The sequence below is a fragment of the Pseudorca crassidens genome, chromosome 2 (assembly GCF_039906515.1).
Source record: "Pseudorca crassidens isolate mPseCra1 chromosome 2, mPseCra1.hap1, whole genome shotgun sequence".
NCBI lineage: Eukaryota > Metazoa > Chordata > Mammalia > Artiodactyla > Delphinidae > Pseudorca > Pseudorca crassidens.
The window spans coordinates 147,001,476-147,073,152 of NC_090297.1; the positions used below are offsets into that span (position 1 = coordinate 147,001,476).

General features: G+C 45.1%; 3 long non-coding RNA genes across 6 annotated transcripts; 2 read left to right on the forward strand and 1 right to left on the reverse strand.

The window, feature by feature from the left end:
- Window positions 1–18,507: 18,507 nt before the first annotated feature.
- On the reverse strand, window positions 18,508–23,299 carry LOC137219879 (uncharacterized). Its single transcript, XR_010941296.1, has 2 exons — window positions 23,198–23,299; window positions 18,508–21,874 (listed from the first exon to the last, which is right to left on the reverse strand). It is a non-coding gene; the product is annotated as an uncharacterized lncRNA (long non-coding RNA).
- LOC137219878 (uncharacterized) lies at window positions 22,279–30,894 on the forward strand. Of its 4 annotated transcripts, XR_010941294.1 has the most exons (5): window positions 22,279–22,576; window positions 22,659–22,755; window positions 23,943–24,097; window positions 26,414–26,463; window positions 30,581–30,894. It is a non-coding gene; the product is annotated as an uncharacterized lncRNA (long non-coding RNA). The 4 variants fall into 4 exon arrangements; XR_010941292.1 differs by having other exon boundaries at window positions 22,284–22,755; window positions 30,581–30,890; XR_010941295.1 differs by lacking the exon at window positions 22,659–22,755 and having other exon boundaries at window positions 22,284–22,576; window positions 23,937–24,097; window positions 30,581–30,890.
- A 30,440-nt stretch (window positions 30,895–61,334) lies between these two features.
- Window positions 61,335–63,030, forward strand: LOC137211991 (uncharacterized). Its single transcript, XR_010937313.1, has 2 exons — window positions 61,335–61,645; window positions 62,796–63,030. It is a non-coding gene; the product is annotated as an uncharacterized lncRNA (long non-coding RNA).
- The last annotated feature ends 8,647 nt before the right edge of the window (window positions 63,031–71,677 follow it).

The window sequence follows — 71,677 nt, forward strand, 5'->3', positions numbered from 1 at the left end:
AAAATGAATTATTAATCCCCTGGGTCCAAAAAGTAATCTATTCCTCAAAGTTTCTAAGTATTAACCCACAAATCACCAACAAAACAAAGTGGTTTAACATGCAAACCGTTTGTGCTCTAAACCAAGACAAATTATTGTGGATAACACCACCCAGCTACTCACGTAGACAAACAATTTCACCAAGTGTAATAAAAGGAAGAGGGTTATACCATGCCTTGATTTAATGTAGGATCTGGGGAGTGAAGTATTGCACACAGAGTGAGGAAAAACTCATGTTTCTTTAGTTGATGAAGGGCTGGCTGACTTTCACTAAAACTGCAGCTCAATTCTCTCTAGAAAGTGGAAGGCAGGAGGTGTCCTGTTGCATTTTGTCTGAGGAGTGTAGGTACCTAGAATCTCAGCGAGAAAGGGACCTTCAGGAGTGCAAAGACGCTTCTACATACAGTATTTGATGGAAGAATCTGAAAGCCACAGAAGGGAGCTGGCTTCTCTCCGCAAGGTGGCAGAGCTAAATCAGCTCAAGTGTCTCTTGACTCATCAAGCTGCCATGTTCTTTGCACAGCATTCTGCTGCCTCCCTTTAGGAAACACATTTCCAGTTTCTAGAACATCTTTGTACAAGAGTTATTTAAAAAAATCTATCACAAAACAATCACAATAACTGAAAATCCCTATCCACTGCTCGATCTGATAGGTAAATTACTGAACTTTTGATTTATGTAACTCATTATCACTGCAGGGTGGTTGCCGTGATACGCTCCGTTTGTTTCCTTGATCATTATGTGGTTGCTTCTCTCTATGTCCTGAAAGCAAGACCTTAATAATAACCAGCAAGGGTAATACAATTAGCAAGATGTGGCATTAGTGTGTGCAGTTAGCTGTGTGAGGATGTGTGTTGTGAAGGTGCAAGTGATGAGGATTTCAGTGCAAGAAGTTCATCTTTTGGGACCAGTGACCCCCTTCTCTCCTGACCCAGGAGAGGGATGGGGCCTGTGAAAGTTCTGTTTATATGCCTAGACAGTCCAGTTGGGGGCCCTTGGGTACACGCTGTAGTGTTGGGGGGAGGGGAAGGGAAGAGGGAATACTGTCAGTGTGGAAAGGAAGAGAAAGGATGGCGATAAATCTGTGGTGGATCTCAGAAGAGGGCTGCCCTCGTGATCTGAGAGATGAGGTTGTTCATTGCAGCTCCCAGAAAGTCATTATTGCTCTTCTGATTGCATCTCTCCCTGGGGGGGGCATTGTGACAGCGCTGGGGTTACAAACGCCCAGCCACTCCAGAGTGGATGACATACCCACCTAAGCTGTTGGAGGGGTGTTAAATCAAAGCTCGAGAAGCAGAAATGTTTTCCTTGCCTTCCCAGCCTTTCACCTGTACAGGCACTTTTGGGGGGTGGGTGGGGGAAAAAAGGCAACTGTCAATCAAACCAGTAACATTCTTAAGAAGTCAGACTCCTTTCTGACAATTCCATACAATTTAATTCCACAAACGCTTATTGAAGAATACCTGACAGTTATAATTATCATTAATAATATAAATAATAATATACTGTACTGGAGTGTATGGCTTATTGAAAGAAGAATCATATAGGATTCCTGGCCTCAGAGTTTCCAGTCTACTCAGTCATGAGCAAATGGTCCAGATGCCTGTAAGACATAGATAATGAGTGATACAGGAAGCATCCAAACGGTGAAGGGTCTGAGAGAAAGGGGGAGGGGATCAGAGGAAGCTTCATGAAGAACATGATATGTGAGTTGTATCTTGAGGAGTGGTGGGTTTGGGGCAAGCAGAAGACATCATTGCAGACAGAAGGAACAGCCGGCAGCCACGTGGTCATAGGAGAGTAGTGGTAATTGTCAGAGGTAGCAGGAATCCAATTTGTCTACAACGAGGATGGCAGTGGACTTTAAAGGTGGGATCTGCTCTTAAGTTTGGTGGGCACGGGGCAGCAACGATAGCCTTGACCAGGTTTTCTCATATTCTTGGGACTTTTCTAACACAGAAACCACTTCAACGATCCATCCTAACCTCTCTGCTAAATGATTGTTTTGGAAAGTGAAATGCATGAACCCTTGCAAATGACATTTTTTTAAAAAATTAAAAAATATATATATTTATTTATTTATTTGGCTGCGCCGGGTCTTAGTCATGGCACACAGGGTCTTTAGTTGCAGCATGTGGGATCTTTAGTTGTGGCTGGTGGTCGAAAGGCTAAGACTCCGTGCTCTCAATGCAGGGCGCCTGGGTTCGATCCCTGGTCAGGGAACTAGATCCTGCATGCATGCCGCAACTAAGAGTTCGCATGCCGCAAATGACATTTAATTCTGTGCCCCTCACAACTCTTTATCAGGCGAGTCTTCAAGCACACGCTCCTTGCAGGCTTGTCTACAGTGACAATATTGTATTATTCGTGAGTCCCAAGATTTATAAACTACTGCTGTAAGGTCAGTTTTGTAATAACTGAGCAGAATAATTTTTCTCTGTTATTAATGCATGTGTGTGTGCTGGGGGAGGTGTTGAATACTAAAAATAGCAGTTATTTAAGTTTTTCCAGGGACTTCTCAGGGCCACACTTCTCCAGGAGTCTGCTATTTGGAGGGAACTGGAAACGAGGACAAAAGCTCAAAGACTCTTCTCAGCCTTCCCTGGGGCCTGCATTGATTGTGGGAAGTACTGCCTTCAGGGCATCTGCTTTCCCAAGAAATCAATGCAACAACACGAGTGAGAAATGAGTAACAGCAACTGCTTAGCATCCATTCTTCCTTGTAATTAATATCATTTGGCTGTGTGAACAGCCCGGAGCTGTCTGGTGGAGAAATGCTCACTCAGGGAAACCAACCAACCAACAAACAAACATGAAAAGACATGCTGGCACATAATTCTTGCAAAATGCAAAAAAAAGAAAGGGCTTACTTCAAAGCTGACTCTAACTGAATTACCACTGGGGCTTTATGTTTGGTCTTTTTTCTTATCCTCTGAAAAATCAGCTCATATATTTTCTTGCAACCAAGACAAGCACTCTCTTAATTGTTCCATTAAAAGAGGTGTTGAAATGTTACTAATTGTCAAATGCAATTAAGTGTAGCAACATGTCACAGGCAAATTAAAGGGAAGCCAGGTGCTTGGGGGGGGGGCACAGCATTTATACTGATGGGAATAATCATTATCCTTTCCTGTAGGTGACTCCTGCTTGCCTAACCACAGAACTATGCATGACACTGGCCCCTGATTACAGCTTTTAAGGGTTTCTGACTCATCAGTGGCCATTCGCTGTGAGTGGTTTTTAGCTGTTCTCTCTCTAAAAGCTTGATGGTGATGTTATGAGCAGAGAGTGCTGGTAACTTGAAAAGTCAGTTGTTACCTTTGAGTTACCCAGAGAAAGGGAAGTGTATTTGCAGAGAGTTCCCAAGCCCACACCTGAAATTGCAGAAAGGTGTACCCACAGGGAGAGAGGTGCCTTACACATGAGGCGCTGTGGTCCCAGTAGGCTAGGTAGGTTTTGCAATCCTTTTGATTTCACATTTATTCACTGCACACATGTTTCCACTATAATACGTGCAGTGAGACAGATCCTGAGACCCCTGCTTTGGTTGTCAGCTACTTCACTGAGGTCAAGCACACACATTTTCAACTAGACTGTAAGCTCTTTGACGGCAGGAACCTGATCCTATTCTTTTACTGTAGCTCCAACATCTAGGGCAGGGCTTAGCACATATTAAGAACTCAATAAGCATTTAATGAACCCACAAAAAGAATTCAGCAAGTTGGAAGAGGGAATTGCTCTGGAGGAAGAGGGTACATTTGGTTGGGAATTCATACTTGCGGAGGCATTCGAAGACTAGCCAGACACTTAAAAGACCAAGTTCCAGATGAGGTCAGAGCTGGAGGTGGAAAATTGAACATCAATTATAAAGAAGGGAGAGCTGAACTGTGGACTGAGATCTGTTCCTGATGGAAGAGCAGTGAGAGGCCTAAAGGCTCAGCCGGGGCAGGTGCTCATCGTGAAAGGTGGGAGGGACTGTGGGGGGGGCAGAGGATGCAGACCCCTCTGTTACCATCCACCCTGCTGCCAGGCCCTGAGAGGGCTGGGAAGGCAGTAGAAGACATTGTCTTCCCAGCTGGCCGGGGCTTTCTGGATGGGGACACAGCCACACGAGGGCAGTAGTCTGAGGGCCTGTGTGGTTTTCATTTTTCTGATACCAACAACCAATTATCTGACACCAGCTGGGTGTTCAAAAATCCAATTCAGTTCAGATGTCAAGTATCTGGAGTTAATGCAGACCCCACAGGTCAAGGGCCAGTCCCATAGGACTGCCCCCATTTCAGACACCAGCCACAAGTGGGGTGCCCAGGTTACCCACACTTCTGCCCAGCTGCCTGCAAATTAGAAGATTCCCACTACTCCCTCCTTGGGTTTGGTGATTCGCTAGAACAACTCATAGACCTCAGGAGAGACCTTTGTTTACTATTACCTGTTGAGTATGAAGGGTACAGCTCTGGCACAGCTAAATGGAAAAGAAGCATAGGGCAAGGCATGGAGTGGGGTAGGGTGGGAGGTTGGGAAGCTTCTATGCCCTCAACCATCCTCCAAGCACGTGGATGTGTTCACCCACTGGGAAGCTCCCTGAAACCCACTAAGATTTCATTATGTATGCATGACTGGTCCAACCATTCGTGATGGAGCTCAATCCCCAGCCCCTCTCCCCTTCTCAGTGGGGCTGAAAGCTCTAACCCTCTAATGGTTGGTTTTTCTGGTGACCAGCCCCCATCCTGAAGCTATCTACTCACCTCGGTTATGCCATCAGCCCACAAGACACTGTCATCACTCAGCAGTTTCCAAGGGTTTTAGGAGTTCTGTGCCGGGAACACGGATGGCAAAGACCTAATATTTATTTATTTATTTATCTAATTATACCACAGGGCCCATTTTAAAGATGTGCCCACGGGGAGCTCACTCCACATGGGACTGTGATGAAATGGGCTGTCCTGGGTATTTCCCTCCTGTCCTGGTCTCACTTTGACTCCAAATTTTCACACTTTTTGAGGCAAGAAATTTGCAGCTCACAAGATCTCTCCCTGTCAACCTATCAACAACTGCCTCTTAGGACTTTACACTCCTGCGTAGACTTCTGTGGAAACCCAGTATTGTGGAAGTTAGCCTGGGGTCAGGTAAGGCACAAAACAAATTCAAACAGGTAATGGGGTTCAGGGCAGTACCCCCCCAAATATGCAACTTTGGTAAATTGATTAGCTTGAATTGAAGTTGCTTGAGAAACAGTCAGTGCAAGAAAAGGACACCTACCTTCCTCTCTGTCCCCCTAAACACAGGAAATAAATCTCCCATGTGGAAAGTACCCTCCCTGTACCAGGGAGTAGAGAGACATACTTTTGGATTTCTGTTTGGCTGTGGGTCGCAGCTATGGGATCTAAGTTCCCCCATCAGGGATGGACTCTGCTGTGGAAGCGCAGAGTCCTAACCACTGGACTGCCAGGGAAGTCGCTAGAGAGACATTCTTACCACCAGAGATAGGAAATTCAGGGCTGAGAAGGCTATGTAAACAAACTCTGCTTTGTTTCTTCACTAATCATTACCCAAGCCTAAGTTTCTTTGCCTTGCCAGTTCTTCACACATTTAATGTTTCTTTGTCTAAAAGCTGCCTGCTTTGGTCGTTTCTTTGAGTCTTATATTTCTATGACCGTCTGCATATATGAAATTAAAATTTGATTTTTTTCCTGTTAATCTGTCTTATGTCAATTTAATTATTAAACCAACTGGAAGAACCTAGAAGGGTAGAGGAAAAATTTTTCCTCCCCTACCTAGGCAGTGTATAAGTTTACTTCCAAACTTGGGTACCAGATTTTGGATTCCTTTTGTTTTCAATTTAAAATAGTAGTTGTGTTGGGATAGACATAAAACTGAGTGGTCATCTTGTCAAATAATTCAAAAGTGGTGACCAAAAGTTCACCTGAAGAACTCCTAAAAATAAAGATTTCTAGGCTGTACTCTGAGATTTATAAAATCAGAATTTCTGGAGGATGGGGACAGGAGGGCAAGAATCCATATTTTATAAGCTCCCCCATGTGAGTCTGATGTCTAAACTTATTCATTTTATTCATCCAATCACCCCCTTCAAATTTGTCTGGAGTCTTTTTTTTTTTTTTTTTGCGGTACGCGGGCCTCTCACTGTTGTGGCCTCTCCCATTGCGGAGCACAGGCTCCGGACGCGCAGGCTCAGCGGCCATGGCTCACGGGCCCAGCCGCTCCGCAGCATGTGGGATCTTCCCGGACCGGGGCACGAACTCGTGTCCCCTGCATCGGCAGGCAGACTCTCAACCACTGCGCCACCAGGGAAGCCCTGTCTGGAGTCTTTTGAAGACACATACATCCTCTCTCCTCATCTCCTGCAGGGGGATGAACATAGAAAGTTGAAGACCTGGCTCAGGACTTAATCAGAAGAGTAGCCAAGTTCCCACTCTAGGCCAAAGCAATCCATAGAGACCTGGGTTATGTAGACATCCCGCAGAGTATCACACTGGTCCACTATGTTGATGACATGACATCCTATTAATCAGACTGGATGAGCCTGCTGGAGGCCTTGGTAAGACAACATGCACTCCAGAAAGTGGGAGATAAACCCTAAGAAAATTTAGGGGACCATCATATTAACAAAATTTTGGGCATCCAATGCATTAGAGCATATTGAGATATCCCCTCTAAAGTAAAGGACAATTTATTGTGTCTTGCACATCCCAACCCAAAGAAGAAAACACAATACCTCTTTGGATTCTGGAGGCAGATACTCCACACTTGGGAATACTCTACACTCCATGTACCAGGTGACGTGAACGGCTGGCTGTTGGTTTTGAGTGAGGCTGAGAGCAAGAAAGGACTTTGCAATAGGTTCAGGCTAGTGTACAAGTGGCCCTGATGCTTGAGTCATATGATCAAGCAGACTCAATGGTACTAGAGGTGTCTGTTATGATAAACAATGGACTGTAGAGTTTTTGGAAAGTCCCAGTGAGAAGATATTAACATAGGCACCTGGGATTCTGGAACAAGGCCATGCTATCTGCAGAAGAGAATTACACAGCTTTTAGAGAAAAAGCTCCTAGAGTGGTACTAGTCATTAATGCAGATGAAACACTTGACCATAGGACAATAAATGATCACGCATCTGGAATTTCCCATCATGAGCTGGATTTGATCAGATCCACCAAATCGTAAGATCAGGAGGGCCCAGCTTTCCTATGATGGACGTGATATATCTGGTATTGAGCACAAGCAGAAGAAGGCACAAGCAAGTTGCACAAACAAGTAGCCCAGACCTCATGACCTCTGCCTTGCCGTACCAGAGCCTTTTCCTCAGCTCACATGTGTGACCATACTTGGGATCTTGTATGACCAGTTGATGAAGGAGGAAACAAGCTGATTTTGGTTCATGAATGGGTTGGTTTGGTATGTGGATGTGTTTTGTGGCTGAACTACAGCTCCACTCAGGAGTGGGCTTGAAAGATGGTGATGAGGGAAAACCTCCAAAATGGGAAGACCTCAGGAGGTCCACCTAGTCATCCATCTAACAAGTGGCCCAAAGTTAGAATATTTATGGACTCATGGGCTGTAGGGAATGGGTTGGCTGGAGGTATGGGCAAGAGGCATGAGGATGGACATATGGAAATGGGCCAAAAGTGCAAAGATCTTCATACTATATATTTGTGCCTAACAGAGTGTACTCTACCATGGTATAGATATTATAGAACCATGTACACAGAAAGTTTGGCCAGGATCTGTCATTGGCCTCCGCTGTGTTGGCACAATGGACAAATGACTGTAAGAGCCATGTTGGCAGGAATGCAAGATATACGTGGGCACAGCCGCATGAACTTCCAAGGTTGATTTATGTATTGCCACTGTCAAACGAGCAACCTGCCAGCTACAGAGAACAATGATGGACCCACGATTTAACACCATCCCTCAAGGAGACAAACTGGCCACTTTGTGGCAAGTGGACTGCATTTGGACAAAAATAGAATCATACTCCAATGACCACTTAAGGAACACGTGCTTCTTACCCCACAGATCTGGGCCACGAATGTGAAAAGCACTGTTTCTTTCTTTTCTTTTCTTTTCTTTTCTTTTGAGCACTGTTTTTTAAAGGGGAAATTCTGCTGGAATTCTATTGAACCCTTACTTCCTTGACACTTCAGGCACCTTGTGTCCGGAGACCAGTAGGCAAAAAGAGGAGTTACCATTTTGTCTGGCGTGATTTACCCTGGTTAGAAGAAGGAGGTAGGGCTGCTGTTATTCATTGCAGGCAGGGAGAAACATGTTTGGAATTCAGGTGATCCACTTGGAGGCATCTCTTGGTAATTTCTGACCAGTTTTAGTAGGTATTATGACTTTGTTAACTTCATAATTGTTAAGTGGAGCACAGGGTGTAAGCTGGTGAATCACAGTTCAACAGCAGACCACAGAGAGATTGAAATAGAGAAGTTTATTACTCACGGGTCCTGGAAGAAGTACACAGCATGCCTCAGGTCACTACACGGGGCAGTCAAGGAAGGGTGCTGAGAGAGAGGCAAGACCTGGGGCACATGCCTTTATTAAAGTTCATGGGTGGAGTGCTTTGTGATTCCTGGGCTAGGGATGGTTTGGTCAATTCAAACCCAAAGTGTGGGGTTTTGATAAACCCCTTGGGGGTCTTATCTAAAAGGTACATACAGCATACAGGTGCTGGGAGAGAAGGGAGACTGTTGATCAGAAGGGCTATTGAGGAATTCATATCAGTATCACAATATCACAATAGCAGGAACCTACCTTTGCTTGTGACTCTGTGGGCTGCCATCTAGAGTATGTGCTCTCATGAGAGGGCTAGTGTCAGTTGAAGATAACTGCAGGACACCTGGCCAAACAAAATGGAAGCTGAGGCAGCAATACCATGGAGTAGCTTAGCTAAACGCTCGAAAGTAGGAGATGGGTAAGTGCATCAGCCCTGGCAGGAGGAGGGCATGGTGACCAAGAGCACAGACCCCAAGGAACAAGGGTCTGGGTCATGCCACCAAGTAGGCCACCAAGAGCAGCAATGGCACCAGCTGAAGGTGGGGTGATACGAGTGGATAGCGGAGGAGACTCTCAATCCATGTTTGATGCAGAATGAAATGCACTTGGTTTTTCCTGCTGTGGAAGCCAGGTAGTCTAAGTTGTCATCACTGTCTAGTTATTCTTGGATGTGTTCTTGTTTATCCAGCTTAAGAGAAATCTTCCTGACATTGCACAACTTTTTACTTAAAAGTTACTTTCTGTCTTTCTGTAGAGTCTATTGCTCTACACTTGTCTTCCTTCCTCAGTAAGAACTTGGTAAACTCTAACAGATTTCCTGAAACACAGAGCAGAACAGCCGGGTGTGGCCCTGGGGGAAACTGGGAGGCAGAAAACATTAGTCTTCAGTTATTCAGCAACTCTTTCCTTAGTTCTTTCCCCACTCCCAGCACCGCATTACCTCTGCTCTTTCATCCTTTTCATAAAACTGAGCTCTAGGAAAGGGACTGATTTAATCACTTACAGCTTGGTGTGACTTTAAGTTAGTATACTATCTCTTTCTGGAATATTTGCATCTTGGGGCCTCATTTTTTTTGACCTTGGAATTTTTTTTTAATTTATTTATTTTATTTTTGGCTGTGTGGCTCTTCGTTGCTGTGTGCAGGCTTTCTCTAGTTGCGGCGAGCGGGGGCTACTCTTCGTTGCGGTACACGGGCTTCTCATTGCGGTGGCTTCTCTTGTTGCGGAGCACAGGCTCTAGGCGCACGGGCTTCAGTAGTTGTGACTTGTGGGCTTCAGTAGTTGTGGCTCGCGGGCTCTAGAGCACAGGCTCAGTAGTTGTGGCGCACGGGCTTAGTTGCTCCGCGACATGTGGGATCTTCCCGGACCAGGGCTCAAACCCGTGTCCCCTGCATTGGCGAGCGGATTCTTAACCACTGTGCCACCAGGGAAGCCCTGGCCTCATTTTTGATTGGGGGGGAGAAAACGCTCTATAGAAAGTCTGATGAACTCTGTTCCACCCCTTCAGAATATCTATTTTTGTTTTTAATTTGATAAAGTTAATTTGTGTATCAGGAACCACAGAATGAGGGCAACCCAGTGGTCTGGCCCACATCACAAATCTGAACGTCAGTCAGCCCACACTTAACGCCTCACTGTCAAGGAAACCTCACACACACTGGTCACAATCCCCCAACTCAGCTTTAAGTAGCTTACCTTGCCTAGAAGATAGGGTCTTCAAGCCTTATAAGGAAATCCCCCACCTCCTGGTCATTCAAGCCCTGTGTCCGAATTGCCTCTCGTAACACCCCTATAAAACTTGCTCCTGCCCCAGATCCATTGAGAAGAATGTTCCACTGCTAGTGAGGCCCTGCACTCCCCCAGTCCATAGACTGTTTTCTCTGTGGCAGGTGCAGTGTAAGCTTATGGCCATGCAGCATCTCAACTCTAAATAGGTCGGCATTTTATTAGGCCCATTTTTTAGAAAAAGAAACTAGTACTAATAATACCAACAATAGCAACAGATGCCACATCAGCTACAACTGTTGGCAGTTATCAGGTACTTATACGTCTTAACATTAGTACTAGCTTCCTTTTCTAAAAACTGGGCCTAACAAAATGCCGACCTACTTAGACTTGATATGATGCATGGCCATAAGCTTACACCGCACCTGCTACAGAGCAAAATCTCAAAAAAAGTGTGGCCATCATATTCATGGGACAAGAGCCCGGTTTTCCAGGTACTGTGTCTTCCTTTTATCCTACTGAATAGGATCTGATGTAGCAAAAGTTTATCTATATTTAATAAAATGCAAATTTTCTTGTCAGGGAAGTTTTAACCAGAAATCTACCTATTTTATGCAGGAACTCATATTTTAGTTATGAAAACCTGAAATGATATTTTAGTTATTAAAACACAGGAGAATGCACACCTTAGAAAATTATTCAGCTAAAGGGAGGTGAGATCTGTATTCTGAATTACATAGCAAAGAAGTGTTCAGGTTCAATGTGGGTGATTAACCGTTTGATACCTTGTCAGGCTTTGACAAGTTCTCCCTCTACTTTTTTTTATGTCTCTCACTATGTCTTGTGTAATTAAGAAACGGTGCTGAGTTCTTGTCATCCACCATTAAGGACGAGTCATAGATAGTTTCATAACATCTGCTTCTTGCAACCTTCTAATTATCCATAAAAATCTGACAGAGGGACCTGACAGTTTATCTGGAACACAGAATATGAATACAAAATAGGGCGCTTTGCTTCTCGCTATAGAGTGTGGTGTAAAACAGTTTCTCTCTCAACTCTTATTTCGCATGCAGCCATGTTGCCTGCTCAGATCAGATCTAGGTGCATGTCTTCTCAATAAAGACTCAATTTTGAAAAGCATCTTTTGACAAAATGAATATGGGTCAGGAGTATGTTAATGGTGCTGTGTCAGAATCTGCTGTCAGGCGCTGCCCCAATATTCTCTTTGCAACCCAGCCAGACACTGTTGCTTCTGTTATTTCCTGCCCGTACTTGCAGGCTTGGAAGCCATCTATGCCCTGATAGAAAGCACTGAGGGACTCGACTGGGCCAGACACTTGCCTCCAGCAAGGTCAATTCATAGCCTCCTGTTGCTCGTTTCTCGTGGTGGGTATGTTTCTTGCCCACCAACCCGTCTGGCTTTCCAACTCATTGTCTCACCTTTACGCAGGGAAATGCACCTTCCTGAACCCCTACACTGTGTGGTCTGCTGAACCACTACTTTATTCTGATTATCGGTCACAGTGTGTCTTCCCTCTGCCTATGTATACCTCCAACATCCATTTGGATCCAGGGATGACTTGCCCTTTGGACTCCACACTTGCCTCTCTGCCCATTGTGTTTTAGACTCCTACTTTGTTGAGGCCTCTGGGTTTTTGGTGTGTCTTTAATCTCCTCTGGCTGTGACCTTGCAGTCTTTCCTCAGCTCTCCTGGTCCTGCTGTCTTTCATTGTCTCTGTGTCCGACTACCAGTGAGATGTAAAAAAATACTCCTATTCCTAGTTACCATTCACTGAGTACTTCTTGTACCTGCAATGACTTTGAGAGACAAGGAACATGATTTGCTTTGTAACTTGTTTGTCAACTGAAGCACAGATAGGTTTATTATTTTACTTAAGGCCGCAGACTCTGGATTTGAACCCAAATCGGTCCTGCTTCAGCTTGAGTTCTTTCCACCCAGTCATTGATTTCCTGAGCCAACATAGTACTGCTCAGAAGAGTCATTTATCTGTGGTATTCACTTCTCCAGTAACCGCTGAGAAAGTAACTCAATATTATAAGTATACTTTTATAAATATATATGATATTAAATATTTAATTTTTGCATTTTAACAGCTCTACGGTCCCCCTGTTACAAGAAAATGAATTGAGGCATTGAGTTTCAGGGTGTTGACAAATCCACGTGGTAATTAGCCAAGAGAGCAGGAGGTCCTTAGCACAGCAACAGAGTGGCTTGTTGAAAGTAACACTAGTCTACAAGGCGGGAGGACTAGGTCAGTTCAAGGTCTGGCCCAGAATCTTAATCTTTGGTAAATTATCTGACTTCTTCTTTCATCTTCAAAATTGCTCACTAAGTTTAGCTCTGAGTTTTCTGGCAGCCAAAGTATACTCATGGTTCCTAGCTCCAGATCAGTGGTCATGGGCCAAGATCCTTGAAGGTGCTTCCTCTTAGTTCCTGGGTCCCAAAGATTTTATCCATAGTAACGTACCTCGTATATTAGGCATTGGAGGTACCATTACTATTCTAAACTGCTGTGGGTTCTTTGAATTGGGATCGCCTGGGCCATTCTTACGTCCAGAAAAGACCCCAACTTCTTCATCACATGTCAAGGCCTGGGCTGCCATGAGAAGCCTGAACCCCCCTTCTGCCCTCTGCGGCTCTCATGTGTCCCCGGAGTGGCTAAGACGCCAGGGACTTGAAAGAAAAAACAGAGGAAAAGGAGCAAAGGAAAGCTGAGATTTGGGTTCTGGCCCTCTGTTGAACTGAGAGGCGTGGTGTTGGGGAAACTGGCTTTGAGTCTCAAGCTCTCTAGTTCTTTGCTATTCCAAGTGTCGGCCTGGTGCCACAGTGGCATCGCCTGGGAACTTATTCAAAATGCAGTCCTCAGGCCCCACCCTACATCTGCTGAATCATTTTTACAAGATTCCCAGGTGCCTTGTGTGCACATTCAAGTTAAAGAAGCCCTGCTGGTTTATTAACCCATAGAAACATTGAAAATTAACCTCCTAGGGGCGAGACATGTTTAATAGACCCCGCTTGGAGGGGCCCAGGGAAGTTGCTGCCATTATTGGCATGGGCTTGACGGAGGAAGGAAGGACTCTGGACCAGACTGCAGTAGATAAAGCAACTTAGCTAAAAGCCAGGACTTCAGGAGGGCAAAGGGGAGTGCTGTGGACTTTTGAGGTGAGGCCATTAACAGCTGGATTATAATGCAACGTGCCATAATGGTGTAGTGATGAAACATAATTGATATGTTATAAAAGAGGAACACTTTCTTTGTTCCAGGCTCTCTTTCTTAGAAAGCAAATGGTCTGGGCTAAGGTAATGAGACAAAAGGAACAGGTTCTGTAAACATTTCCCTTTCTCTTTTAGCCTTCCTTTGTCCAGCTGCCGGTGAGAACCTCCCTGGTACTGCCACCTACCAGATAAGCAGTCTCCAGCCAGTACCCTCATACTCTGAGATCAGCTGGGCACTCTAGGAGGGAGTGGTGACCTGAGAGCCAGGCGCCTGGCAGGTCCGAGTGGCATAACAGCCCCACTCCCATCTGTGAAAACCCTTGGGGAATGAGCCCCAGCGGGGGGCTGGCATGCTTGCTGTCAGGACTGCAGTCTCTTTCCTGGGACCTCCATGTCATGGCTTCAGCGCGAAACTGCTCCTCAAACCTCAGCCTCTGGCTTCAGGGTACTGAGCTCAGAGCCATCGCAGCCTCCTTGCTGATGGTCTGTTTGCTATTTCTTAATGTCTTTCTTGATTCATCTCTTGAATGTTCTACTTTCTTGGGAGCTGAAACCATTTTTTCTTTATTAGCTCTTCACCAGTTTCTTTTTCCCTCATACATTCCACTTGCCCCAGGGAAAATAGAGTGAAAATTTGAAATGACACTTATCCTGGAAAAACGGTTACTTACTTCTGATTTATGCCACACCTATTTTGAAAAAAAGAAAAATCCTCAAGGCCTTAAGGTACGACACATGCACTGAATGTGAAGCTAAAAAACGAAAACTCCCCTAAAATGAAGATGATGGGAGGAAGAGAGAACTGTTCTAGAAGCCGAGGTGGCTTGTAGTTGGGACTATACTGCACAGTGAACTCAACACTGGATTGCTGACAGCCAAAGATGTGCATATGGTTACTTATTCCTGGTCAGCAGACACAAGGCAAGCTTCTCGAAGGTACTTGTCTTGTTATTGAGGTTACAATAGTAAATACTATTTTTGAATCCTTACGGTTTACTGGACCCTTGCTGAACCCTTTGCCTGCATTATCATACCTCATCCTCACACCAGCACCAAGAAATGGGGGAGAGTAATAGTCCCGTGTGTGAACTTCAGGGCCCGGGAGCCCAGGGTTGCTGCTCACAAACTGGGCGGCCTTGGACAAGTCCCTTACCCCTCTCTATTTTACTTTTATGATGATAAAACTGAAATATCAATCATACCTTATAAGGTGATTGTGAGCATTAAATGATTTAATATACGCAAAGCATGCAGTGTCTGGCCCTTAGTAAATACTCGCCATTATTATCATTATGTCCACTTGACAGATAGGGAAATTGGGTCTTAGAAAGGTTAAGCGTCTGGCCCAAAGTCCCCTAGCCAGATCACATTGGCACCAGATCTAATCTGACCCCTCTTAAGTACTTCACACACTGACTCAGAAACCGCAGCCTGCTGCCAGCAATGCACTTGGGTGCAAATAAGGAATTGTATTAGCCTTACGCAGTCAGTGTTTGATTATCTTTGGTGAGAGTTTCTCATCTATAGATTATCTTCTGGGGAACTTATCCCAGCTGTTCAGCAAGATGAAGCCTCTGGGATGGTATCTCCTTTCAACATGACTTTAAGTAAATTTAAAATAATACGGGAGGGTTTCCCTGGCGGTGCAGTGGTTGAGAGTCCGCCTGCCGATGCAGGGGACACGGGTTCGTGCCCCGGTCCAGGAAGATCCCACATGCCGCGGAGCGGCTGGGCCCGTGAGCCATGGCAGCTGAGCCTGCGCTCCGCAACGGGAGAGGCCACAACAGTGAGAGACCCGCGTACCGCAAAAAAAAAAAAATAAAAAAAAATAATAATAATAATACGGGAGTTGTATTGCAAATCATAGTGTATATTTGTTTATTTATAGATTCCAGTTACTTATATTTATTCCTAGCCAAATACTTCCCCAATACAGTTGAACATAGCAGAAACGTAGGTGGGTATCTACCGAATTGCTACTATATTTAAAGTCCGCTTCAATTCCACATACCCTAGCAGCTGCTTGCCTTGTTATTTCCCATGATCTCCGAGGGTGCACAAGTCTCCTTAGACCTGTAGTGATGCTTGAGAGCCAATGTGGGTGTAATTCCCGTATTCACCACCAGGTGTCCCACCCAGCCCTGCTATCTGACACGCATCAAGGAAAAAATAGCCTGAAGAAATGGCCTTCTTCACCCCTCCAAAGGGGAAAAAGGAATCGAGGGGGGACGGAGGCGTTGTGGGGAGGAGGGCGGGAGACTGTGACGAGTCTTCTAGAAGCTGCTCCTTGCCTCCGGACAAAGGTAGTCTTTTGCATTGTTTTTCTTTGATGCATAGGTGTCTCTCTCCAGAAAGCCTAGAGTCAGTTCCCTACAGTTTAGGAAGCTTTTATTTCCACTAACGAACTGGTGTCTGGCCAGCCCTTTGCATTTCTGAGTTTGAGTCTGAGGCAGCTGCCTGCTTGCATTGTCTTCCTTTTGCCTGAAAGACCCTGACAGGCTCTCATCCCTCTGTGGGCTCTTTCTTTCAGGGTCTAATTTAAAAAGAGTTAAGGGAGGTACTGATTCCTCCTCACGTCCTTAATCAGAGGAGGTCAAAGATGGGAATCAGTGTGTGACTATGGCACGAACTAGCACTCTTGTAAACAGTAACCTAATTCGTCCCTGATAGCAGTATTACCTTGACAGAAAGGCTTCTTCCTCACTTGCAAATGAAATTGTCATTTGCTTCTCTGGGGGCAGGGGAGGGGACGCGGGGACGGGGGTTGGAAGTAGGAGTAAGGGGATTTGGATCCACTGACTTTTAAGAACTAGGGACTTTTAAAATTCCAGAATAAATCTCTTATCTTTTGCAGGTGCTTGGCTGCTTGCCTGTTATCAGTCCTCCCTCCCTTCTTCCTTTCTTTTGGAGGACCACAGACAGGGTCAGAGTTAGGGTCAGGATGAGAGTTCTGAAGCCACGTGGTTTTTCCCTCTGACACTGCCGTCTGCACTGGGTCTCTCTGCAGACCCCTGTCCATCGTTGTAGGTCACTCCCACAGACCCTAGACATTTACCACGGACCCGAGGCATTCAAAAGGATGCAGTTCTCTGAGCTGTCTGGCAAACGGAGGCCCAGATTGTAGCTTATTCTGTGACTGAAGTTTCACCCGGGGGTCTGCCGAGAACGTGAAGGGGATTTCTTTATTTAGCACCGGCTTTAGGATATTTCAATGTGGGATATTTCTTCCATCAAGGACCTTGATAACAAAGACCAGACTACAGCCCTAGGGGAGCAGGTAGCTTCTGTCTCATTATATGCGTGGCTTTTACTGTTTGGAGAGCCTTTTGCCAGTACACATTTTCTCGTGAACTAGGAAACCAGAGCCCGGGTGTGATGTATTATTGATAGGATTGTAATTTACTCTTCTCAGGTTGTATCTACAGTGTATACCATTAGCACAACCTATGAAATTACCAGTGGTTGTATATATTTGTCTGTTCAGGTTTGGCTTAATGATATTTGCCTTTTGCCTCAATAAAAGATCATGAATAAAGCGAGCAGGGCAACATTGCTTGTTGTTGCAGGGGAAATTTGATTAAATCATTTTCTCTGTGTTGCGTCGTGGCGAGCCATGCTTTGCAATGAAGATATGGGACATAAAATAGCGGGGGCTGGATGGGGAAGACGGATGGGGCAGTTCGCTCCAGCTCACAGCACATGCTGGCTTCCCTGGCAGGTGGCTCCGGGCTGGCTCACGCTCCTTCCGAATGGGAGATTAACCACCCTGCCCGTGCTGCACCAGCAGGGGGAGGGGGCAGTTCAGACTCTTGTGTCCCTGCTGCGGAAGATGGTGTTGGAGTGCGATTTGGGGTATGGAGACCCAACAGTGCATCACGTAGAGCGTAGAGGAAAATATTTTGGAGAAATGCTTATTCCTCTTGTCTCCTGCCCTCAGTCTGGGAGCCCTGTATTTCTGAGGGGCGGAGTCCCAGGAAGGGGTGGAGGGGTGAAGAGGCCCCTCCCCTCAGAGGTCACTGGCTGGGGGAGGGGGCTTCGATACCCAAGTGACAGGCGTCCATCTGTAAAGCTGGACTCTCCTTTATAGCCAGCTCGTAAGAAAAACACCACTCGGCCAAGTTAGGGACATCTACTGACTTTTGCCATTTGGGGCACATTCTGGAGGTGAAAACCGGTTTTTCTGAAGTCTTGTCAGGGGCAGGCTTTGTTCAGATTTTGCCTCTTTAGTGGACTGGCTCCCTGAAGGAGCCCCTGTTTACCTGAGGAAGGGGCAATTCACAGAAAGGCTTGGGCATCTCCTCAGTAACTGGGTGGGACTTCCTTTGGACTTAGGGGCCCACCCTGTTCCCCACAACCTTCTTCTTCCCTAAAGAAGAGACATGGAGAAAAAAAAAGGCAAACCACACAGGACTGTAAAGCCAATGAAATCAATGCTAAATCTCTCAAAGCAAATCATAGAGCCTGACAGCTGAGAAGTATTATTTGTTTTTTCGCCTTCCGGATTTCCACCAAGCCTGGTGTTTTAATCATATGTCTTGGGGAGAAGAGCCCCATATAAGGGCAATTACAATGGATAAATGATTAAATGTTAGACCTGACATTTTTATGTGTCAAATATGTTGAGTGCATTAACCTTTACAGAATTTGCACCCGTACTATATGAGATATATCTTGTATAGCGTCTCAAATATCTGCAATCTGCCCTCACTTAAATCGTACTTACATTCATTTTATTACAATATAAATGGGTTTTAGACATCTTAATAGAGTTTTTTTTTACACCATTCTGCAGGTCCTGCTGGCACTGCAGGGAGGCTGAGGGCAGTAGGTTTCCTTGCTGATTTCAAACAGTGTTCCAGGCACCTGCCTGGAGAACCCAAGGAGAGCAGGGATTCTGTGTCGGTTGTTCAAGCCCACGTCTCCGTTTTAGCTCAAAGGGGAGGTGACTTAGAAGGCCAGGGAGTCGGCATCCAACAGCGTGAATCACAGAGACAGAAAACTTTTAATTTTTATGAGTTACAGAAAACACACGCGTCCATAGCATTCATTTCGGAAAGAATAAGCAGATCCCATCTGTGGCGCTTCTGCCAATCTGCCCATCGCCCGTCCCATCTGCGGAAGGATACTCACAGCAGATGTCTGCATCTCTCACACCTCTCACTGGGCCTTTCCTTTTCCAAGTCAAAGCTATGCTTGCAGCTGCTCTGGTGTCAGTTCCACGCCTCCTGAACTTCACTCCACTGAAATCTGGTTGGGTATGAGACAGACTCCGGTGGAATGAAGGACAAGAGAAGCACATGGACGGTCTGAGGTCTTTTTCTCAGAGGGTGGGCCACGTGTCAAGCCTGGCCTCTGCACGCAGGGTTGTTGCCTGGCCGAAAGCCTTCGGGATCTTTGAATCACAGACTTGGGAGGTGTGGGAGATCTGAGTACTCACATCTTCCCCAGGATCACTTCCTCCCAGGAGCTGCAGAGATCCAGCTCACCAAGATCCCCCTGTGTCTGCAGCACCAAAGATGCTGAGTGGTGGGGATGGCCTGCGGGACTGGGACCCTTGCCGTTTCTTGCCCTGGAAGCAGCCATTCCACACCAGTCCATGTGGAAGCTTCTCTGTGTTTACCTAGATGGATGCTGGTCATCCTCCTCTTTGGTCTGTGTCCCCCTGCGTGGGCCGTAACTGAGCTTGGTCCTGGCTACAGAAGGCAGGTGTTCTGAAAGTGCTTTAGAAGAATCCATCTACTGTGCACTTGCTTACCAAGGCGGAGGGAGGCAGGGGCGGGGGCGTTGCCCTCCAGAACACACTGTCCAGAAAGCGTGAACAGCACTTGGCAGGCCCATCTGCGGGTGCGAAATGGGAGGAAGAATGGCCGGCTGGAGCCAGGCACCCTGGTCGGGGCTGGGGCAGGAGGGCACATGAGGGTGAGCCTTCTTTTTCTTTTTTTTTTTGTTTTTTTTTTGCGGTACACGGGCCTCTCACTGTTGCGGCCTCTCCCGTTGCGGAGCACAGGCTCCGGACGCGCAGGCTGAGCGGCCATGGCTCACGGGCAAAGCCGCTCCGCGGCATGTGGGATCTTCCCCGACCGGGGCACGAACCCGTGTCCCCTGCATTGGCAGGCGGACTCTCAACCACTGCGCCACCAGGGAAGCCCTTTCCATTTTTCTTTTTGTTTGTTTGTTTTTGTTTCTTTTTTTGAGGGTGAGCCTTCTTGCTCTCACTCCTACAGACTCATCTAGGATGGCCACTTTCCGGGGGCCCCCCATGCTTTCCCAAACTTCCTGGAAATGGCACCAGTACATCTTCTCGGGGCTTGGGGATGGGGAATGTGGAGAGGGAGGCCATAACCTGGATTTCAGAGACTGATAAACAGAAAGGATGGAAACCCTCTGAGAGCTCTCTGTCCTCCTACAAAGAGATGCCATCCACCCGTTGCTATGTAGTTACTGCCCCTCCCCTTCCTCGCTGTGTTCAGACGTGCCCTGGGCTCAGTGTAAGCCCCATAAAAGGCTGTTCTCAGCACCGACTTGCTGACTGGGTGAGTTAGGGCAGATCCACCCTGTTGTTTGGAATACTTTCTTCCTGGGGCTTGTTCTGGCCCGATGCAGGGAGGCAGCGGCTTGTAACGTGGCTCCCCACCCCCCATCCAACCCCCTGGGCGTTGGGCATCTCAGAAAACGCTCTTCAACAAGGGCTCGGGGTTCCAGCCATTGCTGAGGCAGAGCCCCACTTTCCTTGGTCAGGGCGAACACAGGGTGTGCTCTGGGCAGGGATCTGGGTACCGGGAGGAAGGAGGCTGGCCCATCCTCTCCCATCAGGCTTCTTCGTAAGTACGCGCGGCTCTCAATCATGAGAGAGAAATGTGCCCCACTTGTGAATGATCTAGATGATATGGTCTCCCTGCACTGTCTTTGAACCATTTCATAGTTAAAGGAAGAAAGAGACCAACCTGTTTGGCTCTGATAAATGATGGCAGGCGATGATGGGAGGAAATAGCTCTGGGATGGAAGGGATTCTTTGCTTTCTCTCTGGATTTCAGCCCAAATCAGAGAGCACAAGGGACAATTCCTCTCCCTCCAGACCTCCCTTACCCCACTCTTACCCCTCCCAACATGTACCATCCACCAGATTCTTCAAATCCTCAATCGGAGTGTGCAGAGAGCATCACCCTCATATGGGATCCTTAACCTCCAGGGTGGATACTCCAGTGATGGCAGAGTCTGTAAAAGCACTTTAACTGTGAAAGGCCGTGCAAATAGGAGGTAGCACTGATATTAGAGAGCCCAGAAAAGGCAGGCCCTTCCCTTATCACCCTCCCCTCACCCTACAGACCTGCAGCTGCAACATGACAGACAGGAAAGGATGAGCTGAAACCTGTATCAGGAACCTTGACCCACTGTGGACCCCATACCTCAAGTTCAAGATTCTTCTGCCCAATATGCCTTCGCCAACTTGATGTCCCAGTGACCTTTGCCTTAGCCACGTGCATTGTGGGGTTTGTTTGCAGAAGCAAACCACACATGTATTTGGCTATAGAGTAAGTTCATCCCCTGACTGCCCTCCTGTGCTGCCCAACCGCCTTCAGGACTGTGCCTTAAATGACTTCCTAATAAAACCAACTTGGACATGAGAACCAAAGAACGGAACCCAGGTCCTGAATCTCCTGTTAGGGCTGCACCCTCTAGCCCAGGACTGAAAAGCCAGTCAGCCCCCTGTTCCTCTCATTGGGTAAATTTTCACGAAACCAGACAGAACTGCAATCAGGGTACGTAACTGATTAGCTTCCACCTCACCACACCAGTTCCGATTATCAGGGAGATTTATTGCCTGGGATCCCTGGCAGTCTCTGAGAGAACATGGAACTGACTGGGGATTTGGTGAACATACAGCAGGTTCAGTTCTTTTAGCCTTGGGGGAGGTTGATAACCAACTTCCAGGGGCTGTGGCTTCTTCCACAGCTCACTCGCTTCTCTTTTTGCCCAATGATTCTCTTAATGGAGACTCTTGGCTTTGGTTTTCCCATGCCCCCCACCCCCCAATCCAGAGATTTCAGACTCACCTGTCAGTATGAGTGTCTGTACCTTCAGGTAACGGGGCCTCCTCTGAGCTTGATTCAAAACAATACATAGATTTTTTTCATCAGATAATTCAGAACAAAGGGATGGCTGGAGACTCGTGCGCATGAGAGGAAGAAAAGGAATTCCAAGTCTTGGAATGTTCTTTCACTCCTAAGGTTTGAGGACCGGGAATAAGAAACGAGGAGCACTTACTGTATAAAGTGTCCAGCTGAGCAGGCCCGTGCAGAACAGAAATGGGTCCTGAGTGAGGGCAGGTGGGGGCCGGTCCTGAACAGTCACTTTACCTTTAATTAAAAAAGCATATGAAAGCAGAGGAAAGGGGAGATGGAGGAGAGGGGAGCAAATTCAGCCAGAAAGAAAGAGTTTGGAGTACGGTGGGGCTCAGTTGAACTTTCAGCACAGACAATAAAAGAGAGAGAAGCCGGTTTTTCCAAGGCAAAGGTGAAGAAGTAGGACTCAGCCCCTTTCAAGGAGGTGGTGCTAGTTCCACACTTTATTTATGCACCTCTCCGCCAAGCTTCGGGTTACCTGCCGAGCCCGCCCAATGCGGAGAGGCCTGGGCCGCTGGCTCCGCCTCTCAGCACCCACACCCCTGGGGGCCAGGAATGGCGAGGCCCTTCTGCACCTAACCTCGCTTTCTTACTGTTCTGTAAACACCAGAAAAAGGAGGGGAGGTCTCTATCCTTGGAGAGACTCAGGTGATCTGAGCGCTGTTCCTGGCCTCCCAGAAACCTGGGGAGGGAAGAAAGGGAATCTCAGATCTTATCCCGGCTAGGAGGGGCTGTGTGTGTGTGTGTGTGCGCGCGCGCGCGTACGTGCGCGCAGGTAGTGGAACTGGATGGCCCCTGGAGCTTTTAGCCGTACTCCCGGGTCCTAGCTCTACGCAGTGCACATCAGGAATCCAGCAGAGATCCGCCACCCCATCCAGGGACCCTTGGGTCCGAGGAGAGGCCCAGCCAGTGGGTTATCCTGGCATTTAGTACAGAGTGAGTTTGCTGCGCTCCTCGTGAAGAGTAAGAGGCTTTTATAATCCAAGAGGCTTTCAGACCCTCTTCTCTTTCATTCCAGGGGGTGGGGAAAAACACTACCCCGTGTGAGAGGAAGTTGGGAAGAGACAACAGGAATTGGAGAAAGAGCCAGACAACTCATTAGGAACATTAAGGAGGTTGGTCTATCAACCACTGATTATTTTAATTCCCCTTCCCCCTCTCCTCCCCATCTCCTTCTTCCCTCTCCCCATTTCTCCCTCTTGCCACACCGAGAGGGCAACGGCACTTGAAGTCTCCTCAGATGTGGTGTATTTTGCCGAGACTCCTAGCCTGACTTCCATGTGCTCTTAAGGCAGATCTCCTGGTGCTCAGGGAAAGTAGATTCCTCCCCCCCCTCCCAGGAAAGGAGGGGAATTAAAGAACCCAATTTATAGGATATCGCGGGGCCGTGCTGTCCCACAGCGCTTCGTAGAACACAAATTCTCTCTCTGCTCAAAATCTCTTCAGACATCAACCAATCCAAACTTCTTACCAAACAGATGGGAAAACTGAGGCTCTAAGAGGAGAATTTCTGTCTCAAGTTCATGCAGCCAGTGTAGGGTTAAGATTCAAATATACCTGGATCTCCTGGCTTCCATTAAAGGGCTCTTTACAGCAGACACTCCGTGATTGCCTTCCCCAGTTCTGGAGGGCCTTGCGTCTGCCTGGAGCATTCTGCACTCTTTCTGGAAGAAGAAAAGGTTCCACTGGGGCTGATGGGAGGGAGATTTTCCAGGTGAGAGCTTTCTTAAGTCTATGGACTCCTCCCCCAGACCATCAGGGCACATCATTTCCCTGACATCTGGACTCAGTTTGCCTTATCACAGCCTCAGCTCTTCCATTTCCCAACCAGTAATGTAGACTGAGAAGTAGAGATGACCAAGATGAGCCACACTTGTGGAGTAGAGACCCCGTGCCCTTGTCCATCCCTCCCTCCCTGTATTTCATTCATTCACTCTCTGTGCCCTTGTCCATACCCCCCATTTCATTCATTCACTCTCTGTGTCCTTGTCCATCCCTCCCTCCCTCTATTTCATTCATTCACTCTCTGTGCCCTTGTCCATCCCCCCCCATTTCATTCATTCACTCTGTGTCCTTGTCCATCCCTCCCTCCCTCTATTTCATTCATTCACTCTCTCCCTCACTGCCTCACTCCACGATGGCATCAACTCTGTAGCAGGTGAGTGAGGGACTGTGCTTACCCTTGAGGAACTCCCAACTTAGTTACACATGTACATGGACAGACAGAAAAAACAGGCCAATGAGAAAAACACGATGAATACCCCCCAAAATGAAGCTGCCAACTTTTGTCTATGAGATTCAGGGAAGGTCCCACAGAGAAGGGGACACCCGAGCTGACTCTGAAAAGACGAGGAGGGGACAGGAAGTTGGTAAGGACCTGGCTTGAATGAAAGACCTGAGGAAGGAGCCCTCGACCTCTAGTTCAGAAGCTCACCCCGCTCCCAGGTAGGACTAGAGGTAGGTGGCTCGCTGCTGGCCCCAAAATGTGGGGTGAAGGGAAGGGAACGAGGGGTACCGAGGGCAGAAAATAGGCACAAATCCTGCTGGTCAGATTCTTTCCCCTCCAGGGGTCATCTTAGATCTCTGAATTTGTTCAGCAAAATGGGAACAAATTATAGCCCAGCTGACATGGCCGGGAAAGTCTCACCTGCCCTTTATTAGTAGTAGTAGTATCTACCTTCCCCTCAACTTGATTCACAAGGGTCCAGGAGGATGCTCTGTGGACTGGCTGGACACTGGTTTGTATGGCGGGTCAACAAGGCGGTGGGAAGCACATCAGGGTGGCTTTGCGGAAAGCCTCCTGTCTCCCCACCCCTGGGTCTGGCTCTTTGTTCCAAAGTCAGCTTGAGAGGTGAAAGCCCTAGGAGTCCTCCTTGCCCCCAGACTTCTAGGTCCGCGTCTCTAAGAGGCTTTCTCCAGACTCTTTCAAGGGTTGCCGCCCTGCCTGCCTGCCTGCGAGTGTGTGCTTGTGGGCAGAGGAGAACGGACTGGGGAGGGCAGGGCTTCGGGCTGGGAGCACGGGGCTCCCATCTCCACTCAGGAGCTGGCCATTCTAGCGGGATTTGCTCATTTTCTCCAACTGAACTGCACATTTTGGTTTGACTGTGTATCCCTGATCCTGACTCCTTCTCCCCTCACCATGCCTGAGTCAGGCTGCTGTGCTGTGGAGGATCTTTGGTCCACACATGCCTCTCTGGGTCCTGGAAACCCACGAAAATTCCCTCTGCTCTGACCTCCAGCCCCTTAACTGACTGTCACCTCTTTATTTCTGAAGAAACAGGCAAAAGACTGCAAAGTCTCCCAAATGTTCTAGTACCTGATTCAATTAGATTCTGGTTACAAGCTCATCGAAGTTTGAAGCTGTACCTCCACACCTTGCACTGTGCCTGAGGTCTTCCTTTGAAGGTCTGGAATCAGCTGCAATTCTTTCTACTGGGGAGGGACAGCAGAGGAGCTTCCAAAGAGCCCTGTTGTACAACATTTGGAGCGGGCTGGCCTCTTGGAGTGAAACAGGAAGGATAGTATGACACAGAGAGACAGCTTATTCCCAGGAACCTGCTGGGGACATCAGTGCCTATGCCTGGGGGACGGGGAGGGTCCCCTTGGGCTGCCTGCGGACTGGAGCTTTCATTACCAGCTTTCCACTGGTCCTGGGCCTCCACTCTACATATTGAAGAGTCAGGAGGACCTCTTCCTGAGAGGTTTCTCAGGGCCCAAAGTCAGGAGGAATGCATGCTAAGTCATCTGCCTCTACCTAGTTCTGTACTTTGGCCCAGAAAGTAACCGCACACATGTAGGGTAGGGAAGATGTGATTCAGCAGCAACATAAATAGAAAACAAAACAAAACAAAAAACTTAGGATTTGAGCTTATGGTAAGCTTTACGGGACTCAATGTTTTGATATGGCTGCCAAAAGAGGAAACTCTATCTTTGGTTGTATTATTAGAAATATGAGACCAGAAACAAGGGAGGTGATATTCCTACTCTGTACTGCTCAGATTATACTTGGTTTACTATGTTTGGTTATGGGCTCCACATTTTAAGAGGGGTCAAAACAAGTCTGAAAGTGAGAAAAAAATGATCAGAATGGTGAGAGGACTTGAACATAGATCACTCTGACAAAGGATTAAGAGACAGGGGCTGATTAGCCTGGAGAAGCAATTACTGGGGAGTAGAGGGAGGGATATGATAGCTGTTTTCATTAATACATGAAGGTGTGCCATGTAAAAGAGGTTTATATTTGTTCCTAGTGGTCTCATGGGATGGAATGAGGGGTAACTTCTTTTCCTATCCCCTGTTCCCTATAGAAGTAGCTTCTTAGAAATAGATCACAAAGGACACAGGCAGGCAGCGAAAGAAACCTGATGGTTCTGGAGTCCATAGAGCCCCCTCAGAGAGGGTAAACGCTCACCCCAGAGTGGAAAGACTAGGCATGCTTTCTGCATACACCCACCGGGTGGTACAGAACACCTGTCTGAACAGGTGGAGCCAAAGCCCTAAACCCAAGTCAATAAATCAAATGGAGGCCCCTTCCTGCCCTCGTGAATACACCTTCCCTCCCGCTTCATGGTATCTCCTCAGTTGACTTGCCTGGTGCAAGTGTTGTGCCCTCAGAAGTTGAGTTTGGGGTTGCTTTTCACTAGCCAGCCCTTTGTACGTTGACTGTTTCCCGACACCACATCCCCACTCTGCACATACAATCCTGCGATCAGTGCACACCTCTATAATACATTACCTTATAGGTATTGATTTCTTGTCTTTCTGTCTCTCTAGACCTTGAACCTCTTTAAAGAAAGCCAGCACCTAGAAGTTCCTGGCTTGTGGTAAGTGCTCAGTAAACATTTGTTGACTGGGTGAAGGTGAGGAGAGGCCTGAACTGGGAATTCTGACCCTCTGTTACTGAGGAGACTTGAGGTCTGGGGCTAACACCACAGCCTCCAACTCCCCTGGCCCCATTACACTCCAATATGGATCAGAACTGTCCCAGAGTTTCAGGACCTGCCACCAGATGTTTTCCTGCTCTGGGAGATCTGACGGCTTGTTGTTCACTCATCTATTTCTGGGCTGGGGCTGGAGACCCCTCATTCCTGAGGTGGGCACATTCTCTGGAAGCTGTAGAGGCAGCAAGGCGGGCTGAAGCCGGCCCTGTTGTGGGTCTCCTCTCCCAGGCCCCTCCCTCCCAAGGCCTAACCTAGTCCTTCAGGTGAGAGAAACAACTTCGAGGCCTGCCCACATGCCCCTCCTGGACAGAAGAGAGATCCCAGGGGACATTATGGTGCATGAACGCAAAATCATTTGTCTTTAGCACATTTGTCACTCTGGACATTTCCTACAGTTCTTGCCTCCAAAAGAAAGTCTCTCCAACTTGCTTGGAGGTTTTCTGGGCTGGGGGAACTTCCATTTCCATGGAGAATGGTTGTTTGAGATTTTATTTTTCTACATCAACATCTGAATACCACTTTAGGAAAGCAGAGGGGTGGGGGAGCATTCTTAATAGAAGAGGCTTTGAAAAGCTGAAGCAGTTCATGTTATTTGACATCAAGAGCAGAATCAAAAAACGCTGAGCTAGAGATAGCTTGCACCTTCCTCTGTCCTCTACTCGTGGCCCTCATCATTTGGAGAACTAGAGGGTTTGGAGAACACAGAGGAGAGACAGGTGTCATTTGTTCACTGATAACTTCACTCAACCTTTCTTGTGCACCTACTATGTGCCAGATACTCTATCAGATGCTGGAGATCAATGGATGGCTAAGATTGAGCCCCTAGACGTAAAGACTTTACAGTGCAGTGAGGGAGCCAGTGTGGTGACATGGGCTACAAGAGGGAGGGGCAAGGACAGTAGCCCCTGTGCTAGCTAGCACTGTAGCAGCCAAGAGGGAGGAGCCTCTGTCCCTGCCTTGTATATCAGTAAGGCTTCACGGAAGAGGTTCTACCCAAATGAGCTCAGAAATATAAGAGAAAATGTGCCAACTGGAGAAGAGAGAATTTGGTGTGGGGACTCCTTTGGGGTGGCAGGGCTGAGCAGGGGTGGGCAGGTTGCCTTCTTCCTAAAGAAAAAGATAAAAAGGTGCAAGCTCTACCCTGGGTCACTGACCAGACAGCAGGTTTACTACCTGGGGGATCTGGAGTGAGGTATGGAAGGGGATTGAAAGAGCCCACGCTGCCTAGGAGGAAAAAAAAAATCTAGCCAAACTTCATCAGCACCTCTGCAAGATGGACCTACACAGGTAATCAAGTTTGGCAATCTCTGTTGGCTGCCTCACCGCGTGTTTCTGTGTGTTTCATGAGATGCCAGTTAGAATTTGCTAAGTAAAGAGGGAAGATCAGCAGTAGAGGGGCGAGTTTTAATGGGGAGAAACTGACTGGTGAGCTGGTAAAGGGAGACAGATAGACTTGAGGCCACCAGAATGCTTAGCTCGGCACCAGGTAGGGTTGGCCCGCACATGCGTGTCCGTGCCCACGTGTGCACGTGTACCTGAAGGTAATTACAGCATCAGGGCATTTTAGCCCAGTTTACCTGCTAGTCACAGAAAAGCGATTAGGTGGGCAAAATGAACGAGGTAGAAAAAGAGGCGGAGCATTGGACAGTTGCAAAACTTTTCTGTGAAAGTTTCCAACCCTTGCTGAGTTGTTGGAGGGGGAAATAAGCCAAGTTTGGGTCTCTCTTCTACCTGCCACTCTTAGAAGAAATAATTGGAAACCAAACCTTCAGGTGGGGAGTCGTTTTGGGGCTCGGAGCACAAGTCTCTGCTCTCAGATGCTGGCGGGCGGCAGCTCATCCGTCAGGCATAGTCCTGGAGAAGCGGCGCTGGTACTGAGTTCAGCAGTTCTGAGCAATAGAACAATAAACCAGTCCGGGAGCCCTGTTGCTGCAGCGGAGTGGGGTAATCCTACAATTTAATAAGCAGGAACACGCAGCAGGACTGAAGCAAATTGTTTGGAGGTGATGAGATTGCAGCACCTTGCTGGCCCAGAGAGAAGCCTGAGAGAAGGAGTTTGGGGTTTGTCATGCTGGAGTGGGGGATGGGATGAGGGCAAGCTGAGGAAGAATTTGGCCAGAGCTTTACCGGTAACCCTGGGATTCACATTCCAAAGGCTAGGAGGATGGATGACCTAAGTCTATTCAGCATCGTTTGAAACTCAGGATGGGGTGGAGGGCTCACTCTTACTGAAGTGGGGCTGAACCAGGTGTTAGGCAGTGAGACCCCCTCTGGGTTGGGCAGAGGGGTCAGACTCCATTCATTGCTAATGGTGCCATTTAGTCAAGTCGCAAGTCACTCTGTTTCCTCATCTGTAAAATGGGCATAATAGTGATGCCTGGATAATGCATGGGTATATTCTCCTAAAACTGTGAAGGCTTTCAGAATCATGATGAATGTTTATCACACCTGAGATTCCAAAATGTTAAAATGCAGAGTTTTATGGACTCGAGTTGCTAGGTATATCCTGTTTTTGGGTTCTGTGTTTGGCACTGAGGACCTGGCTGGTATTCCCCAGTTTTCCTCAACCCAACCCAGAGATGTACTGCAGTTGTGAGAGCCAATTGTTAACATTTCAGGAAATAGTTTCCCATCTGGTTGTTAAATGTGTTGGTAGCTTGAAATCAGCCACCGTGGAGGTACTTATACCATGCTACAAATCAGGGTCCTCCTGAGAGTTTGTTGTTAAGCACTTACGAGCACACCTCAGATCTCATCTTTCCCTCTTCACTGGTTTTCCACGTTGCTTCCCTAGGGCCGGCTTCCCTGCCTGTTTTTCTCCTCAGCAACACTGAGCACATTGGAGCAGGGATGCTGAGGGCCCTGAGGGGGGCCTGGTTCTGGTCCTGCAACCCAGGCTCCAGTCCCACTGGGCTGCTTCCTGTTTCCAGTAGATGCTATCCACATCATCCACATTTTTTTTTTAACTCTGTGTGTGTGTGTGTGTGTGTGTGTGTGTGTTTTCAGGGTGTATAAGGTTTTGTTTTGGTTTTTTATTGGGGTATAGTTGCTTTACAATGTTGTGTTAGTTTCTGCTATACAACGAAGTGAGTCAGCCATATGTATACATATAACCCCTCCTTCTTGGACCTCCCATGTCACCCATCTAGGTCACCACAGAGCACCGAGCTGAGCTCCTTGTGCTATACAGCAAGTTCCCACTAGCTATCTATTCTACACATAGTCGTGTATATATGTCAATCCCAATCTCCCAGTTTATCCCACCCCCTCCTTCCCCCACACCCCACCCCGGGTCCACACATCCGTTCTCTACAACCGCATCTCTATTCCTGCCCTGCAAATAGGTTCATCTCTGTGCCTTTGATTACACTCTTCTCTCCATGAATGACTCTCTTATGATGGTTATGCCAGGCTTTCCTATAATACTCGTGGCACAGACATTTTACAGATATGGAAACTGAGGTTAAGTTGTATGAGGTAACTTAACTAGGAAGTGTTAGGATTGAGATTTGAGAAGAGATTTTTCCTGACTCCTTGGGCCAGGGCTTTTGCCATTGCTCTTCCCATCACATTTTCATACCTGTAGTCATTTTCTTCGTCCCCACGGAACACAGCACAATGCCCTGCACAGTGTCAGGGTTTAATTCCTGCATGATGAATTGGCTAAAACTTCACTTCCTCTCAGTCATGTATTTTTTGTGACAAAAATGAGGTGGGGATTAGGGAGGAATCATAGCATGATATTACTTCTACAAAATCAACCTTGTCTTCAGCAAAGCCCTGAGGATATTTTCCCCCAGTAGGTACTTGGCTAGTTGTTCCCTTCAGAGTGAAACCTGGAGTCTGTGTGAAGGCAGTTGAAAGGGTTTCAACAGAAATGGACATGTCTGTGGACTTTCAGCAGAAGAATATTATTTAACAAAATGTGCAGGTATGATATTGCATGTGTCAGACCTTCCAAGCTTTAGTAAAGTTTTCCTGCCTCTTGTTCGTGTTGTAGCCAGGACAACAATTGAACATTTCCCTTAAATCTGAGGATGGGGGATCCACGTGAGAATGAAAAATGGACAAGTAAATGGGCTTTTGGCAATGAATAAGAGATGCTTCACCGCGATGAAGAGCGGCCCCCGCTTGCCACAACTCGAGAAAGCCCTCGCACAGAAACGAAGACGCAACACAGCAAAACTAAATAAATAAATTAATAAACTAGTACCCCCAACATCTAAAAAAAAAAAAAAGAGAGATGCTTCCAAAGGTTTTCGTTGTAGATTTTATTTATTTATTTATTTATTTATAAGTGTTCCTTTCATCCCCACCTCAAGAAAAAACATAATAAAAGTAGGGAATGGTAACGATTTAACAATGAGAGTTTCCTATTTCTCCATATGCTTAGTGCCTAATTCTATTTGGGCTTGGAGATATGCATCCATTCTTATTTCTCAACCAGTTTCAAAGGAAATAAGAGACACCTCCATACTCCTGTCTTTTCTGAACCGTAAGAGAGCCAATGCCACACAGTGGTCAAGAGGCACCCGTTGGGTTGTCCTCTGATGGCAAGTCAAGAGCTAAGTGTACCTACTTTCCCATGAAGGTTCTGCCAGGTCAATGGTCAGTGAAATTATAGGTTTACCTCTGGCCAATGTTTTGAAGAACCGTGGTGTTCCTATTCTTCTCCAGCTAAGCTCTGATGTGTGCAGACTCCCTGTAATTATGGTATAATTGGATTTAACTATAGAGGTAGAATTAGTTTTCAACCAAGTCCCTCTCAAATAATTTGTTGCTTATTAGAAAAAAGGGTAATCGTACTGGCTTTAGTGGCATGTATGGCTCCCCCCAGCTCCCCAAGGGAGAAGAGAATTGCTGGTATGAGCCCCAGCAATTCAGTGGGGTTGGTTGAATCACAGCGCCCTTGTATCCTAGCTCTGAACATTCCAGAAGGTTCACTTCCTCTAGAAAGGAAATCAGAGATGAGGCCTTCCTAGGGTCCCAAAGGGAAATGTTTCAATCTTTCTCACTCCTGTGGTGAGGAGATTATTCTCAACTTCCAGAATTGATAAACTGGAGGGGCGAAGGGGTGTATGGATTGAACCTGAGAATGGGTTAGGGCCACAGATGTAAATTAAGTAGTTTCACATAAAATTCCGGATTTCAGCTTCCCCTTAAAAAAAAAAAAAAAAAATCTTTCAATCCTGGGCCGGGAGTTCTTCATTACGACATTCTGCTGGACCTTGAATCTCAGGTCCTTTCAAGAAGGCAATGAGTTTATCACTTGCCTTCCAGCCCTCATCCCTCATTTACTTAAACGTCTTGACTGTTGGCATTTGAATGATTTGTATCCTTGGGTCCCTCTCTGTCTCTCTGTCAATTTGTACCCTCCCACCCCACTATCTCTCAGTAATATGAACTCATCTTTTATTGAAGGCAGTGTGATGTAGTGCAAAGAAGAAGGTCTTCTGAGTCAGAGAAACTTACTTAAATCCCGGCTCCCTTGTTCACTAACTGTGTCACTTTGGATGAACAGCTTTACATTTCTGATCGCTGTTTCCAGATCTGAGACTTAGCTAATACCACATCACAGACTGGTGTGAGCCCCAGCACAACCCTTGGCACATGGTGAATGGTCAATAAATACTAGTTTCCCATGTTCTCATTCTGCCCTAAATGGAAGCAGTGAAGAATATTGGTATCAGCCAATGTCACAGACTCCATACACTGAAAGGCAACTGGGGACATTGTCTTGTTTACTTCTCAGCCTCCGACTTAGCTCTCACACACAGGTGAAACACAGAGAGAGGTAAACCCCCTTGCTCAAGGTTACTCAGTGAATAACAAATAAACCCAAGTGTCCTGGGCTCTCAGCCGAGGGTTCATTTCACTCAGGACAGCCTCCCAGACCCAAACACAGATTCTTTCCAGCAGAATTGAAGATGGAGTGAGTGTGGGATTTCTGTTGCTTGGGGCCTGAGGAAACGGTTGCAGACCATGAGTGGTTTGAATGTCTGAAAAGAAGCATCAGGGAGTGATCTGAATTAATCATGCTATTGTTGCAAGATATAACCAGGGTGTTCATAAGCTCTGCTTTGCCACTTCACTCTTTAATGAGGCAGGTTGCCTTACCTTCCTTTTGAGGTGACTGTGCAATAAAGGTGCACCATCTAGGTCAGCACCTTAACTCAGCATTTCTGGCTGAGTCTTAAAGTGAAGTAAAATAATATCAAATAGCTGACCCAGGCTCTTCTCCCTCCCATTACCGGGATCCCTTATGGACTACGTGGCCATCAGATATGTGTCTTCACTTGCAAATGGCTCCAGGGATATGGTTAAGTTGAGACCAGGTAGGGTCTCGGACAATAATGCCACCTTCTCATAAGGTGATTCAAACTGCCTGAGGTCTGGAAGTTAGAAGACCAGGATTCCAGCTGCCCACCTGCTACTAAGGAGCTGTGTGACCCTGGACATGTCACTTCACATCTGTGGATCTTAGTTTTCTCATTTGTCAAGAGATGGGGCTGGAGAAGACAGACTCTAACGCTCCTTCCAGCTCCAACAGTCTTAGATGATTATTAATGTAGAGCTTAACTCTTCAGAAGGTTGCAGGTAGACTTTGGAAAGGACCCAAATCAAGTTGCTGAAAGACAGGAGGAAAGTTATGACCCTAGTATGGGTCAGAGAGAGGCAGGGGTAGCGGAATCAGATTCCATGATTTTTTATTTACAGCCCTTGGGAATCCCAATGAGCTTGAAGAACGTCAGGCTGCTGAGTTGTGTCCACTGAACGCGGTGCAGGAGTCGGAAGATGGTGCCACATAGGTGGGCGATGAGGCAGAAGGTAGAAGGCTTTGCAAGTCCATCCTTGGGTTTGTAGACTGAGCAGTGCATCCTTGGGAAGTGGGTCTCACTCAGACTCCCTACCTCAGAAACGTAGATGTGGGAAGATTGTATGTGAGTAGGGGATGAGATTTTAATAAGGCTCACTCTCAATCTTTAGTTGGGATCAGACCAGAGATAGGAGTGAGGAGAAAAGTGGTGATGGATTTCTCTTTCATAATTGACTGCGTGGTTTCCAACAAAGCATTTAGTCTCTCCGAATCTCTGGGGTTGATGTCCTTCTTGAGGCTAACCTGAATCTGTTCCTTGAATGTATCCAAGTCTTTGAGTAGAAGGCTTTAGCCAGAGCCAGACAATGCATGGGTATTGATTTTTTGACATGTGACCTTGAACTTGGCTTAGGATCACCATGACGTGGAGCTCAGCATTTCTTCTGTTGCCTGTATCCTGCGGAGCTCTTGAAGTTGTCCAATAGCTTGAGAAATTAGAAAAACCCTGTGGAAATGCAGAGGCAGATTTGAATCGGCCTGGACTGGGTTGGATCAGTCGTGGTTCTGCTAGGACTCTGACTCCAAGCCAGCTATGTCCTCCCTTGCTTTCTTGAAGATGTAACTTCATGTCGCACCCCTACAGATGCTGTTTATAGCACCCACTGGTTCCTCTGACCACATGGATCACCATCCCTGACTTATTTCTCTCCTCCTATCCTACTGTACCCATCCTTTAGGCTGCTGTATGGCCTTCATCACGTTTTTTTCCCCCAGCTGCTCCAACCCATGGTGATCTGTTTTGCACCGACCTGCTGTGGCCATTACATTCTGAACGCTTCAGTCTAGCTTTTAATTCCATGCTGTTTTGTATTGTTCTCCAATTGTTTCATGTGTGTTCTTTACCTCTTCACAACCTCTCCAGATTGTAAGATTCTTGGGGCCAGGGACCCTGTCTTCTTGAATCACCCCCTGGCCTAAGCTTGCTGGCCTCAGAGTGTCTGATCTTTCATGGTCACAGGTTTTGTACTAGACTTTCCCCCTGCCTCCACACACCTTCCCCAGCTCCTGCTTTGCTCCTTCCCATGACAAACTTTCTTTTTCAGCTGGAGCCCTGCAGCTGCCCTAGCATGCCTGCTGCAAATCAGCTTGAAGTAAGCTGTCTGTAAGTGCCCTGGTGAGTCAGTTGGGCCCCTCCTGGAAGACAAGGAATTCTGAGGTCTTGCAGGCACATGCCTGCCCATCCGTGGAACGATTCCACAGCCAAACCCCATTTTGCCTCTGGGAATGCTCCTTAGTTTTACCTTGCTGCTTCCCTCCGCTGGCTGCCCTGACTTGTCAGGTGTAGATGGCAGGGCACCTCTGAAGAGCCAGCCCTTGGTGGGGAGAGACAGGACTCTTTCCTTTGAGAGCCAGAGCATTGTGAGGTTCTGCTGGGTTTACTTTGGTAAACCCAGGAGAAAGAGGAGAAACCACTGAGCCATGGCTTTTTTAAGTCTTTGCCCAAAGAAAGCAAGAGTAGGGTGGAGAAAAAGAGACCAGGGCTCCGATTTTGCTTGGCCACTCATTTGCTGTGTCATCTCATGTGGCTCACTTACCCTCTCTTACTCTCAAACTTCCTTTCTGTAAAGTGAGGTAGTTGGAGTAAAGCAATAGATTTCAAATTTATAAAACAAAGGAACCCTTTTATCAAATGAAATCTATGAAGAATTTCAATTTCTATAGCAGAAAAGCAGAGCCATTCTGATTGAACCTGGGGTGCAGAGAGGCTCTTGGTTTCCTTCTGTTCTTTCAAATTATCCCCTGAAACATCCCCCTTGTTAGAACTTCCCAGGAACCCAGTTTGAACACTGACAACTGAGAACATTGCTCTCTATGGCCATTCTAGGTCTGACTGTGTTCATACCCTTACCACTCAGAGTGTGGTCCTTGGGCCAGCAGTAGCACCTGGAAGCTTGTTATGAAGGCAGCATTTCAGGTCCCCTACAAGACCTACTGAATCAGAATCCACAACCCCAGATTCACAAGATCCCCAGGTTTGAGAAGCATTGGTCTGTACAGTTCTGTGACACAGAGAACTGAGGGACACGAGGACCAAGGGGGCATCATGTCTTTCATCATCTTCTGTGGACCTGGTCAGCTGAGTTTGGAAGTGTGGGCCACATCTCTTTCTTGTGACTCCTGTGCTTCAGTGCCTTAATTGTTCCTTGGATGGGGAACCAGCCATGGGAAACAGCAAGGCTTGTCCTTAGGCTTGGCTAAGGAGGGCCTGGAAGGGGTACCAGTTGGCCCTGCAGAATGTATGTTAGGAAATGCTGGAGGCACAACATTTCAAAGGGGATTTGTGTTTCCAGTATGGAAGTGCTCACTGCAGATGCCTTATGAGAATGACTCCACTAGGTGTTTGTGCTTTCTTTTCCTCCCCTTTCCTTTCCTTTCTTTTCTTTAACATGTGTCCCTTGCACTGTCATGCAGGACTCCTGACCTCTCCAGCACCTGGGGTCTGACAGCTGGGCTTAGAAGACCTGTATTTTACTCCTAGCTCTGGCCTTTTCTAGTGTTGTTCCTTTATTTTCTCTACCTCTCTGGGCCTATATATAACACAGCATGGTAACCTAACAGAGCTGTGAACTGAAATATAGGAAAGTTCTGCTGGTCAATTGTAAAGTGCTAAAAGCTCAGGAATATTTTTATATTAATTCTGATCTGTAAAAACACCCAGAGTTTGGCTTCAGCTGACCCAGAGGCCACAAACACCCCTGTGAGGCTTACAGCTGGTATCTTGTGTCAGACTGAGCTTTTCCTTGAAGTCCAGGTTTCTTCAAAGTTAGACAGTCCTGTTGGTGGGTCTTAAATACCCTTCATCAGAATTGATGAATCAATACTTGATTTTCTTTTAAGTAGTATTGTGGGATATTGAAAAGAAAGGGAAAGTCAATTTGAAACTGTTCTAAGATGAAAAATAAAAAAAATTATTAAAAAATCTAAAATAAAAGGAAAAAGAAAGAGAAGAAAAACAGGTTTTACTCTTAAAACCTGTCCTTAGAAAAGGCCGGGAGCCCCTTCCTGCTGTGATTTTTCGATTTGGTCAGAAAGCTGGGATGAGATGTGCTTTGAGTCAACCTTGAAAATGAACTTGCTCTTTTTTTCTTTCATCAGTTAATGTTTTAATGGCCGCTTCTGAAAAACAAAACAAAACAAACTCTTCCTGGTAACCTAAAAGCAGGTTTGTTCTGTCAGGGGGGATGTTTCAGGAAATTTGTATATTTCTGGCACTTTTTATATTGACAGAAGTATTTAAGTGTCATTTAATAAGACCTTTAGGATTTTCTTCTGATTTCTCATTTCCTCTCTCCTTTTTGAAAATGTGAAATCTTCCTCAGCCAAGAAGAAACAAATTTTAGCCCTAAAGGAGTGGGCTTGGTTTGATATCTAAGCATCTGGAATGGAGGGAGGTTCACAACTTGGCAGGCAGCCTCAGCACTGCCCTGGTTCTGTTCGGGCACCATATGGTACCCCACCCTCTCTCTTCTCTGCGCTCAGCGCAGCCCCTGCCATGTCATCCCACCTCACCTACTACCAGCCTTCTTTCCAAGGGCACCCACAGAGGTTCTATGCCTTTAAAAAAATGCTCCCTTGGGGACCTCTGTGCTAGACTTGGGGAGAGACTCTTTGCTTATTGTGGTGCTGTCATGAGGATGGAGGCAAATCCCGGACAGGTTGGGAAGATCTCAGAGCTCTTGGGATAAAGCAAAGTCAACTTCCCTTAAAAAATAATTTTACAAAGTACTGAATGGGCTGCTAAATGCCCACCCTATGAATCCATCCTGGGGAAGCTGGGTTTGGCGGTGCTATTCAGCTGAGCCCAGGGGACTTTGCTTGTAAAGCCTTCTTTACCAGGATCTTATGTCATTTGAAAGGTCATGCCATCATTGGCCAGGCCTGGCAGAGTAGAAAGGGAGGTTTTGTCCAGCTGCATCTGCCCAAGGGTCAGTTGGCCTGTTACAGAAAGATGCTGACTCTCCGGGCCAACCAAGGCTGCCTTTAGGACTTCATGGGGTTTTCCTCACTAATTCAGCATCTTTCTTTGAAATCTAGGCTAGTGATCAATTCCCAAAGCCCCATGGGATTTCCATTTGGATCTTCTTATCTCTTTGGGGGCTGGAAAGATCCACACACCTTCTCCATCCCTTCCTTTTTTCCCACTTTACAAATTGCCTTATGGCGTGCCTCCCACATTCATGTCTTTAGCCCAGATCTTTGTCCTGAGTATAAGACCTGTTTGTCCAACTTTCTCTCGAACAGCTGCAATTCAGACTCAATATGTCAGAATTGAATTCATCGTATTTTCCCCCAAACACTCCTGTGTTCCTTTTCTCTGTAAATAACATCACCTTTCACCCAGTTGCTCATGCCGGAAATTTAGGAGTCACCCCTGATTCTTTTCTTCCCCTTATTCTTCACATCCTATTTGTCATCAAAACCTGTCAATTTCGTCACCTTAATAGGCCTTGAATCCAGCTAGTTTGGTCCATTCTCATCACTCCCACACTGGTGCAGACCACAGGTATTAATCGCCTGGATTAGAATCAAAAGGAGAAGGCTTCCCCTCCCCGCCTCCCAGTTCCAAGCACGGAGACTGACACGATGGATGCTGAAGAAATGTTGGCTGAATCAAGAAACGGGGAAAGCAAGGAAAGACAAATGAATCTATTACCAACTTCTGCCTCCTCAAAAGACCAGGCTAGACACAGGAGGGAGATGAGGAACTCTTCAAATATTAAGACCTCAGATGAGACGTCTCATAACATCCCTTCACTGCAGGACTCATGGCCAGTAACTTCATTATCTAACCTGGATCCCAACTGCTATAGTATAAACCTGTTTTCATTGGCTCTGTCCTTAAGGAAGAATAACTCATCCCATTTCTTCTGTATGTGGCAGAAGAAGCTATGGGGATTATACAGCTTTTGTCCAAAGCCTGGTTCCAATCCAGGCTGGAGACCTGAATTCTTTTGCTGGGAGGAGAGCTGCCCCAGGGCTGGCTTTCTATGCCAGATAATTAGCAGAAAAACAAAAATGAACCTGAGGCTTGCGCTCGACTTCCGATGTCTTTACGGTAGCTATGTACATCTCAGCTTCTCACATACTGTGTCCCTTCACTTTTTTCTGTGCAGCTCCCCCAATCCTTTGCAGTCTTTTCTTTTCCTCCAAATCCAGGAAGAAAGGAGATCACGACACAGTAAGAGAAGATAAGTCTCAAAGCCCCACCCTAGCAAAGTGAATTCTCTTCTCTGTTTCCACACCAGAACGTGATATAACACGTTTTGCTGATGCTAGATCCTAGAACTGTGGGGAAGAGAAGGAAGCCTGACAGAATGCATAGTTTGAAAAGCACTCCTTCCCTATTTTTTACCCCCTATCAAGGGAAAAAGAAGAGTTTCACAATCATCTCTCTCTGTCTGGACTAGCTCAGAAGCCTTGGAAGGTGCCAGATATTTTTGTAGGATGGTGGCCTTCTGCTTGCGGAAGGAAAACACTTCCTGCACGTGTTGGCCGTAGAGACCCCTGCATTACACTGGAGTAGTTGTGCCAGTTCTGCTGAGGGGAAGCCAGCCAGCCATGGCTCTGGCTCTCCTTGGGTGGTGATGGTGACTGTGCCAGTGGTGGTGATGATGGGGGTAACGGAAGGGGCTGGTGTGTGTTGGGGGTGGGAGTGGGGACAGGAAGCTATTGCAAAGGGGAAGGATAAAAAAATAAGCCTTCTTGGAAGGCACACTGTTGATGGACTAAATTATTTGCTCTGACACAAGTTTTGAGCAGGAAGATAGTTCTCCTGGATTGGGAGAAATTCTTTTCATCTGCAGGAGAATTTCCAGGTACAGTAGCGAGTGAGTAGCTTTTTAGGGCTTCACTCCTTTAAAACAAAGGAAAATGACTAGATTTAGCAGCTTTCTTTTCTTTATTATGATACTGTGATAAGAATGTGTCATCATTTCTTATTTATCTAGGTTCTTCCTCCAAGTGACTTAAATGATTCACCGTGTCCTAGTTTTTCAGGATGTCTAGATTTGTAATTAGTTACTCCTGCTAATTTTAAAAATTTGTATAAAAATGTTGCATGTCTGCTGAAATTGAACAGATTACCTCTATTTCATCTGGAAAATGACTTTTAGTAATGCAATATGTTATTTTAAAACTTCAGAGTCTCTGCAAAGAATTATAGACCCAGAAATTCAGAGCTGAAAGGACTTTAAAGACATCTTTCGGGACTTCCCTGGTGTCCAGTGTTTAAGACTTGGGGCTCCCAAAGCAGGGGGCCAGGGTTCGATCCATGGTCAGGGAATTAGATCTCGCATGTCACAACTAAAGATCCCACACACAGCAAAGAAGATCCCACGTGCCGCAACTAAGACCGGGAGCAGACAAATAAATAAATAAATGAATAAATATTAAAAAAAAAAAGACATCTTTCAGTGGGTCTCAACCAGGGGCGCTTGGAAATGTGTTTGCTTGCTTTGGAATGTCACAATGACCATGACTGAGGGGCATAATTAAATTTAGTGTTCTGAAATTACGGATGCTAAGCATTTTACACTTTTACATGCTATATGGTGTGATATCATTCCAAGCAGCTGAGAATTTCCCTGTCCAAAATGGCAGTAGTGCTTCTGTTTAGAATATTGAGTCCAGCTCATCATTTAAGTTATGAAGATACTAAGGCCTGATATTCCCTAGGTCAATAAAATGACAGTGAATGGGGCTGATTTACAGGTCTAGATTTGACTCGATCCAGTTTCTTTTATTTCCGTATGCCAGCTTCACTAGTAGTTGCACAGCTAATATGAAGAGACCTCCTTTATGTAATGGGAGAACCAATCAAAACCTGGTATGTCTTGGTATTTGGATATCTTTTTTTTTTCCTTCTTATCCACTGGGGACCACAAATCTTATTTTCCTAACCAACAAAAGGGTTTAAAGGTGCAAGAACAATGAAGATTAAAATTGCCAAGAATGGATGAGCCAATGGCTTGAGAAAATTATAATGTTAATGGATGAATGAGAGATGATAGAAGCCCAGTGGTAGTTTGAGTTCAGTCTTCATCAAGAATAGGGTAGTCAAAGAAGATGTTAAAATATGAGTGTGGGAGATTTGAACATGAATCAGATCACACTCTCCAAGTCCAGGTGGTTGCACCCTCATGTATTAAACACATTTGCAGATGAAATCTCAAAACTCGTTTTTAGTAACCATGAAGAATGGAAAAGTTCCCAGAATACTAGAAATAGAAAAATATTCTTATAATTTTCAGAAAGAGAGAAAAAGTAGTTCTGGAAGCCAACTCCAAGGGAACTTGACATTACATCTGGTAAAACTCCTCAACAGTACATTAAAGTACATTAAGCATGATTTATTCATGCTTAGAAAAAAATGAGGTGATTTCTGGCAGCCAATATGGATACTGCTACCATAAACTGACCCACAGTGGACCAACTACATTGACAAATCTGTGAAGGTCCATAAACCTAGGATATTTCGATTTCTACAGCATGTTTGACAAAGTCTTCCATGATATCCTGGCGGATAAGACTACAATAGGTATATTAAGAAGTATCGCAGTTAAGTGAATTTCTAGTTGGTTGAATTTATGTATTTAAAGAGTGTTAACAAATGATAATTTGGAAGGAGATGTCGGTGAAATTTACCTTTGCCTTAACCATGTTGTGTTCAATCTATACATCAATACTTTGAAGGAACACAGTAACAAGCATGATTTCCAATTTCTTTGTATGACATAGAGTCATATGGGAAAATGTTACAGTGATCTCAATAGCCTGGGAGTCTGAACCAAATTCAAGAAGATGAGATTTACCAAAGATAAAATGTTAATCTGCTGTATTGAAATTCAATAAATCAACTGCACAGCCACAGAATTAGGGAACCTGTTTTTGTAGATGTTAACATTGAAAGGGAGAGGGCTTTCTAGGTGAAGGGCTTTTTATTGTACAAGAAGCAGGAGATGAAACAATAGTGGGCTGTGATTTCCATAAAAGTTATTGTTATCTGGGAAGTATCCAGAGAAGCATGTTAAGTTGATGAGAGGCTTGGAGAATGCATCGTATGAAGGAGTACTGAAGTAACAAAAGACCTTGTAATAATTGGGCTAAAGAAGAGGTGACTAGAACATCAAGGTTGTCTTCCAATATTTAAGGTTTCCTTCTGGGGAAAAGGGAGAGGGTTTACCTTATAAGAACTTAAGGTAGTAGAATGAAGACCAACAGGCAGAAGTTACAAGGAAAAAATTTTAGTTGAGTATAAGGAAAAACTTACTAGTAGTTGAGAAGAAATGGGCTTCCACCCATGTTCGCAGCAGCATTATTCACAATAGCCAAAAGGTAGAAGCAACCCAAGTGTCCATCAATGGATGAATGGATAAACAAATGGGGTATATACATACAACAGAATATTATTCAGTCTTAAAAAAGAAGGAAATTCTGACACACACTACAACATGGATGACCCTTGAAGACATTATGCAAAGTGAAATAAGCCAGACACGAAAGAGTAAATATTGTATGATTCTGCTTATATGAGGTACCTAGAGTAGTCAGATTCATAGAGATAGAAGGCAGAATGATGGTTGTCAGGGGCTGAGAGAAGAGGGGATGGGGAGTCGTTTAATGGGTATAATAGAACTTCAGTTTGGGAAGATGAAAAACTTCTGGAGATGAATGGTGGTGATGATTGCAGGACAACGTGAATGTACTTAGTGCCAGAGGACTGTATGCTTAAAAATGATTAAGATGGTGAATTTGTATGTTATGTACGTTTTACCACAGTTTAAAAAAACAAATCAAGAGCTCCATTGCCTACAGAATCAACCCAAAAAGTCAAAGAACAAATGGGCTGCTATGAGAGGTACTGAGCTTCCCATAACTGTAGGTATCCAAGCAGGGGCTGGACAATCTCATGTGGCATGCTCTAGAGGGAATTTCATGATTAGAAGGGATCAATGCCAATGATTTCCGAACTTCTATAACTCTGCATGAAAGCAGAGACTTAACTCCATGACACAGAGTCAGACTGCATACTTTCTTAATATTGTATTATACATGCATGAGTATTCATATATGTTTGTCATACAAACATAAGACCATGTTTTATAACAAATGCTCATTCCAAAATATACTGTTGAATGAATATTTTTAAAATGGATACCCATTTAGCCTCCATGCAGTTTGAATATTGGAACATTGCCAGTATCTTATGTGCCATGTGCCCTCTCCCAATCAGATCACCTCTCTCCAGATTTCTGTGATGACCTGCTTCTGACCTTTTTAAAATAGGCTTACTACCTATTATGCACCCCTAAACAACATAGTTTAATTTTGCCTGTTTTGAATGGTATATGTATCATAATAGGTTTTCATTTGTTACTTTCTTCTTTAGCTCATTGTGCTTACAAGATTCACAGAGTTGATACATGCATGCAGCTGGAATTAAGTCATTTTCAAGAGATCACACTGTTCCCTTGTGTGTATATGCTACCGTTTATTTATTGTTACTGCTGTTGAGGGACATTTGGGCTGTTTCCAGCTTTTAGTTTTCATAGACATTGCTGCTATAAGTATTACCTGGGAATAAAAATTCTGAGTTGTAGGGTACACACATCCCCAAATGTTCAAGATACTGCCGAAGTGTCTTCCTAAAGACTGTATTAATCTACATGGCCACCAGCAGTGTACCAGCTCTCATTGTTCCATATGTTTGTCAGATTCAGACTGCAGTTTTTTTTTTTTAATTTTTATTTTCTTATTGAAGTATAGTTGATTTTCAGTGTTTCGGGCAGCAAAGTGATTCAGTTTTATATCTATATGTAAATATATATTTATATATAATATAAATTCTTTTTCAGATTCTTTCCATTATAGGTTAGTACAACATATTGTATATAGCTCTCTGTGCTATACAATAGGTCATTGTTGTTTATTTTGTATATAGTAGTCTGTATCTGTTAATCCCAAATTCCAAATTTATTCCTCCCCTCCTTTCCCCTTTGGTAGGCAAAGTTGGTTTTCTATGTCTGTGAGTCTATTTCTGTTTTGTAAATAAGTTCATTTGTATCATTCTTTTTTAAGATTCCACATATAAGTGATATCATATATTTATCTTTCTCTGTCTGACTTACTTCACTTAATAAGATAATCTCTAGGTCCATCCACGCTGCTGCAAGTGGAATTATTTCATTCTTTTTCATGGCTGAGTAATATCCCATTGTATATACATACCACATCTTCTTTATCCCTTCATCTGTTGATGGGCATTTAGGTTGTTTCCAAGTCTTGGCTATTGTACATAGTGCTGCTAGGAACATTGGGGTGCATGTATCTTTTCAAATTAGAGTTTCCTCTGGATATATACCCAGGAGTGGTATTGCAGGATCATATGGTAACTCTATTTTTAGTTTTTTTAAGGAACCTCCATACTGTTCTCCATAGTGGCTGCACCACTATACAATTCCACCAACAGAGTAGGAGGATTCCTTTTTCTCCCCGCCCCCTCCAGCATTTATTTTTTGTAGACTTTTTGATGATGGCCATTCTGACCCGTGTCAGATGATACCTCATTGTGGTTTTGATTTGCATTTCTCAAATAATTAGTGGTGTTGAGCATCTTTTTAGAACTTTTCTCTAGTTCTTTATCTAAGAACTAGAGAAGGTGGTGAGCTTGGCAGTTTGGTTCTAATATCTCATCATAAAGTGGGAAAATGTACTTGAGTTGCACCAAGAAGTATTTAGGTTCCAAATCAATGTGGGTTCTTCTTTTGAGTTAAATGGCTTAATAGAGATGGGCTTCCAATTACAACCTAAGCACATGAAGGGCAGGAGATGCCACGCATCTTTTGATCAGTTGGCTGTCCCCAATTTGCCCCTCAGCCCTAGGTTTATAGTGCCTGCTCATCAAATACTGATGACTTTATATTCTAAATGCAGTCTCCAAAGAAAGAAATTTCAAAACAAGGCATAATTTACTGAATTGTAGCAATGTCACTGTTGTAGCCTGAACTTGAACTTTGTCCTGCCCAGCCACTGTCCAGCTATGAAACCTTGAGCAAGTTAGTTGATCTCCCTAACCTCAGTTGCCTCATCTGTAAAATGGGTAGAGTAATAGGACCTCCTGCGTGTATATGTATGGGAACGGGGTTATGAAGATGATCTAATTCATGTAAAGTGCTAAGCTCAATCCCTGGCATTCAGTATTCAATAAATGTAGCACACATTATTAGAATCTTTATCCCTGAAGAAATACTTTTATAGGTATTCTTGGATAATCTAAGCATGACTTTGCCTGGGGAGATGCGGCAGAACTTGCCCTCTTCAGGATTTTTCTACCCGGCCCGCCACCTTGGTAATTTCCAGCAGCAAACATTTAGAATAAGCTCTGGTTTTACTCTTCATCAAACTCAAAGTGACAGCAAAAACAGACATTTTTTTCAGAAAGAAATTAATCTCCTAAACAGGGTGATTTTCCCCTTTTCTTTAAATACTTCTAAACTCGTGAGGGAGAAGCACAGCGCACATTATCCATCAGAATGAAGCATCATCCAGCGCTGTTGAGTTTCATTGACTTTAAGATTGCCCTCTGAGCTATAAGCTTTTTTTTTTTCCTTTCCCAGAGCACAGTTAGCAGGGATATTTTTCTTTAAATGGCCCCATTTCATTTGCATTTTTTAAACTTTCACAGCAGAGAGTAGAAGCCATTGTAAATGGTTCCAAGAAGGCGGCTGTGATTTCACCCTACTCTGAGCTGCCTGAAGCTTCTGAAATTGAGTGTCAGTTTCCCCCGGAGCAGAAAGATATTAACTTCATATTTGTGCGCGCGGTTCGCTGCTCTGCTCTTGGTTTGGTGGCCTCATTTAGCTGCAGGCATTCTCCAGCAATGATCCGTTCTCCACAGTAAAATTAAATATCACCTTTCTCTCCCCCCAGCACCCACCCCCACCTTTTAATAAGCTGTTTTCTTGTTAGGCTGAAGCGAGACAAGGTGAGAAACTGTGAGTTCTTCTCTGATTCCTCTTATTGCTCTTTTTGGATAAGGAGAGCACAGCAAAAAGGTAAAGAGGAAGAAAACCTACCATTGGAAATCTGAATGGAAAGCTGTACTAAGATCACAGATCAGTTTGAGTTTGTTTAAGAGAGGCCTGGAGAGAGGAAGGCAAGGTATAGAGAGCATAGGGGAGGCATTACAATGTTGTAGAGTGAGGGACAGACTGACCAGCATTCTTTCCATGCTGATTCTTGAGTTCACACCATATACCCTCTGTTCCTTGTATTTACAAGACCCTCCTCATTCCCTCTCCAGCTTCATCTTCCTTCAGCCTTGCTTCATGGATTTCTTTCATACTTGACAGGCAAAACCTCAACCCCAGATCTAATGAACTATCAGCCTTCTCTACCAGTATTGCTAAGTGTTGGAGAGAAAACTGCACAGGTGTGCAGATTAATTTCACCACAACTTCACGGTTTGGACTCTCCTGGCTTTCCACTGCTGCCCTGTAACCGTTCCATGATTCCTTAGCCAATTCTCTCTCTAGTTCTCTAGACTAGCTTTTGCATGCCTTTTTCACTTTCCTCCTCTCCTCAAATGTTTGACTTTCACAAGTTAAGCATACGGCATTTCTTCCTACTTCACAGAGAAAGTAGATGCCAAAGATGGAAACACTTCCCCACCCTCCCCTTAACTTACTGCTCTCAAACCTACAAGTTAGCTATTACCACCTCCATGCCTCCCTTCTTTGCTTCTGTTACAATGGAAAGGGAGCATCCCCACCTGGGCTGGTCCCTCCACTGGTCCTCTGGAGCTCTTCTCTCCCAGTCCTTAGCAGCCTGGCTTGATCAGCGTCCCCTCTCTCTCTCCTACACCATCACCCTGACCTTTCCCTTTTGGCCTCTGCCTGTCAGCACTTGAACATGTTCAAATCTTTCATCCTGAATATCCCATTCCTTTCAAACCTCATGGCACCTTTCAGCCATTGCTTTCTCTTTGAAGAGACATATGTATCTTCTTCTCTGCTTCTTTATTTCCCATTCTCTGTTCTACCCGCTGCAATCTGGCTTCTGCCCTTATCACTCTACTGAAACTGCTTTCAGCAAGGTCATCCATGAGTATTTTATTGCTGAATCCAATGGAAACTTTTAAGCCATTATCTTCCTTGACCTGTCTGTAGGAGCTGACACTTTTGGTCCTTCCTAGCATGTTGAAAGCTCATTTCCTGTGCCTCCAGGGCCACGTGCAGCAGCTGAATTCTCCTACCTCTTCAGGCTTCCTTGTAGGCCCCTCTTCCTCTTAAATATTAGAGGGGCTTCTGTCCCAGGTCCTCTTCTGGTCTTACTCATCTGTGCTCTCAAGGTTATCTTAGCATTCCATGCCTTATCACGGAACAGGAGGAATAAGGTGCAGATTTTGTGATGGGGAATAGTGGAAATGAGGTCGGCCAGGCACGGTGGTGCTCCAAGACGGAGACTAAGACTTCAGAAAGGAAGTGTTTGACTTGCTGAAGTTGGCAACAGGTGAACAAGCACTGGGTCTACAATGTCAACATTGAGCGTTTTAGAGGTTAGATCCTCCCCTCCTGTTGTGTAACAAAGTACCTGTCTGTTCTTTGTCCTGGGTTCTTGGGATGGAGGTTTGAAACCCTTGGAATTTCCAAAATGATGGGAGTGTCTTTGTTATCTATGGCGAAGCCTTGGGACCATGCTTGAACTTATGCAAAGGAAGTGATTCGTCGTGAGCCCCTAGATAGTTTCAGGATGGGGGGTGGCTAGGCTGGAAAGACCAGCCGTATGATTAGAGTACTGGGGCTTTGAGCCATACGATATCGGCCCAGCTTTCAGTAGTGGAGGGGAGCTGGAGATCGAATTTAAACACATGGCCAGTGATTCAACTTAATGATGCCGACGTAATGAAACCCCAGTGAAAACTCTGGACACTGAGGCCTGGTTGAGCTTCCAGGTTGGTGAACACATCGATGTATCAGCAGGGTGGTGCATCCTGCTTCCGTCAGTGAGGACACAAAAACTTCACTTTCAGGGCCCTCCCAGGTCTATGCGTCTTTTTATTTGTCTGGCCTGGGGAGTTGTATTCTTTATGATAAAACGTTAATCGTAAGTATAGCACTTTCCTGCATTCTGTGAGTCATTCTGAGTAATTGAACCTGAGGGAGCTGTGGGAACCCCAGCATGGATAGCCAGTTGGTCAGAAGTGCAGGTGGCCTGGCCCTGCACTTATGGCTGTTGCCTGAATTGCGGGCAGTGTTGTTGGAGACTGTGCCCTTAACTCGTGAAGTCTGAGCTAACTCTGGGTAGTCGGTGTCAGAAATGCACTGCGGTATTGAACCTCCCCGGGAGAAAGTGTGTGGACTCAGTGAGGGACTGAGTGCCCCATCACTAGAAAAGATGTGGTTATAGGATATAGAGGCATATAAAAGACTATACAGTCAGGGGCAATTGGAGGCAGAACTGACTTTATTTAGAAACAGTGTCTCTAGATTTTTGGTAAGATAGCAATAAAGAGATTTCTTCAAAGGCAGAAAGATTGTTCCCTTTAAGTCCGGTCATACTTTCCTTTAACAGCCTTTGTGCTTCTGAGTTCTTGGATCTGTCCATCAAAAATTTGCGAATCCTATATTTCCAGGTTAAAAAATATGACTTTTTCTTTTGTCCCCTAGAAAAGGCAGAGAGCAGCCCTTGGGGATAATAATGATGCCATTCATGCTGGGCTCTCTCGTAGTTAAAATTGTGTCAGCCATTTTGACCCCTGATGGGATTTACGGTGGCTCAGATCTCTGTTGGAAAAATGAGTTTGGGGCAATAGACAGGAGGAAAAAGGTCTCAGGCTTGGAGCATATTATTTTGGTGAAATGGGGAGAAAATTCACTTGAGGCTTTTTTCCTCTTTTTAGCTGTAAAATCTGACTGTCCATATTCTATCACCCCTGTGTGCACTCTAATCTCACTGGGCTCCCTTGCCTGGGACCCTGTGGGCTTCTATTCTTAATAATATGAGCTCCCGTGATGTGCTGATCTCCTACTATGTGACTGGTTGCCGGGCCACCTTCTTACAGACCTTCACTCTGTCCCTCCCTCCCACCTTTGCAAATCACAAGCGCCTCCCTCTTATAGATGAGGAAACTGCAGCTTATGCTGAGGTCGGAACACTGTTAACGGCACCTGCACGGAATGCCACAGAGATCGGAACGCAGGTCTATATAACATCACTGTATAGTGAGTCTTAAGGGTGGAGCAAGTGCTGAACCTAGAGCTGGAGAAAAGAGTGATTAAGGCTCTGTTCTTGTCCCTCTGCAGAGCTTGCAATCAAATCAGAGGGACTGACCAAGGTGCTGAGTCAGTCAGAGGGACTGACCAAGGTGCTGGTTTGGGGCAAGAGTTGGTAGAATGAAGATTTTAGTTAAACGTATGACCTGTTGTTAAGGCTAAAAGATCACCATGGAGGGTCCCCAGCCACAGCTTAGTTTAGAAACAGCTTGCCTCTTCTTCTTGAACCTTCTGATGATCATTTCCTAAACTTGAATTTGAATCTTCTTGTCTTTACTTTATAATTGAGCCAAATTCCACTCAGACTACTCCATGGAGATGTAAGATAATACTGTTTTTAAATTTTCCAGATCAGGAGACAAGAAAGTAACATTTATTGACATTTACTACATTCAGAAAACTTCATACACTTGAAAAACATTTTAATCCTTTTAGACACCAAGATACAGAAGCTCTCTGTTCATCTTCCTTAAGAATGAATCCATGAGTCAGCCTGACTCTAAGGTAATATTGGTCACCCATCTCAAGGTTCTCCTTTTTGTATTTCCTAGATAGTGATCATATGACGTCAGTGGCACTTTTAACTTTTACTTTTAACTTTTAACTTTTAAGTGTCTTCTACTGTTCTGTTCACAGTAAATCTAAAAGCCCCAGCTGTACGAGGCAGGGACTTGCTTGTGTGCCCATTCGATTGAGGAAACTAAAGTAAACACACGGTGTTTAGCGAGAGGCCACTAAATTCCTAAGAGGAGAGATAGAAGGAGAACACAAGTCTTTCTATCCCACCAACTTTTAAGTGAAACTCCTCTTTCAATTAAAGATGAAAAAAAAGAAAACTTGAAAACCTACAGGAGCCAGTCACTAGACACAGTTTCTTCACTTATTACAACAAGTGTTCAAGTCAAGCATGGTGGTCCTTGTTTTACAGATGAGAACTGAGGCTCAGGGAGGTTATGTAATGGTCCCAGAGTCACACAGCAAGTGGCAGGTCTGCTCTTGTCATTGCAGCCCACTGTCCCACATGGCTAACTTCTACAGGATCTTTCAGTTGAACGTGTTAAAAAAAAAAAAAAAAAAAAAACAAGGCTAACTCATCTAAAAAGAGGAAAAAAAAATCTAACTTTCTCTTGCCCCATCTACCCTCTCACGGCCATCTCACCCTCACCTGCCCTTTCACGGTGGAACCTCTTCACAGAATAATCTACTTCCCCAGAGTTTCCTCCTGAGTTCACTACCATTATGTTCCTCCCTTAGCTCCCACATGCCTGGCTCTTGCCAAATTGCTAGGGCCAACTCACTGTTATCCAACAGCTGGCCTTTTGTATGTGTTTCCTTTGCTTCTTTCCAGCCTTTGACACTGGTCCCCTGTTTCTGGAAACTGCCTTCCCTTGGTTCTGGGCCACTAATCTCGTTTTCTCCTTTCTCTCTGACTGTGTCCTCTCTTGTGCCAATTCTCTTTGTTAGCCTTTAAGTGTCTGTGTTCCCCCAGAGCTCTGTCCTCAGGCTTCTGCTTGTTCTCATTTATCCAACTAATGGTGGTTGCAAGTTTATTGTGTGTCAGGCCCTGTGCTAGGAGCTGGGGGTCAGTGACAGAGTGATGATCAAGTGGTTTGAAATGTGAGAAGCTCATCATGCTCTAGTCCCTCCCTGCTGCCCATCCAACCCTTCATTGGCCCCAACTCTGCTTTGCACAACTGCTGCGGTCCCCAGATCTCAATGAGCTCTCTCTTGCCTCGCTCGGGGCTTTTGCAGTGGTAGTTTCCTCAGCTAGGAATGTTCTCAATGTCTGTCCCTGTGTTTGCTTAACTCTTTCTCATCTGTCAAGATATGGTTTGGGTATCATCTCCTCTGGGAAGGCTTTTGTTACTCACCAGAGTGCTCCAGGAGCTGCCTCTGTGCTCAAGTTCATCACAGAACCTACACACAGAATAATTGCACCTGTGTCATTATTCTGTCCAGTCCTGATGGCAGGAGCCAGCTCTTTGGCTCCTTTGTATCCCCGGCACCTAACACAGTCCTTGATATGTAGCTCTTTGTAGAGTGAATGAATCAGGCTTGCCACGACTGGTCCTTTCCAGCCTGGACTCCTGTCTTTCCTCCACCTGTACTATTCCTGATAGCCTGTGTTTATCCACCTTGACTGCACATGATAGTCACCTGCGGGGGAAAACAATGCCGGCCCTTACCCATTTCAATTGAATTAGATTATCTAGTGGTGGGACCCAGTCATCTTCGTTATTTAAAAACTCCCCAGTTGTTTCTGATGAACCGGAAATAATCATGAGTCGGATCTGTCTTGGTATCTCAGCCCCTAGCGCAATGCTTTGCATATAGTGGGTATTCAATTTCTAGAATGACTTCTAGATTTCTGGAATAACTGAGTGGCTGCCTAAAAGCCTAGCGCTTGCATAGTCAAATCTAAGCCAGCCATATCCAGTCTCTAAGCACACTCACACAGAAAGCCAATTCTCCAGGAAATTTTGCTTCGGAAGGATTTGGCTCCCAAAAGGTATTACTCAGTGTTTAGTCCCCTTTTTTACAAAATAAATAAAGTTTTCAAAGCCTAAATTAGCTGCTGATTTGTGTAATTTAGTGACACAGAATTTCTGTTTTAACCTCCGGAAAAGCAGTAGTCAAGGAGGTGGTGATTGGATGAGAAAGGAGTAGATGGAGATCGCTGGTTTTCATTATGTGAGAATTTAGAAGGTTTGCCATGGTTTCTGGTAAATGCTGGCAAAAGTCTGTTTTGCCACAGGCCCTGTAAAAGCACTAACCTGCTTCCTTTTGATGTTGCTGGCTTTTCTTTGGCAAGGGAATAAGACCTAGCCAAGTCTGTTGGGGCTAGAGCAGGGCAGGGACAGGGAGGTTACAGCGGAGGGGTGACAGCATCCAGCTCCCTTCGCCCTGTTTCCTCAGGTCATTTCTGCACCTAGAAACTCCTTGAAAGTCTCAGTGATCTCTAGCGAGTTGTGAGGGTACATACGTGGGGGCTTTCCCCCCCACTTTCCGTTGCCATCCCAGCCCCAAGTTCATAGGACAGAGCTCTGATATCAGGGGGCTTAGTCATTGTCACCGTCTGGCTGCAACAGCTCCCGCTGGTGCCAAGCACTCTACAGGGAAAGTTCATGACCATAAACTTATTGAAGCTGCACAGAAACACCATGACGGGGGTGTTGTTACTACCATTTTGTAGACAACAAAACTGAGGCTCAGAGAAGTTCAGTGACAATGTCCGGCTAAGTGGCTTGTGCCGCATTATCACAGAGTTATATATAGGGCTGCATTATCGCCCCAATCTCCTGACTTTCCATCTAGCATTCATTCTACTACTGGGAAGGTGAACCACTCAGGCTGGAGCAAGAAGGCTCAGGACACAGACTGTCCAGGAGAGAGTTCTTCTTGGAGTGGACCAATGAGGTGTGAGGGGCAGCATTGGAGCAGAGATGATGAGGGTTTTGGGGTCTCTAGAAAGGCTGAAGAGGTGGGAAAAGCTTGGAGCTGACTTAACTCGGCAAAGAAGTGAGAAAGAGCCTGCTGGGCGCCATGGCTGTCTCATTCCATTCCTGGAGGTTGGGCAGAGACGTCCAAGGCTTCTTCCCTCGATTTGGAGTTTGGGGGGAACTCAGTAAACAGGCACATAAAACCTAACTGAACTTGTCATTATAATCCCATAAAAGGTTAAGAAACTGTTGGAGGATGGGTGGGAAGAGAGAAATCAAGAGACCTCTTGGTGTAGCTGTCTTGTTTACCACTGGCATCTTCTCTATCAGTGCTGTGTTTTCCATTTGTCAGGCTATAACGATAGCAGCTTTTATAAGTAAGCAGCTTTTTGTAATGAACTTGTTCCAAATGTGTATTCTGTTCTGGGAACTCTCTGTGCTCTGAAGCAGCTTTATAATTATTGCCTCTGGTGGAATAGCCAGGCTCTATCTGGCTTTTATGTAGCAATTTCAGTTGATCTGCCTCTTCCTCTTTTAGCTTCAAATAAGGAAGATGAGGGGATGGAAAAATATAATGATAGCTTTTTTTTTTTAAAAAAAAGAGTGCTTATTATATATTAGGCATTGTTCTAGATGTTATGCATTCATCTTTTCATTTTATCCTAACATTACTTGGGTCTCAGGTATTTTTATAAGCCCCATTTTACAGATGAGGAAACTGTGGCTCAGAGATTTTGAACAAAGTGTTTAAAGTTACTCAGGTAGTAAGTGGTAGAGACAAGATCTGAACACATGTCTGTCTAACCCCACAGCCTGTGTTCTGGACTCTGCTTGTGTGTGGTGTGGGCTGCTTATGCCAGTGTGGCGTTGGGGGTGGGAGGAGGAACTTAGGACACTCACTGATGCTGTGGAGTCGTTTGCCATGTTGGTCCATGCAAGAGGTGTTGTAATTCAGTGCCGATGGCTCTGTAATTATGCACCATTTTCTGGTCTTTTGCTTTTATAAAGGGAAATAGAAGAATTTCAAGAGCTCCCCACACTTGTTACAGCCCATAGTGATGCTACCTTCTTCTTGGTATATGGCTGTACCATTTATTCCCAAGCTCAAAAAATGTTCATATCATACATTGGCTTCTATTTTGCAACATGGACTGTTAGTTACCATCTTATTTGCAACCCTGATCCTGCCCAACTGAACTGAGGCTGTTTTGGATCTCCTTTTTCCCCATTCTGCATGCTGCTCCAAGGGGACAAAGGACAAAGTGGTCTTCCACTTCTTCTGCTACTTGAGCGATGCTGGCCATGGACGACCAGCTCCGGGGTTAGCTGCAGCTCAGATTTCTGCTCCACCACATTCTCACTCTGGGACTCGGGATCAGTCATTTAACCTCTCTGAGCTTCTCTTTCCTCATCAGTAAAATGGGGATAATAATCGGAATGTCTACCTCATAGGTTTGTTGTGAGGATTAAATGAAATGATGCATGTAAAATGATTGGCTCCATAAATTTGGGCACTGTTATTCTCTCAGCTCCAATCTAGTCCATGCGGTTAAGATTGGGAACCACTAGCAAATCATTCCTAGTATCCTGCCTTATTTCAACAAATGTGCACAGAGTGCCAAGAGCAAGGTTGTCTCTAGGACAGTTTCTTAACGCATCGCTATTCCCAATGTCACTTTATGGGGTTAAAATGTACAATGAGCAAAGTTTGCTTTGGAGAAAGCCCTTCCATTTCCCACTTATCATCTCTTCCCCCTTGTTGCAAAGGCTTCCTTTTTTCACACCTGGTACCCTCCCACTGACCCTGGACTCCCCCAGGGCTCCTCATGGGCACCTAGGCACCTGGAACTTTACCTCCTGGTTTTTTTCTTTCTTGGCAAAGGTGTTTTTGAAAGTATCATCTTTAAGAATAAAAAATGAAAAGACATGACCAACACCAAGAAATTACTTCAATAATTGGTGACACATCCATTCAGTGAAGTACTGCTGGACCCTTACCTCTTGATTAAGACAGAGCCAGGCCCTTTACTGAGAAAGGGACATTTGCTTGCTCTGACCCAGGAGTGGATTTGTTTGCCTCCAATTAGTTGGAAAATCGAACTTGATCTATGAAGAAGACAGATTTATAACCTGAGCTGATACATGACTGCCCTCGCTTTGTTGTAATAAAAGATGAAATCGCTCCAGTGGGGGCTTGGGTGGACATCAGGCTGGGTTTGTAATGACTGTTCCCTCTGATTTTCAGAGCCTGAGTAAAGCCGGCCGGGATGATCAAAGAGCCCTTCATAGTAGATAAAAGATCATTTGGGGGAGCTGGAGAGGAAGAAGTTTGGAGTGTTCGTTTTTTCTTTGTTTTCTCTTCCACCCCCTTTCAGTGGGACTTAATGATGCTCCTCTAGGTGGGAAAATAGATCTGTTCTGGCTAATTTTCCACAGAAGTCCATGAAGACCACGTGTCCTCAGGACAGATGGCTGCCAACATGGCCTCCACCGTGTGTAAAGGCTGTTTCTCTCCGCTTTGAGCTTTCCTTTCTCTGCCTCTCTTTAGCCGTTGATTTACTTCTGTTCCGTTTTGCCACACTCTCCTTATAGCTTCTGCTATAAGAGCTTGGCTCTGTCTCCTGCCATCTATCCTGATATCCTCCTGTTTCCCTTCTTTTCCCTTTGTCCTCCCTCCTCATCCTCTTTCCCACTGCATCACATTCTCTGCCTTATTTGCCTCTCTCCCTTTCATGGTCTTATTTTTGACACTCCTCTTTACCTTTTTCTCTCTCTCTTGATTCTGGTTCGTAATATCTTGAAAGAGCGTTTGATAACATTTGCCTGACCCTGCCTGACATGGGGTGAGTGATTCTCCTCAGGCAGCTTTTGATGTGGTCTGTGTGTGATTGATGAAAGCTGCTCAATTTGCTTTTCAAAGCTCTGTTTATGGAGGGCTTGGGTGCATCTCCTATGGATTTCACTCTTTTTCTTTCCAGAAACAAGTCCAAATTGTAGGACAAAATCATACCACTTCCCATGTGTTCATCATCCTCACAGATGCCTTAATGTGCATGAGAGAAGGACCACATTGCACAATCCACCTTTTTTTTCTTTAAGTGTTGTTATTCCCAGAGTCCTCATGTCAGAGATTTTTACCCACAAAGGATGTTCCTTGGGCTACATTTAATTCGAATACAACCTTCAGCCCAAAAAGGAACTTAGATTTGGACACTGCCTAATGAAATAGAAGAAAAATACCATCACTGTTAATACGAGAATCTAGGTACATTAGGTGTCCTGGCTACTTACGATATGGTCAGCATAAAATGAGAGGAGCCATGATCAGAAGAATTGTCGGCAGCTTCTGGTTCTAGAAAGAACAGTGGGTCAAGTTCTTTCCAATGTTAATCACTCTAGATCCCAAAAGCGTATGAGAAGATGAGGGGTATTTTTCAAATGGTTCAGGTTTCCTGCACTGCTGTTTCTGCTTTTCAACCTAAGAAGAGGATTCTTGCACCTGCACCAGAAGGCTTACACATTCAGCTGCTTGAAGAAAGAGGGATATACAAAATAGTCAGTAGGAGCTCTTTCTAGCTCTTAGATGCTCTGATTCTGAGAATCTAATACTTTAGGTATAATAAATATAGTGCATTGAAAAGATTACTGGGTTTTGTGCTAGAATACCTGAGTTTAAATGCAGATTTGGACAATTATTAGTTGAATGATTGTCAGTAAATTTTAAATTTTTTTTTCAGTTTTTTTAAACAGCTTTACTGAGGAATAACTTACATACCATAAAAGTCAGCCATTGTAGGTGTACAGTTCAATGATTTTTAGTAAACGTATAGAGTTGCGCAACCATCGTTACAATGCAATTTTATAACATTGTTTTATAAATCTTTTAACCTCTCTCCATTTTTTTCCCTTCACCTTACGATTGGACTTACACGGTGGATTTGTTACAAAAATGACCTCAATTCTAATCCTTTTATACATTGTGACATGACTTCTTTGCTCCTTCCATTGAGAGGTGGAATTGATTTCCCCAGCCCTTGAGTCTGGGGTTGGCCTTATGACTCGCTTTGACCAATAAAGTGTGGTCACTGTGAAGGTGTGCCTGTTCTGAGCCGGAACCTCAAACAACCCTGCATGCTTCTGCTTGCTCTTTTGGAACCCTGTTATCTCCACTGTGAGGATAAGGTTGGGCTAGCCTGCTGGAAAGTGAAAATCATGTGGGGAGAGGCCCCAATCATTCTTGCCACCCCGGCTTGGGCCATGTTAGATCAGCCCGCCCAGCTGCCCTCCAGCTAAGCTTCACCAAGACTGGCCAAGCCCAGCCCGGCTCAGCAGCACTGGCAAGCCACCCTGGAGACCCACAGATACAGCAGAAGGGGGCTGTTGGAAGCTACTAAGCTTTAGAGTGTAGATATTTTGATTTATGATAAGAATAGGCATTGGGTCTTCCACCCCTTCCGGTCATAGAGCTCCTAAAACCCTTGGAATTTCCTAAGCATGGAGAGCTATAAAGGTGTCTTTGTTATGTTAATGAGGTGACATTTGGGAAGCACCTAAGATGGGGGATGGTTTACAGTAGAGCCAACCACGTGATTAGAGGGTTGGCTCTTTCAGTCCCACCCCCTGACCTCTGGGGAGGAGAGAGGGGCTGGAGGTTCAATCAGTCATGACCAATGGCCAGTGATTTAATCAATCATGCTATGTAATGAAGCCTCAATAAAACCCCGAAGGGACAGGGTTCAGAGAGCTTCTGGTTGGTGAACACTTGGAATTGAGGGGAGGGGGCATGCCTGGAGAGGGTATGGAAGCTCCGTGTACTTTCCCCATGCCTTGCCCTCGACACCTCTTCCATCTTGCTGTGCCTGAGTTATGTCGTTTTATAATAAACCAGTGATCTAGTAAGTAAAATGTTTCTTTGAGTTCTGTGAGCCACTCTAGCAAATTAATCAAACCCAAGGAGGGGGTTTTGGAAACCTCTGATTTAGAGCCAGGCAGTCAGAAGTATAGGTGACAACCTGGGCTTGTGATTGGCATCTGAATTGGGGGGCAGCCTTGTGGGACTGAGCCCTCAACCTGTGGATCTGATGCTGTCTCCAGGAAGATAGTGTCAGGATTAAGTTGAATTGTGGGACATCCAGCTGGTGTTGCAGAATTGCTTGGTTGGTTTGGGAAAACCCCACATCCATTGGAATCGGAGTCAGAATTGTTAGGGTGGTTTGTAAAATATCATTAACGTGGCAAGAAATAACTGATGGGGGATCATGAGAATCAATTTTTAAAAAGCTATGAAAACATCTAGCCTTCTGCCTATTATATAGTAGGCTCTCAGTAAATTAAAAAAAAGATTCAATTTAACAAACATTTATATAGGCCCTTGTATGTGAAAAGTGGTATGTTTGGGGTTATGAGGGACGTAGAATTGAAAAAAGACATGATGTAAACCCTTCAGGAGTCAGTTCCAGTCAGAAAAATAGATACTTACCCAAACAGTTATAATATAGGACAGTCTGTCCCTCTATTCTAACATTTATGTCTAAGTGGTTCCCCCATTGTCTGCAAATAACCATGTTCTTCTTTTCTTGGTATTTCATTTTGTTCGAAAATGTGTTCAAGGGGTGTAATTTATTAAAAATTCCCCAAACAGCACATTGACCAAAATTAAGTTTTATTGGTGTGTCCAAGACAGTGTTTGCATTTATAGGAAATAGTCTATATGAAGCTTGAAATGCCTCATGTAGCTAAGGAAACAGAAAAGCAGACATGAAATCAGAGCCAGGGTGGGGAGGAGAATGAAAAGGGGAGAGAGAGAGGTGGGTGGGAAAGTCTTAATTTCTAAAGCAACCAGGAGCTTTAATTCTAAGGATGCCTAAAAGTAGAACACTGCCTGGGCAGATTGTTTTTACTTGCCTCCAAACTATTCTAGAGGTTTGGGAGGTTGGGTTTGAAGTAGGGAGGAGAGGAGGAAGGAGTGGGGTTTGCAAACAGGATCTTTGGAACCCAGGATTCCTGTGGTTGGTTGGGTTCAAGCAGATTCCTTGAATTCATACTCTCCAGGGAGCAAGCCGTCTGGGTAGTCTGACAGCACCAAGAGCACTGTACAAAGAGCCCTGGCTTGGGAGCCTGGGACCCTAGTTCCAGTCCTTACTCTAACACTAAAGAACCCTTGCTGTGTGACCCTGGACAAGTCACTTTCCCTTCCTGGGGGTTGACCTAGATGATTTCTAAGGTCCCTTCTAGTTCAAAGAGTCTATAACTTCAGGTCTAATTCAGCCACTAAGTTGAAGGAGGAGATTGAAATTGGAGCAAACCAAGACAGATAGAAAGGCCTTCTGACAATATGCGTGGACCTTCGGAAAATGGGGCTGTTCAGAAAACCAAAACAAAGGCCAGTGGGTGAGTCCTGCAGATCTGGGAACCCTCCCCACTGCTGCACTTACTGTAGTGAGTTCTGACCAGGCCTTTCCTCAAGGACTCCAGAGGTCCTGGATGCTCCCTGACCAGGGACCTGACCACTGGGTGAGGTCCCTGCTGGGCCTGTTGAAAGGCCGCCTCCCTTTCCTTCTAGGGCAAGGGTGTCAAAGGGGTTTCTTAAAATGCACTCGAGCTCTAATAAAGGGCTGTCTAAACAAGGATAAATATTCCTAGCAGTCTGGTGGGAGGAATGGGGGTAAGAAGGTGGTCTTTTTTCCTAGCAGTGGAACTAGAAGAAACTCAAAGAGTAAAGAGCTCTTTGCCACAAGTAACTCCCAGAAGCTCAGATGAAATTAGCACTTTCAGTGCTGGTTAGGGTCTCTTTTAGAATGATAACTATCAACTATCTCAGGGATAACTGAGCATGCCTTTGGGCAGACACAGTCCTTGTCACCTCCTCCTGGAGCACCCCTGGGAGGTGGTAAGGGAAAGAAGCTGCAGAAGCCTCAGCTTCAGCCACCATGAAGTCATGTGGCTTCCCCCCATGGAGGGGGGCCTCTGAAATGCTGGAGGTTCCTATCTTCCCTGAGGGGCAATAAGGAAAGGCCCATGCCATGGGAGGCTGTGGACCACCAGGTGTGAGTATTCCCAGGCCACTGCAAGGCTGGGCTACCAAAAGCTAAGCCTAGGGATGGCTTGTGAAATGTGATTACATTTGGTTCCTTTTTCACATCAGAAAAGAAAACAGAGTACAAACAGCATCATTCAGGTCCCTGTCCTTTTCTCCTTGTGTCATTCTCTTGTTTGTACTTTCCTCTTCCTTTTTTCTAATACTGTTCACTCTCACCTCCAGGATCATTCGGTCACTGAAGTCCTGCCACTCACCACAGATTGCCCAAACTTAGTGGCATAAAACAACCATTTCATTCTGCTCATGGATTCTGTGGGGCAGGGGTTCACACAGGGCACGGCAGGGATGCTTTATCTCTGCTCCACAATGTCTGGAGCCTCAGCTGCGAAGACTCCAAAGCTGGGGGCAATTCAAGGCCTTGGGGCTGGGATGGTTAGGAGGCTCCTCCATTCACAAGTCTGACATGGGGTACTGGCGATGGACTGGGACCTCAGTGTGGCTGTCGGGCAGAACACACACACATGGCTGGTCCATATCCTTGAGCTTCCTCACAGCATGGTGGCCTAGGAGCAGCCTTACACAGTGGCTCAGGGTTCAGGGCTCAGATGGCAAGAGTTCCAGCAAACAAGGTAGAAGCTGCAAGGCCTTTTCCCACCTAGCTGAGGAAGTCATGGAGCATCATTTCTGCCACATTCAATTGGCTACAGCAAGTCAGAAGCCTGCCCAGATTCAGGTGGAGGGGATATCAACCTACCTCTCCCTGGAAGGACTGTATAAGTATTTTCAGACATGTTTTAAAGCCTCCGCAGTAGCCCACCATCACTCTCTGTCCTTTGTCCTAAAAGAAGCTCCTTCCTCTTCACTTCTGGGATCCCAGAATAATTTGGAGGTGACCATAGGAATGTTGCTCAAGTGCTTCTCGGTTCTCTGGCCATGGTTGAGTTTCAGAGTGGCAGCAATTCTGTGGGAATTTACTCTTCTTCAGTATTGACCCTCCACTGTTTACTTGCCATTGGATGGCCATTTGGGGGTCCCTGGAAGTGGTTTGGCACCCTCTCGTGTGTCCTTGCAGGAAGCGTTGATTGGTAATGATCTGTGCCCAGTTCAGCACAGATCTCTTCTTTGGCGATACCTCCATGCCAAGCCCTTGCCTCACCAACTTTCTGACTGAAGTGGTTTCTTCCCCATGGGTTGGCTTGGAGAGAAAGGCTCTCAAGAATGTTCTAGAAGGCATCGGCCTGCAGTGCCTAGCACAAAGCCGGCACTGGCACTTGCTCAATAAATGACTATTGAATAAATTAACCCTGGCTTGCATGGGCTCTAGGTGACTCAGAGGGTCTGATTCAGCCTGATTCACCAGAGGATCTGGGAGGATTTGACCAGTGGAGAGCCCTGCATGTTCCTGGAGGGAGGCCATGTGTGTGTGTGTGTGTGTGTGTGTGTGTGTGTGTGTTCATGTGCGTGTGTGTTTTGGAGGAACTGGGGGCATGTGGGGATGGTCCTGTGTAATGATATTGTGGGCTAGGCCAACAGCACTTGTTGCCATGGTGACCACCGAGCTTCTGCTAAGCTGCCCCTGCTTCCTTACCTCTATTATTTGGAAACTTTTCGAGACACCTTGAGCAAACCCTCCAAGTGTCAGGGCAATCGTCAAGTTTCCGGGAGGCTCAGACCACAGCTGCTTCCTCTTTTCCTACCCAAAGTGTGCAGGTAAATCACCAGAAACTCTCTGGGTGAGTCTGACCTCACCACGTGAAGGACCTATTTACAATAGAGTTGAGGGCTGTCTGCGGGGGCGGGGTGCGGGTGGGTGTCCTAGGCTTACAGGGCCCTTTGTCAATGCAAGAAATCATAAGAGTAACTATGCTAGTCAATCAATCCAACTGGAGATGCTGGAGTCCCAGGAAACTTTTAGGAATGATCTGCTATTTCTCATTTAAGAAAAAGCAAAAAACAAGGACTTCCAGGCTTCCCCATAGGGAGGGAGCTGCTGGCTGGGAACATACATCCACAGAGGTAGGCACTGCAGACTGACTGTGGGAGTCTTCACGGCTCTCAAATGAGCTTCCTGTGTTCTCTTTCCTTTTCATCAGGCCCCGTGCAGATCCACGGCCTATGTGCATTAATTCTCCATGCCTACGCATCAGCATTGCGGTAGGCCTTTATGTATGTTGCCTCCAAGTCTGAACAACATCTCAATGAGCAATGGACTGTTATCTCCAATCTACAGATGAGAAATTAGAGGCCCAGAGAAGTACATTAAATTGCCCAGAACACACTACTACTAAGTGGATGAATCAGATAATTTATTCATTCAGTAAACAAACTAGATTATGCCTCAAGCTATGTAGAGAAGAAAAAGAAAACGTTGAGTTGGTTCTAGTTGACAAGAAATTCACAGTCTAGGAGAGGAAAACAGCAATTATACAGCAATATGGTAAGTAAAATGATAGAGCTATACACAGGGAATTGGGTTAAACACCAAGGGGACATCTAATGCAGCTTGGGAGTGTCAGGGAAGACTTCCTGGAGAAGGTGATGTTTGAGCTGAGGGTTAAGGATAAGCAGGAGTTAGAAGAAAGTATGTGGGGTGGGGCAGGACATTTCAGAAAGAGTAGGTCGCACAGTCAACGTGTGGAATTAAAAATAGCAAGATATGTGGAACTATGAGCAGTTCAGTGTTGCCCTGGGGTTGATCTGACTGGAGTTTATCTGACTTCAAAATGCAAGCCCTGGGCTTCCCTGGTGGTGCAGTGGTTGAGAGTCCGCCTGCCGATGCAGGGGGCACAGGGTCGTGCCCCAGTCCAGGAAGATCCCACATGCCGCGGAGCGGTTGGGCCCGTGAGCCATGGCCGCTGAGCCTGCGCATCCGGAGCCTGTGCTCCACCATGGGAGAGGCCACAACAGTGAGAGGTCCACGTACCGCAAAAAAAAATAAAAAATAAAAAAAATAAAAAATAAAATGCAAGCCCTCTTCCCACTCTGCTTGATCTCCTCAACTAGCTGATTTTGGAGGTGTGGCATATGTGACACGTTACAGGGGCTTGGGATGCCCAGTCTTTACTCTTTAAAATTCTGTTACTGAATTAGCAGAATGTGGGAGGTTTTTACCAGGACTTTTGCATTGTGAGTTCTCAGGAGGGCTTAAAGAGGATCAGGAGGGAGCTGGGCAAAGGCCGTTGACTAACCGAGGCAAAGTCAATTCAGCGCCATTGTTCCGTGGCTGCCCGACAGCAATTTGGAAGAAGGAGGCCAGAGATCACCAGGGAACAATGGCTCCTGGGTTCACTTCCACAAAGCACATTGTGATGAGTCAGAATGAAGCAACAGTTACCTACACCAACATGTCAAGTTGACAGCAGATGAAGAAATTATCTCAGTGAAAGACCAAGGCTGAAGATGGGTGCAGTCCAACAGTGCCAATGATTTTGCTGTGTTCTTTCTATTTTTGGTGGGAGTGGGGTGTTGGGGGACTGTATGATACATGCATTTATGTTTCCTCCTACTAAATAAGTGGATCTGTTTCCGACAGGTGGTCCCCCAAATTGTCCTCACCATTTGGCTTTTTGATCTCCTTCCTTTAATAGGTCTTCTTGTGGTGTCACTTGGAGAGGACCTGTGGACACTTCTGGAGTCTGTCAGGAAATATCTTACCCTACAACCCAGGCCTACTGCAAAGAGGTGGATTTTCTGTCCTGCTGTGACAAATTCTATAGGAAGGATAACCGTGACCAAGTAAGTTAAGGGACCTTTGTTAGAAGTTCTTTCTGTAATGAACACAACATTGTAATTCAACTATACTTCAATAAAAAATAAATTAGGGCTTCCCTGGTGGCGCAGTTGTTGAGAGTCCACCTGCTGATGCAGGGGACGCGGATTCGTGCCCCGGTCCGGGAGGATCCCACGTGCCGTGGAGTGGCTGGGCCCGTGAGCCATGGCCGCTGAGCCTGCGCGTCCAGAGCCTGTGCTCCGCAACGGGAGAGGTCACAACACTGACAGGCCCGCGTACCACACACACAAAAAATAATAACTAATTAAAAAAAAAGAAGTGCTTTCTGATATGGGGCCTGGAATCATAGCACTAGGAGCTGGAAATAACTTTTGTCCTTTTATAGGTCAGAAAACTGAGTTGAGGATAAGAGGGAAGTGACTTGCCAAAGGTAAGAGTCAAATTTGACGTAGAACCAGGAAAAAATCCAGTCTCTTGACTCTAAACCTGGTGCTGTCCCCCATGCTGGTGTTCTCTCCATTGTCACAAAGCCTAAACTACTGTTTAATTATCTTTTAAATGAGCATTGCTCTTTACCTTTTCTTTGCTAAAATATAACCACTTGAAGAACCATATTTTATTTGTAGGTTCAGTGCCCACCACATTGCCTAATACAGTAATAATGTCCCTAGAATATTTCTACCTTTGAATGTGTATACAGAGGCCCCATTGGGAGCTGAGAGTTGGTGGCTCATTTTGATTTAAATGGGACCTCACGTTTAACAGTTCTTCCTGTCTATTATCTTGCCTGGTCCCTGTTCAAAACCAGCTCTATTTTCTGGGTTATTTTTGCATTCATAATCCTTGACAAGAAAATCCTCCCATCTAATCTTTGCTTTATTTCTTTGTTTCAGGAGATTATCTAGCATGTCTAATAGAGCGGCAAGTCACGTCCCGCGGCTCCAGGCCTACAATTCCCCAGCATACCAAAATCAACCACAAGACTTTCCTCCGACCTCACCCAAGTCAGGGCATAGGTGGGGCTGCTCTCTGCCCCTTGGGGAGGAGGAATCTATGACCAAATGGGTATGTTCTTTCTTGATTTCTCCAGGGTTCCCCGGAGAGGTGGTATTCCTGGATGATGGGGTACAGAGAGTCTGAGTTTAACTTTCAATGAAACAATGCAAACTCAGACCTAGGGAAGAATTATCTACCTGAGAGTTGCTGGAATATTGGTGAAATATCACTTCTTGCTATTTAATTCATTCATCTGGGATTGAAAAGACATCTCTTGGGGCTGATTTAGGTCAGTGGTGTCCAACCTATTTTAGTATGGAGAGCACATTTTAATTTCAAAAAATTTATAGACCTGCAGATAAAGATACTTACACTTTAGGAATGCACTGGGAGAGCAAATATTAATAATAGAGGCTATCACCTTAAACGGGATTTGAATTAATCACCACCTTATCTATATACTATCCCAAATCTGAGTTGTTGCTTTCCTTCTGTGTTTCTGTAACTCTTTGGCCTCACCACTGGCCTGGAAACCCCACAAGGCCATAGTTGATTTGCCTAGTTCACTATCTGTTGTATACTCGGCACTTAGCACAGTTCCTGGTACAAAGTAGACACCTTATGTATATTTGTAGAATGAATAAATTAGTACATTAGAAGTATCAGAATAGTTGACTAAACAGTATGATTCATGTACAACTATAGGTACTGATTCACACAAAGATGGTGCCCCTGTGGGGTCCCAGGGCCCACAGATTGGAAATCACGGGTTTAAATTTCCACACTTGGATCCAATATTTTCTTCCATTTTCCCCCGAGGGAGCTTAGTGTTCAGCAGACCACAAATACCAGTCTCTGAGCTTAGAGACACATGATAACTAAAGGTGGGAGCCTGCACCAGTTGACATTCCAAAGGCCGAATGGAAAGTCTAGGAAGAGGACAGAATGCATGACTTAAAGAAGGCTGGGACTTCCTAACACCCACGGCAAAGGGGAGGTTGATGACAGCTTTCCTCAAAAGCCAGTTTCTAATATTTGTAGGAGCAAAAAGTAAGCTAATCTCCAGGAGCCTCTAGGCTGTGTAGTTGGTATTTCAACCCCAAACAGACTTGCAAAGGTACTTTGCCTGTTTCCTCTGTCACCCTATTTGTGTGGAATGTTGATAACTGAAGCGACACACAGTAAATGTGTCTTGTAAGACATTGATTGGGAGTGGAGATGAGTGGGGAAATATAAGAATTGAAAGAAAGAATGCTTGATTTAAAATATGTGAATGTGTCCCTGCCTCACTGAGTGTGTACATTAGTATTTAATTGCTGACATCTCTCTTCCTTCTCTAGACAATGGGCTTCTTCTCTTGATTCTCCCTGCTCCTTCCTCTCCAAACAAAGAGAGGATGGTATTCCAGGTGTGAACAAATCAGGGCGGTTTCCTGCTTCAGATTCAGAGATTCACAGCCCTGAGGAAATGAGTAAAAGAGAGGAGGGGAGAGAGCAAAAGAGATGAAAAGCAGAATCTTTGCCACCTGCTATTTAGTGATTAGCTCCCAGATAAGGAAGGCAGAGATGCATTCCAGGAGCTCAGGACTTGCCCAGACGGAACTCAGAGTAAAGGAGGGATTGGTGAAAACTGAAGCCAGAAAAAGGCAGTGGGGGGTGGGGGTGGGGGGGGAGGGGCACTGAAAACACCATCCATTAATTTTCCTCAAAGCCCCTCCATGTCATGCAGCTCTTATAAATTTAAGACCCTCACTTTACCCATTTTTTTGTTCCACCCCACCTCACCTGCTTTGGTTTATGTAAAGTAGTCTTGTAAAGCTCTGTCACGAACTAACGGTGTGACCCTGGGCAAATCACTTACCTTCTTAGATACAGGTCTAGTGGTTGCTATCTCTCTCTTTTTTTTCTTAATTGGGGTATAGTTGTTTTACAATGTTGTGCTAGTTTCTACTGTACAGCAAAGTAGAGTTCCCTGTGCTATACAGCAGTTTCTCATTAGTTATCTATTTTATACATATTATTGTATATATGTTAATCCCAGTCTCCCAATTCATCCCTCTTGAGTTTCAGTAGCTTCATCCAAAGCATAGGAAAAGAAATCAACAATCACAACCAAACAACCGAACCCCAAATCTCCTAATGCTGGGCAGTAGAAGCCCTGGCGAGTTTGCAGTGAGCAGCCTCTGTTCTTGTTCTTAGTTTCAAGCACACCAAGCTTTTGGATTAAACCACAGTGAAAAGCAAGCACTTACTCTTTCCCTCACGGAGGAGCAGGCTGATCCACTGTGAGGTTTTCCTTTCTCAGTAGAAAGGGGTGAAAATAATTTCTGCACAGCCTACCCTTCTGCCTGTGGCACCTGTGGCCACAGACACGACCCAGGTCTGAGCAGAGGTGCAGGATCCTGTGTCCTTGTCTGGGGTGCATGGCCTCTTCCCTCACCAGCCTTTGCTGTTCCCTTTGTTCTTATAACTGAGGGTGTTCTGTCCTTGACAACGGCCACGTGTTCAATTTTTCCAGCACGGTTAGGTGAGGTCAGCACTTTGGCTTTTAGCCTCTAGAGCAGGTAAGAGCCATTGAACCTTGAGAGATACAAGATCAAGTTAGTAATTCATCTTGATTTTCATTTTGCAGTGCTCCCATAGAAAATAAATGTGGAGCAATGGACAATTATGCCTTGGTAGAAAATAAATACTCTGGTGATTAAAAACTGGAAATCACTAGCTTTGAAATTTCTCCAGAAATGCAGCCCCAGATGTCACGCAAGCTCCCATCAAACACGGGCTGTTAAAATCCAACTGTGGATATTGCCTTGTAAAGCGTTCACAGATGCAACAGCAGAAGAAATTCTCACAGCCTAGAGAAGCAAGACTTCTGCTTTTTTCCTTTCTTTCTGTCTTTTTTTCCGGCAGGGGATGATGGAGGGGTTGGGCATCAAACTGTTCATTTCAATATGTAATTTGCCTCAAAGAATTTTTGACTTAATTTATTTTCTCACCAACCTAAATCCAATTCAAAAAACATTTATTGAAACCTGAACAATCTACTTTCCGTTGACGAGTGCTAATAGGTGCAATGTTACCCCTGTCAACTTATAAGATCACATACTGAGCTTGGAGCTAAACAGGAAAACGGAAATTAAACTGGAGTTGGATTTTGTTTCCTTCTAAATTCTCCACCATCGTTGGACATGTACGGTGCTTAATGAGAAACAAGTTGCATTGTGGGCATTTCTTTATTTAAAAAAAAGCTTCTTTCTTTTTTAATTTGGAAGATGTTTACATCTTAATGCCAGATGTATCTCCAAGGCAGAGGGGGTAGAACTGTATGAAAAAAATAAATGATGTCAAAAAGTCCCTGCGTTTTCAACATTTCTTTACTAGTTCTTGGACTAAACAAATATTTCCAGTAAAAAATGACAAATATAATTGTTTTTGGACTCTTATTTTTCGCAATAGACCAGCCTCTTTGCTCTCTTGAGTTCCATGGATAGGTGATTCTCCTGAGAAACTTAACGACATCATGTCACTTTTAGCTTGAGGGCTTTGTTAGAATATCTAATAGGCAGGAGGTAATAAGAGGGTGTGAGTGAGTGTATATGTGTATGTACACACTCCTTGTATGCATGTGTGTAGTGCCAACAATGGTGTATCCTTACTGGACTAAAATTCCATACCAGCTCTTTGAACAAATCAGTCAATGTGGTCAAAATGTTTGGCCCAACATTATCACCTTTCCACCCTTGATTTGTAGTTAACTAAGAACGTGTCCATGCTGTTAACATTCTAGACTTCACTGGCCAGTAAGGTCCATAAAAAAGATCATTTCCCCTCTCTGTGTGCAGACTGTTTCTGTTTATCTGTAAGTAACAGCCAGGGTCTCATTGCTTTTCAGTTCATTTATTCATTCCTTTATACAATAGGCAATAACCAAGTACCAACTCTGTACCAAGCAGTCTTCTAGGTGTTTGGAGACACAAAGAGAACTAGACAGAGAAGGTCCCTAACCTCATGGGGCTTACATTCTGGCGTGAGAGGACAAAAACTAACTAAATAAATACCATAATCCCAAGTCACAAAAATTCCATGGAGACTGAAAAATCAGGAAGATATAAAATAATCAGTGGATGTGTGTATTTGGGGCAAAATTTGGATAAGGATGCCAGAGAAACATTCTCTGAGAAGGCAATACGTGAAGACAGCCAGGTGGTGGGAGGTGGACTGGCATGCAGGAAAGAGGGTTGGATGCTAAAGAAGCAGTGGAGGTCTAGCACCTCAGCAGGACGAGTTTGCCTGTTCAAGTGAGCTGTCCTTGCATACATTACATTCTTACAGAGGGGGTTTTCTTTCTTTTTTTTTTTTTTAGAGGGGGTTTTCTTGACCTATTTGTAAACCAAGTGGGAAGCTGGACTCTGATAGAGATGGATGTGAGGATCTGGGATACTATATAGGGGAAGATGAAGTGTTGCTTTCCTTAGAGATGGAGGACTTGCTGGAGAAGCTGAAAAACTTCAGAGCTCTAATCTCACTTTGGCCAGTAACAGAGTATGTACCTGTGGGGAAGTCTCTTCCCTTCTCTGACTTCTGTCTCCTCCTGAAATAAGGTGTTGGATTGAGTGGTCTGAAATTCCCCTCCAGCACCAGACAGTCTTTGAGCCCTCTAAGAACAGAAACTGGAATCGAATTTTTCTGCTTGAGAATCCCTATTGGTATGGACTCACTCACTAGGATGTTCAAAGCCAAGTCCTGGGTGAAAACAAGCATATGAACTGCTGGAGTCCAAAGGAGCCATGTTCAGACACTTGACCTCTTTTACTTTCCTTGATTTGATCTGTGTTATGACTTTAGTCAGTAGGGAGTTCCTACAACAGGCAACCAATAGAGAGAATTCCATGTATAGGCCAGACATACCAGTGTATACTGAGCAGAGACATCCATCCTGACCACATGCAACTGTGTGAGAAAGGGTAAGTCTGACAGCCGAGAAAAGCTGGACAGGGGTCCCAGGGTCTCAACCTTCAATAATAGATGATCCCTCCTAACAAAGGTCTCTGGTAAAGACAGCCCTTTACTGCGATCCTCTGGCTTGCTAGCATGGAAGCAGCCTTCTTTAGATCCTGCTGTAAGGATCAGAGAATCCCATGGCTATTTCTTCCTATGTTGGGTCTGTTGAATGATGTTCTATCAGTTCAGGTTGAACAACAACCCAAAGTCCAGTAAAGGTATAGGACGAGGGGGGTATCTTTGTAAATGTGTTTTGAGCATCCTTACTATACAGAAGAAGGCATCTAGAGAGATACGTAGTGAATCAGATGTAGTCCTTGACCTCAAAGAACTTTCTCAACGTAAACTCATATGCAGATGCCTAATACTAACATAGGTCAGAGAGAAGGGAGTGATGGATGTAATGAAGAGGAGAGCAGTGGATGAGTTGACACTTAGAGTCGGTACTTAGGGATTAATTAGGACTTGAAAGGTCAGAGATAGAGGCAATGAAGGGCATTCTCAGGCAAGGGAACAAAATGAGTAAAAGCTGGGCACAGGACAGAACTTCCAGGAAGGACATCAATGTATCTGGGCTTCAAGGGGAGAGACCCTCAGATATTTAAGTTTAAACTCCAAGAGCTTGACACAATGGAAGCCAGAGCTCTACCCTTTTGGAGTAAAGCTACTCTGGGTCCTGGTGCTTCTGGTTCCCATTCCAGGAGAAGCACAGCACCCTCTTTCCCTCCTTTCCTCCCTTACCCCTACCAAAGACGTGGGGAACCTGCAAGAAGAGCAAAGCTGTGGTTTTCAGTAATTAAACTTGCATCATTTGTGATCAGGGAACTATTTTAAAATTCCCTCTATTCTGGTATTCTGATGATTTGCTTCAGAGTTGGAAATAAAATTTAGCCTTAGGATTCTTCATTGTTCCTTTGCTGTGATTTCTAATTGCCATGTCCACCTCACCTTCCTCCATTTGATGTGTTTCATCTCAGACACAGGTGTTTGGAAATTTCTTTTTTCCTCTCTGATTTTGGTCCCCAGATCTTATACAAAGATAGTCACCTGTCCATATTTCCACTCACTAATCCTCATCATTCTGATGTCTCTGAGAAACAAAACCGCATACTTCCTGGCAGCCACCCTGATCTGATCATTCACGTATCATCATGGCTGTCTCAACTTAATTCTACCTTGTCATTCCCATCAATATTCTTTTCATCTCAGTGTAGGCCAACTGACTGATTCATATTTACTCTTTTTTTTTTTTGGCGGTACACAGGCCTCTCACTGTTGTGGCCTCTCCCGTTGTGGAGCACAGGCTCCGGACGTGCAGGCTCAGTGGCCATGGCCCACGGGCCCAGCTGCTCCGTGACCTGTGGGATCTTCCCGGACCGGGGCACGAACCCGTGTCCCCTGCATCAGCAGGCGGACTCTCAACCACTGCACCACCAGGGAAGCCCTCATATTTACTCTTGACACATATTTGATGATCATACAGAATTTTACCAGCTAGTTATTTTCTGGGCTACTTAGTTTGTGATCTCTATATTCCTTCTTTTAACAGTGGGGATGTTGCTAGTTAAACAAAGTTATCATTTATTATCACACCATTGTCCACATAGTAACAATAATGGTAACAAGGAATAATTTTTATAGAAGACTATCGACATCTCAAGGCTCAAGGCAACCTGTGAAACAAATGATCCCATTTTATAAATGAGAAAACTGGGAGATTGACTTGTCAATTATGTGATTAAGTTTAAGGTCACTGGTAGAAATAGGAATGGCTTGAACTCAGGACTACTGAATAGACTTGGTGATTCTTAAGATATGAAGCCTGCTTTGAATTCTGTCCGGGTCTACCTGTACTCCCCAGAGACCCTCCAAACCAGAGGTTCTCAAAGTCAGTGGGTTTTAGAAACACCTGGAGGCTAGTTTAAAATGCAGAATCTCTTCCTCTCCCCCATACGTGTTCTGATTCTGATTCTGAGGTCACGGAGCCCACGAATTTTCTTCATTAACACAGACCCCTGATGTTATTGATGTAGGAATGTATGTTGAGAAATTGTTGAGCAAAGTGGGGAAGCTTCAGTCTGATAGCCTAAAAATGCCCTCTTTTTCTTTTACCTTCCGTCGTATGCAAATATGAGTTCATTCAGGGAGAGATCATTTATATTCTGCTTTAGTTCTTATAAAACATCACTTTAATCTTATTTTAAATGACTGCATTTCTGGAAGAGGCCATTTTATCCCAAGGAGAATTTCATTTCTGATGGTTTCAGATAGGTCTCATTTTAATTCTCTTTCCCCTTTTTAAAATATGACATCATAATCCCCTTCACATCTAGATTTTGTGTTATATTGGTGTTTTTTTCATGGAATATTGCCAGAGCTGGTATTAATGATGGAGTTGTCAGAATTGTATTCTAAATGAGAGTAAAATTCAAATAAGGACCCAGATGAAAAATATGCCTATAAATATTTGAGAAGACCTCTCTCTCTCCATCTCTCTCTCTCTCTCTCTCCATCTCTCTCTCTCTCTCTCTCTCTCTCTCTCTCTCTCTCTCTCTCGGCAGTTTTTCCTTTGAGCAAAAGGAAATGTGGATTTATGTAAATATCTTAGGGGATACATTTTACTGTTACATGTACCATCTTAAGAAATATTCATCTAAATTCTGCTTGTCAGAATCAAATGGAGGTCAGAACACTGGCTAAAATATGAGTCCAGCTTTGATTTCCTTATGTAAATGTTTTCTCT